At 44.0% G+C, this 72,089-nt stretch overlaps 1 protein-coding gene across 2 annotated transcripts; it reads right to left on the reverse strand.

Moving 5' to 3' along the window:
* Window positions 1–2,386: 2,386 nt before the first annotated feature.
* Window positions 2,387–44,904, reverse strand: LOC139375254 (cysteine-rich motor neuron 1 protein-like). Of its 2 annotated transcripts, none has more exons than XM_071116869.1 (15): window positions 44,117–44,904; window positions 38,939–39,100; window positions 38,553–38,726; window positions 28,984–29,226; window positions 23,383–23,562; window positions 19,219–19,422; window positions 17,494–17,622; window positions 16,054–16,207; window positions 11,932–12,053; window positions 10,543–10,761; window positions 9,802–10,017; window positions 5,447–5,668; window positions 4,509–4,634; window positions 3,906–4,084; window positions 2,387–3,338 (listed from the first exon to the last, which is right to left on the reverse strand). In XM_071116869.1, exons 1-15 carry the CDS (start codon window positions 44,406–44,408, stop codon window positions 3,147–3,149), a joined length of 2,814 nt encoding a protein of 937 aa, XP_070972970.1. In that variant the 5' UTR covers window positions 44,409–44,904; the 3' UTR covers window positions 2,387–3,146. The 2 variants fall into 2 exon arrangements, with proteins under 2 accessions (XP_070972970.1, XP_070972969.1); XM_071116868.1 differs by having other exon boundaries at window positions 38,553–38,723; window positions 44,117–44,605.
* Between the last annotated feature and the right edge of the window lie 27,185 nt (window positions 44,905–72,089).

The following is a 72,089-nucleotide window of genomic DNA, read 5'->3' on the forward strand; positions in this document are numbered from 1 at the left end:
ACCACACTAATAATTGGCTTATCCGTTATGCTGTAAGAAGCTAATCTTTGAGAAAAAGCTCCTTAAAATGGTTGATTTGTGTTTTCGGACCAATCTTCACTTCCTCATGTTGAGCTTTGTGAGCAAACGGTGACAGACAAGTCAAACGGAATTCTTCAGGTTGTCTGTTCAAGCCTTTCTGGTTCAAAACCTTTCTGGTTTTCTGAAGCACCGAGTGTGAAACTGAGATCTGGCCGCTGCATTCCCCACTCACGCCTCATCCGTATAGTCCTGTGGGCTGTGAGAAACACCAAATACACATCCCCGGTCTTCCCCATTCGCTAACACAACACGGATAAGGAGAGTAGAGGAACTATGCTTAAGAGAAAGGAAACTTTAAAACCTTTGGGAAACTAAGTGAGAGAAGATTTTTTTATTTAACCTTTATTTAACAAGACAAGTCAGTTAAGAACAAATTTTTATTTACAATGACTGGCAAACCCAACCCGGACAACGCTGGGCCAATTGTGTGCCGCCCTATGGGACTCCCAATCACAGCCAGATGTGATACAGCCTGGATTTGAACCAAGGACTAGTGACACCTCTCCTTAGACCGCTGCGCCACTTGGGAGCCCAGGAAGCAGATCCCCTTCAGCAGCACTGGGCAAGAGTAGATAAAGGAACAGATGTCACATCTAACCATGCTATGATATGTTACCTCTTTTGAACCCAACTGTTGCTAAGTTTATATTTATTTGTTGGGATTTCCAGTCTTTTTAAAAGCACGGTGCATTAGCCAGCTCCGTCACACTTTTCATTGCAAACATGATGTCACAAGCAATGAAATTCCCAAATGTTAAACGTAAAGGTAATTTTTGTTCACACATTTTGTTTTTCAAAATAAGTATAAATGTTACAGTTCAAAAGCAAAGAAAAATGTATTTACAGTTTGCAACAGTAAAATAAATAGGCTTGAAAACAAAGCAGATGGAAATGGTAAATGGCTTACAATATCTCAAATGTACAGCAGCTTTGGCTACCAAGTTCATTTGCCAAAAACATGTCATTAACTCAAACTATACTTTAGTATTAATAAATAAAGCTATGTGAAAAAATAAATAAGGTACACTTCTGTCCTACTTTTATCTACCTTTTTTTACACATAGGAAAAACAAATAACTTTTACAAGTCTCCTCTTCCCTTAATTTAAACCACATGGTTGTGAATCAAACAGACCCAAATCTACTGAATTACTTTTGAAACTCTTCAGCAGATATCTGTATATGTCTCCACACAGTTTTGGCATCACAATGGTCTTTGTATTGAGAGACTGGCAATGTAACTATGAAATCAGATCCAAAGATTTCCTATTAAACCCCAGTCTGTTTTGTAATGCTCTGAAGCACATCCATTTCACTAGGTTGATCAGATTGTTAAATAAGCCTAGAATTTGCTGCACCATTATGTTTACTTGAGTGATTCATCACCTCCATGTGCTAAATATGCCCATCAAATCCTTGATTAGGCCTTTATCCCACCAGGAATCTCACCCACAGCTTTTTAAAACACTGGATCCTAACAAAAGTGCTACATTTTATGAACATGCGCTGTTGGAATGTACCATTATTTGCATTTCATAGCAGAGTCTCCTTGAGACCCTTGCCCCTGTTCATTGTAATACGTTTTAAACTGGTGGGAATGGGGAGACCTTCAGTCAGGTGACCTTGGCATGGAATACATGGCACAAGTCATTACAGGAGAAACAATGAAATATGAAAAACTTTAAGGCTATAAGATAAAGGCTACTAATGTATGTTAACATTCTCTGGAAACAGTAGCTCATGTTTACGCACAGCTGTAAATGAAGTTATATAAGTGAGGCTTATTGTATGTTGACATTCCTCATGAGTAACTCCAGAATGCCTGGAACTGCTTCTGTAGTTTCCTGTAACGAGTCCTCTTATCTGCAAGCTATAAAATAACACTCTGGATTAGTATTAATCCACCTAATCTTGAAGTCCATTCCCATTTGTAGATGAAGTCCAGCCAATGGGATGATTCCTTCTAAAGGGAGTTGTTGAGTACAGAAGGGTGAAGAACCTTACTGTATTACAGACAGACACACTGGCTTCACAGCTGAGGCAGAATACATTCACACTGTTTTCCCTCTCCCCAGGGTGGTTGGTTGTTTTCAGAATGGAATGATTTTGGTCATCACCTTTGAGGCAGACAGAAACCACTACAGTAAGTGGGAATAGAAGAGTTTCATTCCTTTGCATCGATGGGGAATGTTTAGTCTGGCATTTACAATGTTTTAATCTTGCCACCATGGAGACTTCCATAACAAAAACGAGGCTTGACCAAGAAAAACACTACAACTATTACACATAGAAATATATTTTTAAAAAAAACTAAGATGGAAACCACACGTTCTAAAGCAGGAGTTTGGGTTTCTTTATTTTTCTGGGCCATAGTCTGCTGGGTTCTGATGCTGCTCAAAGTCATTGACTGGGGAGAGGAGCGAGTCATGGAACTAGCCATTCATCTGATAGTTGACTTACCCTCCCATCCAATTTTGATTACAACTGGAAGACCGGCTAAATTGGCATCACTAAAACAATTGTTGATGAATTGATTGCTGTGCTGCGGCACATAGAAAACAGCAAACTAGAGACCCTTGACTAGAACCCAAACCCCTGTCCTGAAGCTGTTATATTCCTCCTATTAGTTTCATGTTCTAGTTCCAGAGGAGGTGAGAAGTGATGATGATCATGTTCACATTTCAGAGCTCTCTCCGGCTGACTAGTAGCCTCTCTGTCTGACTAGCAGCCTCTCTGTCTGACTAGCAGCCTCTCTGGCTGACTAGTAGCCTCTCTGGCTGACTAGTAGCCTCTCTGGCTGACTAGTAGCCTCTCTGGCTGACTGTCACTCTGTCTGTGGTGAACTGTATGGCAAAGTCCCATAATGGCCACATCCTCCTGCCTCCCCAGTCTCTCCTCACTGTACCAGCAGTATGATAAAGCAACAGGCAGTTGCATTGCATTGTTGTGGATCGATCACCATGAAAATGTGAGAAAAGAGAGAAGAGGTGGTGCTTGGTAGCCCTTTGGGCAGCGTGGAGTTTGGGGGTCTGGTGAACGGGGGTTGGTGTTTAGGGGGAGGGGGGTCTAGCGCTGTCCCCTGCCCTGGCCCGTACTCAGCTTGGCCCGGGGGATGAGCATCCTCTCCCCACATGGTGAGCTCATCTCTGGGGAGAAGTTGATGCCACAGTCATTCTTCACGCTCTGGAACTTGTTCTCCTTTGAAGGTTCCATGTACACCACCGAGTTCTTATTCGCATGCTTCTTCAGGATCACAGTCTAGGAAAGGAGGAAAGGAAAAAATGTAAATATCTATTACTTTATTTTCACACAACAGGTCTTGTCAGCTACATTGATTGAATCCTACTGCTTTGTGTTATCATGTCTAGTTAGGACGGGAGAGACTTTTTCGGAAACCATGTGACGAATTACGATTTTCTGTGCTGCTCTAATCTCATTTCATGGGGGTGTTGTAAAACGATCACATTTTATGATAAACTTGACACAGTTCAAAGTGCTCCATCAGAATTAAGTGCTAGAAAAATACATTAATCCCTACTTTATGACACCCTGAACATGAATTGTAGCAGGAGCTGGAAGATCAAGGAAAACCCACGACCCACCCACAGATTAGATCCTAAAACAACGGCCCACCCGCCCCGCTATGGTGCTATGATTTAGCACCATAGTGGTCTGAGTTTGGGCAGCAACCCCATACCAACATATCGGGCAGAATCATGAGGCATTTCGGTGCTGGGTTGCAATTAATTTGTGAATAGTCTTTTTCCGCAAGCTGTACGTACAGTACTGGGCCTAATGAGCGGCTTTACCCACAATGCCTCTCACCTTCTTGGGGGCGCTGTAGCACGACATCTGCACCCACTTTTTCTTCTTGTTAATGAGGACTGCCACAATGAGGAAGATGACGATGGCCAGGAGGAGACCGGCCAGTATCCAGGCAGCTGATTGGTAGATGAGAGCCATCTCAGTTTGACTGGGGATGTTCTCTCCCAGGTTGTTACCATCTGCAGGGAAAATCAATATCAGCTCTCCCCCACAGACTGGACAACACATACTGCTGTCACACAGGCCAATATTTCCATTACATTATTCCCCTTCTAATCAATTTAAATGAAAAAGCAGCTCATGTCCTTCCTTAGTGTTTGGCAGTTTTCCCTGGCCAATACGTTAGATACAGTCTCCAGATGAATGTGTGTCAGTGTGCATTCCCATTGCCCCACAACAATGTAAACATCATCAACAGGCTGGCTGGGAAAGTATGGACAATGATACCAAGTCACAGGTCTGAATCAGTTGTTACCTATCAGTAACCTATCATTTAACCATCTCTGTGGGCCATAGGAGGAGTGAGTGAGTGAGTGAAAGAGAGAAATAGTGAAAGAGAGAAGGTGAGCAAGAGAGAAAGAGAGATGGACAGACAGACAGTACCTGTAGCAGCAATGATAGGAGGCAAAGGGACAGTGGTGATCCAGACTGTATTGTCCACTGTGGTAGTAACCCTGGTCTTGGGGGCCTTGGTCGACACCATCATTGGAACAGACGTTGTTGTCATTTCTGTAAACCAAAGAGGAAAATCACAAATAAGTCACAAAGCAACCCACGTACATAATGTCAAACACACTTGAGCTGAAAACAAATCCCACATCCCAGATCAATGAAACAGAAGGTTATGGTTGGGTGGAGTGTCTGTAGATAAGGTGTGTTTACGGGATGTGTTCCCTAAGCTTCCATGACCTCCTTTTGTCAAGAGTCTTATGTAAAAGTGCTGTTTTCCACTGAGCAAATAACCAAAACAAAGCTGAGATGAAACGGTTACAAATCAGAGGGAACAATGCATGCCTGTGCCGAGGTTTTCCTCTATAGGAAAAGCTGACATGGAGCTTTGCCTTCCTGTGCCGGCATTGAGAGTGGCGGGTCGGCTCAGCCGGAGACAGGAAACACGTGTGAATGTGCGGATGCTTGGGGAATGTTTTCACTCTGAGTGAGTTGTGTCACATGGAATGTTGCTGTGAGTAACGGTGTTTGCCCAAGCAGTGCCAGCGAAACAGGCCCCCAGAACGTGACTCACACACGCTTGCTTTATTCTAGCTAACCGAAAAAGTTTGAAAACTGTTCCTCCCTTCCTACAAGTTACACTGTGAATAATAATGTTCTCAATAACAAGCTGTACCTTGTCCCAAAGGAATAACTTGTTTTAATGCATACTTAATATGGGATTTTTCACAAGACACAAATATACTACACACTAGAATTACAGTGGACATCATTAGAGAGGCTAACAAGGCAGTGTGCTCTCACCCATCTAGACATTCCCAGGAGTTTAGTTCCACGGACAGACTCACTCTCACACATACACATTCACTTACCCAGACAGTGAGGGCAGCACTGGCCCTTGCGCAGGACGGGCACCCTGCAGTTGGCAGGCGGGCAGCGCTGGGAGAAACACTGAATGGTTCCATTGTTGCAGGTGCAGCTGGTGCAGGCATTGGCCTTCCAGGTGTCCCCAGCCAAAAGCACATCTCCCTCGCCGGAGATACAGTACTCCTGCTGACTGGTGCTCACCGGGAGCTGGGGACCCTGCTTGTCGTCTGTGGACGGAAGGATGGAGAGAGAGGCACACCAAGGCAGTATAACATGTTAATCCAGAGTGGTTATTAGGACTGTTCACCCGTGTTTGCAATAAGATGGTTTTACTGTATGGTAAATTCTAGCAGGAAGCTAGCTGATGACTAGGGACTAGGGAAGACATGGCTGCTGTGCTGAGCTGTGTCAGTTAACGCTCAGGCTTATCTCTGTGTCTCATAGCCATAGGCCCATAGATAAATGGCCTGTCTGTGACAAAAGCTTAGCTAGACTGTACACATCTCAACACTAATGTAAATCAAGTCAAATGTTATTCAACACATGCTTCGTAAACAACAGGTGTGGACTAACAGTGAAATGCTTACTTACAGGCCCTTCCCAACAATGCAGAGAGAAGGAAAAAAGAGAAATTATAGAAAAGTAAAACACGTAATAATAAATACACAATGAGGAACGATAACTTGGCTACATACAAGAGGTTCCAGTACCGAGTCGATGTGCAGGGGTATGAGGTAATTGAGGTAGATATGTACATAGAACTAGGAATAAAGTGACTAGGCAACAAGATAGATAATAAACAGTAGCAGCAGCCTATGTGACGTGTCAAAAAGGTTTGTGCAGAAAGGGTCAATGCAGATAGTCTGGGTAGCTGTTTGGTTAACTATTTAACTAATTATTTAGCAGTCTTATGGCATGGGCGTAGAAGCTGTTCAGGGTCCTGTTGGTTCCAGACTTGGTGCGTCGGCACTGCTTTCCGTGCGGTAGCAGAGAGAACAGTCTTTGATTTGGGTGGCTGGAGTAACAAGTGGAGGACAGAGGAGCCTCTTAAATAAGTTGTTACAGGTCTGTGAGAGCCAGAAATCTTGCTTGTTTGTAGGTGACCAAATACTTATTTTCCACCATAATTTGCAAATAGATTCATAAAAATTCCTACAATGTGATTTTCTGGATTTTTTTTCTCATTTTGTCTGTCATAGTTGAAGTGTACCTATGATAAAAATTACAGGCCTCTCTCATCTTTTTAAGTGGGATAACTTGCACAATTGGTGGCTGACTAAATACTTTTTTGCCTCACTGTATGTATTATAGACTGGGTAAGGGAGAGGATGAAAATGTGAGTGAAGACACCAGCTGGTCAGCTCCCCCTTATAATTTGGGATCAAATATGCTCTGAAAGCAAACATGTTGACATGAGTACCCTGATATCGGGGAATTTGTGCCATTCTGAATTTTTTTTAGATTTACCCAGACATGATTGTACCTGATTACCTGCATGATTGCAGTACACGTCCTGGTAATCCGTCTGGCCCTGCGGCCTTGTGAATGTTGACCTGTTTAAAGGTCTTACTCACATCGGCTGCGGAGAGCGTGATCACACAGTCTTCCGGAACAGCTGGTGCTCTCATGCATGTTTCAGTGTTATTTGCCTCGAAGCAAGCATAGAAGTAGTTTAGCTTATCTGGTAGGCTTGTGACACTGGGCAGCTCTCGGCTATGCTTCCCTTTGTAGTCTGTAATGGTTTGCAAGCCCTGCCACTTCCAGGTTAGTCCCGCTCCTTGAAAGCGGCAGCTCTACCCTTTAGCTCAGTACGGATGTTGCCTGTAATCCATGGCTTCTAGTTGGGGTATGTACATACGGTCACTGTGGGGACGACGTCATCGATGCACTTATTGATGAAGCCAATGACTGATGTGGTGTACTCCTCAATGCCATTGGAGGAATCCCAGAACATATTCCAGTCCTGGAGCTTAGCATCTGCTGCATCTGACCACGTTTTTATTGATCAAGACACTGGTGCTTCCTGCTTTAATTTTTGATTATAAGAAGGAATCAGGAGGTTAGAATTATGGTTAGATTTGCCAAATGGAGGGCGAGGGAGAGCTTTGTATGCATCTCTGTGTGTGGAGTAAAGGTGGTCCAGAGTTTATTTCCCTCTGGTTGCACATTTAACATGCTGATAGAAATGAGGTAAACCATATTTAAGTTTCCCTGCATTAAAGTCCCCAGCTACTAGGAGCGCCGCCCCTGGGTGAGCATTTCCTTGTTTTCTTATGGCGGAATACAGCTCATTCAATGCGGCCTTAGTTCCAGCCTCAGTCTGTACTGGTATGTAAACAGCTATGAAAAATACAGATGAAAACTCTCTATGTAAATAGTGTGGTCTACAGCTTATCATGAGATACTCTACCTCAGGCGAGCAATAGCTCAAGACTTCTTTAGATATGGTCCACCAGCTGTTATTTACAAAAATACATTGTCCGCTGTGGGGGGTTTATTGGGGCGTTTATTCGATCGCCTATGAATTCTCAGAAGGCAGCCTGCCCTTCGCCCCTTTTTCTCTTCACGCAAATCACGGGGATCTGGGATCTTTTCCCAGGAGAGCAGTATAACATTCACGTCGAGCTTGTCAGACTCGTTAAAGGAAAAAAAGGATTCTGCCAGACCGTGGTGAGTAATCTCAGTTCTAATGTCCAGAAGTTATTTTCGGTCATAAGAGACGGTAATGGCAACATTATGTACAAAATAAGTTACAAACAACGCAAAGAAACAAACAAAAAAACACAATTGTTTGGGGACACGTAAAACGTCAGCCTTCTTCTTCGGCGCCACCTTATTTATTTCAGTTTTCCTGCATTAAAATCACCAGCCACTAGGAGTACCGACTCGGGATTAGTATTTGCTTATGGCCCTATACAGCTCGTTGAGTGCCGTCTTAGTGCCAGCATCGGTTGGTAGTGGTTAATAAACTGCTACCAAAAATATGAATGAAAACTCTCTTGGAAAATACTATGGTCTCGTTCTCTTCCAAGTCTTTGGGACTGGGGGCTGGTCCGTGGTGAGCAGTATGTTCAGCGCCGCCAACTTCTAAATCTTCATCCAAATCGACATTAGTGATCGTTTTTCTGATGTCCAGAAGCTCTTTACGGTCATAGATAATGATGGTGTAAACATTATACAAAAAAATTCCCACTCAAAATAGCCTGTAAAACGGCAGCTATCCATTCCAGCGCCATTCTTATTCTTCCACAATGTACACATACATCAAGGGGTCTGTCATTGAAATGTGTGTTATTCCCACATTCTTCAGAGACAGAACCATACATATATCAAAGGGCTGCCTCTTACAATCTGATTTTGTGGTGGGAGATGTGGTGATAACGCAACTAGCCGAGCATTCCCAAGGAGGCTCTGTGGGTTTCAGGGGCTGTCATGCATTTCTGATTTGTCAGGCTCTTGCTTGGGGGGCTGGAGGGAGGAGTGAGGGGCGGGGGGAGGTGGTGGTGGGGGAAGGTGGTGATGGGACGGGTGGAGGGGGAGGAGTGAGGGGCGGGGGGGGGGGGGGGGGAGTGAGGGGTGGAGGGCGGTGGTGGTGGGGGAGGAGTGAGGGGTGGGGGAAACGGTGGTGGGGGGACAGTGGCCTACTTGGTCCAACTCTATTCTTCTCAGCAGCTGGTGAGGTCACATGACCTGAATAGGGTTGCGAAATTCTGGGAACCTTTAATAAATTGTCTGGTTTTAAAGAAATCCTGGTTGGAGGATTCTGGATTTTCCCTCTTGATTCTGGAATCTTCCAAATGGGATTTCTGGAAAACCAGGGAATTTATTGAAAGTGCCTGGAATTTTGCAACCCTAGACCTGACCAGGAGAAACTAGTTATAGGCTATAACTAGGGCCTAGAGTTTTTCCTAGTCATATCACATTGCCATGAAAAATACTGTTCTTATGTACGACTAGTGGAAACAGACAGGCTTGTACCCATGTGTTCCTCTCTGGAGGATATATCCCCATGTAAAGCCAGCCGGTTTGGTCTGGTTTCTTTATTAGCCTGTGTGTACTGACATTAAACTGTGGGACAGATTGCAACATGCACCAAGACAAGGCAAGACCCTCAATCCACCACCACATGCTGCTGATAATGGCTCCAGATCAAATTTATCCCACTCTATACTGATCACAAACTGACATCGCTTCTGGAGTCATTCCTGGATGTAAGTGCTTTTGATATTATCTGAAATTGCTCTTGTCAAGGCTAGTACGATGATAGAGTTCTACATTTACAGAGAAGAAAATGGCTTAGTACTAGAGGTTTCCTAGTAAAGCAGCCTATGACAGATGCGGGGGATGTAAGGTACTGTACCTGGGCAGACATGGCAACAGGTGTCCTTGTTCCTGGTTGGGGCCTGACACACAGCAGGGGGACACACTTCAGTGTCGCACAGGACGCGGCCCTTCCTACAGGTGCAGCGTGTACACTCGTCCAGGTTCCAGGTCTCTCCCTCCACATAGAATTTCCCCCCAGGGGCTCGACACACCACCAGGTCCATGCCCTCTGGCTGACCACTGCCTGACTCATCTGGACAGACAACACACAGGTTATGAGAGGCTGATAACAGTAACACGACAACACATGAAAGACTACTAAGAATAAGGTTCACATCTTACTAGAACTAAGCTCGGTAGTTACACAACAATTTGTGTTCGGACATACTTTCCTCTAATCCAGTACAACAGTACATATAAAACAATTGACTGCAATAGGGTTGATATCTATAAGGAGTTAGTCTGAAAGTTGTAGTTGAGTTACTGAAAGTTGTAGACATTCTTTCACTTTTAAATATTTGAACAGTTCACTGAGTCACCTCCCTATAAATATCCCCAGTGACTCTGAGGGGTGTGGATGAAAAGGCGTGGGTGTGTAACTGTGTATCAGTGTGTGTTGCTCCTTACACAAACACAAAGTGTGAGTGTTCATGGAGCCTGAGACCTGACTGATGGGGCAGTAAGTGGACTGGGCTCTAGGGTGTGAGCTCCTATGGGACTATGAACTGCCAGACGTGTGTGTGTGTTGATAGACCAGCCGGCTCCAGACAAGACGTACCTTCACAAGTGGGACAGCACTGGTCAGGCCTGACCACGGGGTTGGGACAACTGGGCACAGAGCAGGATATGAGCACACACATCTCTCTCCCAGCAAGGCAGTAGCAGTCTCGGCAGCCGTCGTGCCAGCTACTGCCCTCCTCGTAGCGGTGCCTGTTGGAGGTCAGGCAGTAGCTGGGCATGGGGGCGGGGGCAGTGGTGCTTGGCAGGTGGTCACTCTCTGGAAAAAAAACATGAACACAGACAGATGTTAGGAAGGGAGGGAGACTGGTGACTTGAACCTGTGAGAAAACATCAACAGGGATGTTTCAGGGCATGGGAAACGCAGGAGTGAATTCAAAGTGGAAATGTCATTAAGAATAATTATTTACAATGGATAGTATCCAATGTTATTGTCTTGGGTCCATTAGAGGCTAACGAGAAAGCTCTGCTAACCATCCCTGGTTCCTCTCAGCTCCACCTTCACCAAACACCATTATGTGCTCTTCCTTTTAAAGTCTCTTTATTTCACAATAATCCATTTACAGTTACAACACAAATAAATAAAGTTTAATAATTTCCCTGAAGTTTTTGGGATCTGACCCAAAACCGAGGTCCTCTGTTTCTGTTGAGAGATAGGTTGAGGTTATAAAACCCCACATCTGCCAATAACTGTCCCCCAAGTGGGATATAAACCCAGTGTTTCTGTTAAGTCTGGGGAGAACAGTGTTTTTGATAGAACGTAGTATTTCAGTGAATCACATCATGTTTCCACATCCAGGGCAGATGTTTGTGTCTCTTCTCTCTCAACACACTGTTATACAAAGGGAAAAAGGTACACTTCACAAAAAAGTTTCCTATCCATAAATATTTTAACAGTCCACTGAGTAACTGATCTAACAGTCTCAAAATAAGATAAACATGATGGGTTGCCACTGCACCGCCATCTTGCTGAGCAAGAACCCCCAAATACATTCCAAGCTAAAATATTTATAATATTACTGGAAAAATTAAATAAACGCACAAAAAAGTATAAATAAGCCGGCCAAACTTTTTAAAACTTTTGTGGTTGGTGAATCTAATCCGACATGCACACACAGGCCTCAGCGGTAGCTAAATAAAACACAAGAGTCAAAACATCCTTTCATAACAGGCTTCACAGCAGATCAGCTAATGGTTCCAGCAAATCAAATCTGCTACATAGTGATAGAAAGTCAACACACACACGGTCACATCAACACACACGCGGTCACACAAACATGTGTACACACACGCTCGTTCGCGCACACACACACACACACACACCCACACACACACACTGTTATTGAACTGAAGTCGTGTGACCGGCTGACCCAGACGGATGAATATTGATGCGGACCAGATGAGACAGACAGACAGATGAGAATCATACCTTTGCACATGCAAATGGAGCAGCCCTTCCTGTTCTGCCGGTAGCCATCGCTGCAGTTCTTGTCACAGGTGAAGGGGGGACACTTGATACAGCGACACATCTCACAGCCGTGCTTATTCCTCCTGTGGGATAGATAGAGCACACATATGTCTATCAGATATGTAATGAGGGAGGGAACAATAAGAATGCCATTTTACATCTCAAATGGGGCATATTAAACTCATATTTGAATGAAAGCTCAATAGCCAGTGATCTTGTGATTGGTCTGGTGGAGTACTGCCGTGGAACCAGATGGTCAGGTCTGGTATAATAGACATATGGTTCTGTTTTCCCCCTGCTATATTAGCTGGCTTTGAAGAGGCCTGATAAAAGCAGCACCCTGGAACACGTGAGAGCCCCATAGTGCACGGCACACACACCATACCAATGCTAGAGTCTAGGGCACTGGGTTTAAAGCAAATTCAGATGCTTTCCATTTGATTCAACCTATTCAGATGGCTACTGTATTGCTACCAAAGCCTTTGGCTGACATGCGAGGTCCAGAGCAGGGCCAGATGATATTAATGCAGCCAGGTTGATTAAGGAGACTGAAGGGCCCTGCTCTCCATTAACTACGAGCTCATCATGGTTGATTTGATGACAAACAGATTTGTAAACAGAGTAGACACAGGGATGACACAGAAAAAACAAACCCAGAAGAGTTTGAGAGACGATCTACACGGCTTCTGAAATAAACTAAACCCCCACTGAATGGCCAAAAGCTAAGGAAGATACACGCAGAGAGAAAACAAACCATAGATGAGTTAGGAATGGACACAGAGCATGTGACCTAGTTGGATCCAAATATAGAGGTCATAAAACATAGACGAGCAGCAGGTTGAGAAATGCCCAATCCAGATGGGTTCATCTATTACAACTCCAGTCTCTCTGTCTCGTTCTCTGTGTGTCTCCCATACTCTCTTTTTCTGGAATCTGTAACCCATAAGGCCCTTTTCAATTAAACATGGATTCCGTTAGGTTGGATTAATTACACTATTAGTCTCTGTAGGCCACATAAATAAAACAGGAAATGAACCCAAATCAAATGTTATTCATCACATGCTTCGTAAACAACAGGTGTAGACTAACAGTGAAATGCTTACTTCCCAACAATGCAGAGAGAAAGCAAATAGAGAAATAATAGAAAAATAAAACATAATAATAGATACACAATGAGGAGCGATAATTTGGCTATATACACATGGTACCAGTATCGAGTCGATGAGCAGGGGTGCGAGGTAATTAAGGTAGATATATACATATAACTAGGAATAAAGTGACAGATGGTAAACAGTAGCAGCAACGTGTGTGATGAATCAAAAAGGTTAGTGCAAGCAGGGTCAATGCACATATTCCGGTAGCTATTGGCCAGTGATGTAAAGTAATTAAGTAAAAATACTCTGAAGTAATACTTAAGTACATTTTTTGGATATCTGTACTTTACTATCTATATTTTTGACAACTTTTACTCCACTACATTCCCAAAGAAGATATGTACTTTTTACTCCCATCCATTCCCCCTGACTCCCAAATGTACTCGTTACATTTCTAATGCTCAGGCAGGACAGCAATATGGGGCGGCAGGTATCCTAGTGGTTAGAGCGTTGGGCCACTAACCTTGAAAGGTTGCTAGATCGAATCCCCGAGCTGACAAGCTAAGAATCTGTCGTTCTTCCCCTGAGCAAAGCAACCCACTGTTCCCCCAGGCTCCGTGGATGTTGATTATGGCAGCCCCCCGCACCTCTCTGATTCAGAGGGGTTGGATTAAATGCAGTAGATACATTTCAGTTGTGCAACTGACTAGGTTTCCCCCTTTCCCAATATTGTCCAATTCATGCATCAATATTACATGTTGTCATCCCTACTGCCTCTGATGTGACGGACTCACTAAACACAAATGCTGTGTTTGCAAATAGTGTTGGAGTCTGTCCTTGGCTGTCTATACATTTTAAAACAAGAAAATTGTGACTTCTGCTTTGCTTAATATAAGGAATTTGATATATAATATTTACTTTTACTGAAGTATGACAGTTGAGCACTTTTTACACCACTGTTATTTTGTTAACTAATTAACTAACTATTTAGCAGTCTTATGGCTTGGGTAGAAGCTGTTCAGGCTCCTGTTGGAGCTTGCTGTGCGGTAGCAGAACAGTCCATGACTTGGGTGGCTGGAGTCTTTTACAATTTTTAGAGCCTTCATCTGACACCGCCTGGTATAGAGGTCCTGGATGGCAGTGAGTCCGGCCCCAGTGATGTACTTGGCCATAAGCACTACCCTCTGTAGCGCCTTGCAGTCAGATGCCAAACAGTTACCATACCAAGCAGTGATGCAGCCAGTCAAGATTCTTCCAATGGTGCAACTTTTTGAAGATCTTGACCTAGGACAAATATTTTCAGCCTCTGAGTGGTGTTGTCGTGCCCACTTCACCACTGTGTTGGTGTGTTTGGACCATGAAAGATCCTTAGTGATGTGGACACCAAGGAACTTGAAGCTCTCGACCCGCTCTACTACAGCCCCCAGAGGCAGTCAGAGACCCTGCGGAGGCCCTGCCACTAGCAGTGGTCACATCTCTACTGATTCAGCAGTAATGACAGTATGGAGAGGCCAGGCTGAGCTTTGAGCTGGCTGGGCCCTCAGTGTACAAACACAGAGACAGAGAGTCTGGCCATCTTGGTAACTGGGCTTTGTTTAAAGGTGGTGTGTGGAATTTTGTGCACAGCGCTGGGCTCTGGGGCTGGGACTGCTGGCTCTGCACAAATTCCAGCGTGCTGGGCAACAGGAGAATTCCGTGCATTTCCTATCAGGTCCGATGATGATTTAGATCCATTGAGGAGGGGAAACGCTTTAAGTCCCCCTTTGTGTCCTGCTCGAAGGCGTTCAACTATGCCAAATGTCAATGTAAACACACCTTCAGGGCTCTCACCCACTCTGACAGCCCACTGCTCACTGCTTACATGATGTCCCCCTCTACCCTATGGAGATAAGAGAACTGGACTGTTCATAGATAGCAAGGATAGTGTTTGAGGCAAAAAATGATATAGTTGAGTTCTCTGTAGAGGTTATAAATGCAGCCAATTTATACAAAGCCGTCTCTGTGCCACCTCTTTGTATCTTCTCACTAGTCCATTATAGGAGCACCACTCTGCTAGAAGATGGATGCATTGTTTGGCTCATCGAGGATTCAGACTTCTGAAGCCGGCCCTGAACTGGTGCTTATGAATGCTTCCTGCTCCTCTTCCCCCTCGGGGGGACTCTCTGCTGGCATCCTGTGCAGACATATCAGGCCCATCTTGAGCAGAGGCTCCAGAGAGCATGGCTCAGATACCAGAAGAATCCCACTGTATACACTTCATAGAGACCGCTTTTGTGCGGATGTGTTTTTGATCGTTGTTTTGAGACGCAAAGATGGTTTATGAAATGAGAGTGTGGGGGGAGGGGTAGAGGGGCTGAAGCACCGGACACTGCACTGGTCACACAGAGACACAGATTGGCCCCTGATTGGCCCTGATTGACCCTTTAGATCTGAGCAGGTGGGGAGAAGGTGAGGCTGCCAGGTGTGTAACAGTATACTTCCTCTCTGCCCACTGAGACCTGTATCTGCACCCTGCCAACTACTCCACCTGGAGAATGATGATGTCTGTACACACTGATCTACAGTCATGTTTTTACAGAGTCTGATAGTCCTGTCAGCCAAGACACACTTGTGTTCCATTGCTGGAGCCAAAGATTTCACAGTGTGAGTAGTAGCGCACTTGTCAAATAACCAAAATCTAAAAATAAAAGTGTTTACACAGTTGAAGTCTACATCATTACAAAATACACGACTGAACAAAACAAACAATGAGAGGAGGAGCCCTATTTATACCTACATAGTACATAGAGTGTTTTTCCAGCTAACGAGAGGCCAGATTGTATGTTAGGGCCCATGTCAATAATAAACCAGACAAATCACCATTACTTCAGGCTTTGGCCTTCAGTCGTAACCAATGGGGCTGTAACAGCCTTTGATCAGAGTGGAAACTAAGGGGTGAATAATGAGCAGTGCTTAACTTGAAGATGTGGAGACCATCCAGAGGACTTACACATATCCGTAGGGACAGGTCTTGCTGCAGGTCAGGGGTCGGCACTTGGGCATTGGAGAGCTGCACTCACACACCTCGCAGCCAAAGTTATCCTTCTCGTATCCCATGGGGCATTGCTGGGAGCAATATGCCCCCAGGTCAGGGCAGGATTCATCTGAAACAGTTCACATGGAGGTCATCTTACCATCAACACCATGTTAGTTTGCATTAGGGTTTTTCATTTGAGAATTCCTACAACTTAAAACGGCAAAATACTACACAGCCATGGAAACACATGAGGTGCGACAGATTTATTTTACCTTTATTTAACTAGGCAAGTCAGTTAAGAACAAATTCTTATTTTCAATGACGGCCTAGGAACAGTCGGTTAACTGCCTGTTCAGAGGCAGAACGACAGATTTGTACCTTGTCAGCTCGGGGATTTGAACTTGCAACCTTCCGGTTACTAGTCCAACGCTCCAACCACTAGGCTACCCTGCCGCCCAGCCCCAGATATTTCTTAGTGTGTTTGCTTATTTCTGTGTTATGGAGATAACGTGCCAGGGAATCGTCATTTTAAGCAAGTTACAGTATGTGTGTGTTTACGGTATGTGTGTATTTACAGTATATGTGTGTTTACAATATGTGTGTGTTTACGGTATGTGTGTGTTTACAGTGTGTGTGTGTGTGTTTACAGTGTGTGTGTTTACGCTATGTGTGTGTTTACAGTGTTTGTGTGTGTTTACGGTATGTGTGTGTTTACAGTGTGGGTGTTTACAGTGTTTTTGTGTGTTTAAGGTATGTGTTTGTTTACAGTGTATGTGTGTTTACAGTGTGTGTGTGTTTACGGTGTGCATGTGTTTACAGTGTGTGTGTGTTTACGGTATGTGTGTGTTTACAGTGTGTGTGTGTTTACGGTATGTGTGTGTTTACAGTGTGTGTGTGTTTACGGTGTGTGTGTGTTTACAGTATGTGTGTGTTTACGGTATGTGTGTATTTACAGTATGTGTGTGTTTACAGTGTGGGTGTTTACAGTGTTTGTGTGTGTTTAAGGTATGTGTTTGTTTACAGTGTATGTGTGTTTACAGTGTGTGTGTGTTTACGGTATGCGTGTGTTTACGGTGTGTGTGTGTGTGTTTACGGTGTGTGTGTGTTTACAGTATGTGTATGTTTATGGTATGTGTGTGTTTACAGCGTGTGTGTGTTTACAGTGTGTGTGTTTACAGTATGTGTGTGTTTACGGTATTGTGTGTGTTTACGGTATTGTGTGTGTTTACAGTGTGTGTGTGTGTTTACAGTGTGTAGACCATAGGGACAGGTTTACGGTGTGTGTGTGTGTGTTTACGGTGTGTGTGTGTGTGTTTACAGTGTGTGTGTGTGTGTTTACAGTGTGTGTGTGTGTGTTTACAGTGTGTGTGTGTGTGTTTGCGTATCCGGGTTTAACCCTTTACATCCACTCACGGTTGAGGCACTGGCAGAGCAGGCAGCCGTTGTTGTCCTGCTGGAAGCCGTAGGGACAGTCTTTCCCTGATCGAGAGCAGTTTTCCAGACGAGGACACAGCATGGGGCTCACTGTCTCATACGAAGGCTCTGTGAGATAGAACAGTAGGTTATAACCTTCATATGATGCTGCTATAACTCTCTATGACATGCCATACTATACTTGACACTATGAAGCCTACTCACAGACATGTCATACTATTCTGAAATGAGGCTTTATTGAGAGTTCAGAGTAAAGAAACATACATTTAGACACACGCAATGTTACACATCTATCTCCATGCCAACAGAAATAGTTCAGTGTTCACGTTGCTCCCATCAGAGAGTGCTGTGATAAGAGATAAACGCAGGCCCATTGCAGAAGATACTGTAGGTGCTCTCTATCAAAGGGCTCTGATGAATGAGCACCTCACATGTTGTCTAAATGACCTGGAGTGCAGGAGCATGCCTTGCCTTGGTTCTCTCCCCTAACAGAGGAGGCCCTATGTGGGAGTCTGGTGTGTCAGAGGCTGGCACTGGACAGACCCAGAGGGCTTCTGGCCCTGGTCAGGGCCTCATCCTCACTGGAGCCGGTCAGCGATGAGGTGTTCTGCTGGCCTGGGTCACACATGTACGAGCCACAACCAGGGGATGTTAAGGTGGGGTTTGGGTGGGAGCCCATTATCTTGCCACGTTCAGTGGGAGGAGCACCAAACAAGCTGTAACTAATTATGCTCACAAAAAAACAGTGATCCACTCCAATTAAGCAGCCTTAAGCCCTCAGTCTAAGCTGCACCTCATGGAGGTGGGTCTCATTTTGCAGTCTGGACCAATAAAAAATAACAAAGGAGCCTGCAGTGGAAGAATGCTGTGCGGCCTCCCCTTTAACGAGCCACCAACATGGCCTCTCCATAGCTGCAGGGGGAGAGACTATCCCACACTTCTGTTCCACCAGTCAGGTTCTAAGCTCAAAGTGACTGTATTGTAAAACAGAACTGAATTGTAGCTTGGGCCAACGAAGTAGGAATTGTTCCATTTACAGATGAAGACGTCAATTGGCGGACGTACTGTACATTGATTTGTTGCACATCTGATATAGCTACATTGACATTTGAGGGGGTTGCATTAATGGGGGTGTTTTCCTGAAAATCATCTGTCGAGTTGTAAGTTGTTTATGACAGCAGTTTAGCAGACACACTACGTTGGCCATATGTAGAGCTCAATGAAATGACAGATACAATTTATGGTGCCCCTGATCCTTAAACATCAGAAACATTGACATTGTTGTGCTTTCAAAAATGTTATTAGTTTAAAAACTGAGTATACATTATATTATACAGCCTTTACTGCCCTATTAGGCTAGATGAAAGGAACATCCAATCTACCATTAAAACCTATGGTATGTCAATTGCTTGCACATGTAATATTAAGCTTCTGGAGAAGTGCGACGTCAGATATTTCCTTATGAGGACATTGGTTGCTTTTGACAATAAGGGGTATGTCTAGAACATGCTAAAATTGGACTTGTTCCTTGCTATTTTCAAACTTAAATCTCCAACTACTTCAATGCTGTATGTGATTAGGTACAATATGATCATACATTTATGAAGCAGGTGTGTGTGTGTGTGCGACTGTTTGTGTGTGTGCGACTGTTTGTGTGTGTGCGACTGTTTGTGTGTGTGTGTGTGTCTCGCTCTCTCTCCGTACCCTCGCAGAAGGGGCAGCATTCTCCTGGGATCTTGACTGGGTTCTGACAGCTCTGTTTGCAGGCCATGGCGGTACAGTGAGGGTCTCCATCCACACACTGACAGAAGGTGCAGTCATCCTCCTTCCACTGCTCCTCGTGGCCACGCAGCTTGTTGTTCACCCAGCAGCTGGCCTCCGTGCTGTCCATAGACAGGAGCTCCACATCTGGACACACAGAGAGGGAGAAACAGAGAGAGGCTGGGATCAGAAGGAGAGAAGTGTGGGAACTATACTGTGCTCTTTGGTACACCATCCTTACTTGTAAATACTGTGTGGTACATTTGCTGTATGACACACAACTGTAGAATTGTTTTGCAGCCTCAATTCGTCTGGGCATGGACTCTCCAAAGTGTTGAAAGCATTGAGCATGAAAAACCCAGCAGAGTTGCAGTTCTTGACACAAACCGGTGCACCTGGCACCTACTGCCATACCCCGTTAATAGGCACTTAAATGTAGTCTTGCCCTTTCACCCTCTGAATGGCACATATACACAATCCATGTCTCAATTGTCCCAAGGTTTAAAAATCCTTCTTTAACCTGTCTCCTCCTTCATCTACACGGATTGAAGTGGATTTAACAAGTGACATTCATAAGGGACCATAGTTTTTACCTGGATTCACCTGGTCAGTCTGTCATTAAAAGAGCAGGTGATCTTAATGTTTTGTATACTCATTGTATGTACATATCCACGTAATTGAGTTAACAAAGTACTGGGTGGAATCAGAGGTGTGAGTAGCAGGATATTGCTGGAGGGACCAGGAGAAACTGGCCGCCACCAAGACCGGTGGAGGAACACTCCAAAGCTCTTTAAGGAGTCAGAGAGGATGTAAAGAAACTGTACAGGGATCTAATGTACATATAGTGTAGGTCTAATGTATAATGTATGCAATTTGAGCTAGATGGAAGAGCATGGTATCGGATAATTTCATATTGGAGCGAGATTAGTTCATTAAAAGCAAGACAGACATATCTAATTTCCTGTCTCTGCAGTGTCCAGTCATTCCCTTTAAGAGGAGTTACCCTCAGCCATGTGCATGTCACACAGATCCAGTTTCACCAGTGCCCCCGAAGGCCAAAGACCAGTTCAGGGTTCACCGTCAAAAATGTCACTCCAAAGCAAGAAATCCCATTCAAGAGCATTTCATGCATAACATGCGGTTTTACCCATTTGTTTGAAGTCTAGGAACAGCAACATAATAAAGCCAATTGTTTAAGAAACAACCCAGAAAACACATTGTGCTTAGAATTCTGGGAACCTGTTCTGATGACTTAAGAGTTTAAATAACCATAATTGTTTTTTGTTCAACTGTTTATTGGTAACAGAGGCAGGCCATTACCACAGCAGCAGTGTGTGTGTGTGGTGAAGAAGGGGGGTATCCCTAAGGCCAACGTCCTATTTGCCAATTTTGATTCCAGCAGAGATTTGGCTGCTGTGATTCCTCCGTCTGGGTGTCATTACCACGAATATGAAGCATTTCTGCTTTCCTCTCCATCTATCCCTCTATCGATCCCTTTCTTTCTCTTTCTATCCATCTCTCACACTATCAATGGTGAGCCTAAAAATACACATTGTATTGCACTCACACACAAGCCTTCAAGCACTTTTAGGGTTTTAGGTGACTTGACCAGCCTACGAAAAGGATTAGAACAGGTATGCAGCTGTGCCTTGTAAATGAGACAGCTATCAGGTACAGAACCGGAGGTTCCTCTTAATAACGACCATGAACCAGGTGCCACCCCCAGCTTACCACAATAACTCTGACTATAGCCTCCTCAATGACTGGAGCTTTGGCCAAGCAGGGGTACAAGATGAAAGCATTCCCCACCATCTCAGGGGCTGAACATTCCAGATGTACCTCTGACACTGACCTCCAATAACCTCCCTGTCTCCCTCCCTCTCATGTGTCTGATCAATTACAAAAACACAGGCAGACAAATCTGGCTACCACCATCACCATTATACACTGAACAAAAACATAAATGCAACTTGTAAAGTGTTGTTTCATGAGCTGATATAAAATATCAAACATTTACATTTGTTTAAATCCCTGTTAGTAAACATTTCTTCTTTGCCAAGGTAATCCATCCACCTGACAGTTGTGGCATATCAAGAAACTGATTAAACAGCATGATCGTTACACAGGTGCACCTTGTGCTGGGGACACTAAAAGGCCACTCTAAAATGTGCAGTTTTGTCACACAACACTAAATGTCACAGATGTCTCAAGTTTTGAAATTGGCATGCTAACTGCAGGAATGTCCACCAGAGCTGTTGCCATATAATTGAATGTTCATTTCTCTACCATAAGCTGTCTTCAACAACGTTTTAGAATTTGTAAGTACAATCGGCCTCACAACCGCAAACCACGTGTAGCCACCCCAGCCCAGGACCTCCACATCCGGCTTCTTCCCCTGCTGGATCGTCTGAGACAGCTGATGAAACTGTGGGTTTTCACAACTGAAGAATTTCTGCACAGAAACAGTCTCAGTGAAGCTCATTTGCATGCTCGTCGTCCTCACCAGGGTCTTGACCTGACTGCAGCTTGACGTCGTAACCGACTTCAGAGAGCAAATGCTTACCTTCGATGGCCACTGGCAAGCTGGAGAAGTGTGCTCTTCCTGGATGAATCCCGATTTCAACTGTACCAGGCAGATGGCAGACAGCGTGTATGGTGTTGTGTGAGTGAGAGGTTTGCTGATGTCAACGTTGTGAACAGAGTGCCCCATGGTGGCGGTGGGGTTATGGAATGGGCAGACATAAGCTACGGACAATGAACACAATTGCTTTTTATCATTTGCATTTTGGCAATTTGAATGCACATAGATACCGTGATGAGATCCTGAGGCCCATTGTAGTGCCATCACCTCATGTTTCAGCATGATAATGCACAGCCCATGTCGCAAGGATCTGTACACAATTCCTGGAAGCTAAAAATGTACGACAGCGTGTTTCAGTTCCCTCCAATATCCAGCAACTTCGCACAGCCACTGAAGAGGAGTGGGACAACATTCCACAACATTCCACAGGCCACACCAGTCTGATCAACTCTATGCGAAGGAGATCTGTCACGCTGCATAAGGCAAAATATGGTCACCAGTTACTGACTGGTTTTCTGTTTCACCCCCATACTTTTATTGAAGGTATCTGTGACCAACAGATGCATTTCTGTATTCCCAGTTATGTGAACTCTATAGATTAGGGCCTAATTAATTTATTTAAATGGACTGATTTCGTTATATGAACTGTAACTCAGTGAAATCTTTGAAATTGTTACTTTGCGTTTATTTTTTTGCTCAGTGTACTTCACCAGACAGTGTACTTCACCAGACAGTGTACTTCACAAGACAGTGTACTTCACAAGACAGTAATTTGTTGTCCACATGCGCTGCCCAAACCCTTTCAACAGCTCCAACCGCAGGTACCAGTGTTTTTGCCTGCCTCTGAGGACATGTGTTTTAGTGAGGAGATCAGGTACAAACATGTCAACCTCCATTAAGGCTACCAGATATAATGAAGCCAAAGCAGTCACTCAAAGGAGGTTTATGTTCCTGACTTCCTAGACATTGCTAATTATTTTTCCTTGTATGTGAAGCATGTTAATGACTCGAGTCGAGCTGGATGTAAACGGAAGCGATTAAGGTAAGGCCATTGTATGGCGTGTTGGGTGCCCTGGGAGAGTGGACTAAAGCCTTATGTGCTCGATACGGCTGCCCTCGTGCCTCCCTAGTGCCCCCCCTGCCAGTCTGGCCACAATCAACACTAATCACAAACGGCCTCCCTGACTGTGTCAGCTCACCTCCACAAATCTAGTCATACAAAACCTCACTTATCTATAAAACATCTATATCTGTTATAGATACTGTTGTTTAACTTTTGATGTGTGTACCTGTAACGGATGTGAAACGGCTAGTTTAGTTAGCGGTGCACGCTAAATAGCGTTTCAAATCGGTGACGTCACTTGCTCTGAGACCTTGAAGTAGTAGTTGCTCTGCAAGGGCCGCGGCTTTTGTGCAGCGATGGGTAACGATGCTTCGAGGGTGACTGTTGTTGATGTGTGCAGAGGGTCCCTGGTTCGCGCCCGGGTATGGGCGAGGGGACGGTCGAAAGTTATACTGTTACATACCTATGCATACTGGGCAGCATTCTCCCTCTGGGATGTAGAAGTTCTCACAGTCGAGTTCCGCACATTCTGCTTTGGAGCAGAAGGATATCCCTCCTCGGCACTGGCAGAGCCAGCACGTGTCCATACGGTACACCTCCTCCTCTGAAAACTCCTTCCCGTTGTGGACACACTTGGGAGAAACTGGGAAAGTGGAAGAGGAAACAGATGCTGTCAACCTGAACGATATGTAGGGCTCTTGATGGCTAACATACACTAACGGCTGGTTCATTCATACCCCTCCTCTCCCCTGTAACTATTCCCCAAGTCGTTGCTGTAAATGAGAATGTGTTCTCAGTCAACTTACCTGGTAAGATAAGGGTTAAATAAATAAATAAAATAAATGAACATACTATGCTTAAACCATCCCATTTGGTATGTATAAAATACATTATCCACCCCGGGACAGAATGAGTTTGTTGCTTCTGTATCCGTGTATTAACTCAGAAGCAATAATTACAGTGTAGCTAGCTGTGGATGGAAGAGCAGTGTGTTGTGGTAAAGTCGTGTGGAGCTAGGCACTTGGGCCGAGAGCCCTGTGCACTGGGCTCCAACAGCATTAGACAATGAAGCCAGCTCCTTTAGGTGGAATTCAGCAGAGATTTGTGAAGTCTTGGTGGAGACAGCACTTGCGGCATAGCTCAGCTCAGCTCATCCCAGCACTGGGTAAAAGAAAACAGCAGCAGACTGTGCTGGTACAGTGTGGTCTGGAGAGCTGGGATGCAGACAGCAGACAGGCCCAGTAAAGCCAGCGTAAGTACCGGAAACCTCAGCTGTCTGTCTCCAAACGCCGGCCCATAGAACAATGACTACCGTACGGATCATTAGAGACTCATAACAAGCCCCGAGCAGCCGCCTCGCAGACACAACTGTCCACTCACTGCACGCGATACTCCTGGAACACTCCGGGAGATAGTGTGTGTGTGTGTGTGTGTGTGTGTGTGTGTGCGCGAGCGGTGAAGGACAAGCCCATTCTCTATTTAGTTTATTAAAGTTCCATCATTTAAATTTCCAGAATTTCATTCAAATGGATTCTGTATTATTGCCAAATAAACAAGAGGGGATGTTGACAAACTAACTCAGTGATTACCACAGCCATTTGTCTTTGACACTTTCACTGACAATGCCTATGACTCAGGGTCTTGAAAGACCACATTAACTTCTCATCAAAACCATGATGATTTAGCTACTGCAGGAGAGTGATTATGTAAACAAGTCATGGTTTGATATGCCATGGAGGAGAAGGAGGGGTAAATAACTGCCCAGATGCTAACAGATGTAGCTAGCCCCACTAAGGTTTCCATCTGTATACCATACCCTGGAAGACGCACTGTTCTGACCACTCTCCTTGCCCCCTGGACCAGCCCTGCATTTTAATACAAAGCAGGTGGGCCAACTGAGTTGAAAGTAAAGCAGAGCGAGCCAGCCAGCCAGCCAGCCAGCCAGCCAGCCAGCCAGCCAGCCAGCCAGCCAGCCAGCCAGCCAGCCAGCCAGCCAGCCAGCCAGCCAGCCAGCCAGCCAGCCAGCCAGCCAGCCAGCCAGCCAGCCAGCCAGCCAGCCAGCCAGCCAGCCAGCCAGCCAGCCAGCCAGCCAGCCAGCCAGCCAGCCAGCCAGCCAGCCAGCCAGCCAGCCAGCCAGCCAGCCAGCCAGCCAGCCAGCCAGCCAGCCAGCCTAGAAGGAGAGAAAATACAATAAGCACTTTGCCAGACAAATGTAAATGCATGGAAAAAATAGGAAGTTAATAGGCAGGATGTTCACGTGATTTCCACAGTATTTGTTCATGGTAATCTCTAAAACAAACTGGAGGATGGAACACTAAATTCCATTCAAATATCAGACTGGATTCACTTCTAAAACCAAAGTTGCGCCCCTGCATGAAACCCTGACTTTGGCCCACCCTAACACCATTCAACATGGTGTGACCGTCTCTTCCAGCAAACAAAAATGTAAAACCAAATTATAAACAAAAAATCTGAGGGAATTTTCTCAATGGAGCAGAAAGGTCTCAGCATATTAATTCTGGTGAATCCAATTTCCTCCCATATAATGCACATCAAGACTTCTACCATGCATTCTTGATTAAAATTGCCAGACACTTTGTGTGGTTGTAGAGCTTGATTCAAGTTTACAGCTTTAATGTTCTTGGAAAGCAAGTACCATACTAGTCTACATCAAGTTGTGGTTAAACCTAAATGCTACATGTGATGAAGTCCATACTGTTTGCTCGTCGAAGGGCTGATAAACAGTAGGCTGCTGTTAACACGGTCGTTTGGAACCATCTGTAATATCAGATGACATCAGGTCAGGAAGGCCATGCCAGCTCCTGCCCAGCCACCCAGACCCATTCTTCAGCCAGAGCTGGAAACGTCTTGTCAAACATGGCAAAAACACACAGGTCAGACCCATTGTCATAGTACTCTGTACACTGACCCTGACCAAATACCCACCAAAAGCCAACTTCAGGACTGTAAAAACATTTGTTTAATGCCTTAGGTCACTGAAAGTTGGGTACTATTATGTGTTCCATTGCAAAATACTCTAGGAATCCCAAACTTTGTGATTAATGAATCGGATTATAATTTAATATGTTTTGTGGATGGGCTTTAGTGTTTGTGAGTGACCCAACCATTAGCGAACAGTCATTCATTTTGAGCCCCACCTGTTTAGCAAAAAACAACAAAACAAAAAACAATTGTTTTGTTGTTGTTGCCTGTTTTGTATGTTATTTTGGCATTAATACATGCCACATCAGTTTGCAAACCATGTAAAAATAAATAATTGAGTTAATAAAGCCACATAAAAACCATTTCAGCCTAGCTCAGTGCTTTTTGAGGTGGTGGGGCAGCCAGCGGAAAATACAGAACATAGTTGGTAATGTTCTCTAGTTGCGTCATGATTGGCTCAGTGTTCTGTCACTCATGGGGACATTACGTCACCACAAAATCTACTGGGTAGAGCTCGAAAATTTAAGCCCCTTGGGTGCTGCCATAGATTTACATTAGAAGTGCTATTCCAAGTCTGGGTTTAAGGGTCTCTTTTCCAAGCTTAAAATGATAAACATTCACATGCAACACATTGGGCATGCTATCAATCCAGCATGACTTCTGCCATGTTCAAAACCAGTGGGAACTGTGAAAAAAATGAGCTCAGACTGGGAAAATACGTTTTGAACGGTCATCCAACTCAGAATTCCATGGCGGGATCTCTGGCCTCTTTTTAGAGCTCTGACCTGAAGATCATTGACGTCCTGATTCAACCTGTTTTTTTCAGAGTTCCCAGTTGTCTTGAAAGCACCATAAATCCAGAGAATGTCAGACTTTGATGACAAAGTTTGATGACAAAATTTGCCCACAAGAAAGACCGCCGCACCACCATACTGTTCAAGTGAAGACAGCACAACAAGGTGATTCCAAAAATGTATTGTATGCTACTGCATAAATTATGTAATATGCAAGGGAGATATGTATACTGTAGCTAAGAAAGTAATACTAAGTGTATGTTGTGTAGTAAGATGTTAGTAGGCCATGTGCCTCACTCTAATACTTTGGTCTCTTTCTCCCTGACAACTTATCATACTGTACTAAGCATTTCGCTACACTCGCATTAACATCTGCTAACCATGTGTATGTGACAAATAAAATTTGATTTGATAACTTGGTGGTGTACATGTAGCCTACAGCCTGTGTTAGAGAAATGTCATACATGATTATTGTAAAAGCTTTCATTGTCTGCTTCTATGCCCCCTTTATTTATCCTATGGTTCTGACTTGGTGTACAATGAGATTTTTTTATATATTTTTTAATTTAACCTTTTTTTTACCAGGTAGGCAAGTTGAGAACAAGTTCTCATTTACAATTGCGACCTGGCCAAGATAACGCAAAGCAGTTCGACACATACAACAACACAGAGTTACACATGGAGTAAAACAAACATACAGTCAGTGTTCTGCCCTTGAGTTGTAACACAGTAGAAAAAATAAGTCTATATACAATGTGAGCAAATGAGGTGAGAGGTAAAGGCAAAAAAAGGCCATGGTGGCGAAGTAAATACAATATAGCAAGTAAAACACTGGAATGGTAGCTGTGAGCTGTGAGCTGCTCTGAGCTGGTGCTTAAAGCTAGTGAGGGAGATAAGTGTTTCCAGTTTCAAAGATTTTTGTAGTTCGTTCCAGTCATTGGCAGCAGAGAACTGGAAGGAGAGGCGGCCAAAGGAAGAATTGGTTTCGGGGGTGACCAGAGAGATATAACTGCTGGAGCGCATGCTACAGGTGGGTGCTGCTATGGTGACCAGCAGGGTCTTGTAGATGACCTGGAGCCAGTGGGTTTGGTGACGAGTATGAAGCAAGGGCCAGCCAACTAGAGTGTACAGGTCGCAGTGGTGGGTAGTATATGGGGCTTTGGTGACAAAACGGATGGCACTGTGATAGACTGCATCCAATTTATTGAGTAGGGTATTGAATACTGTAAGAATGGCCCATGTTCTGAATTCTGTCGCTGTACATTTCAAAAGTGCTGAACAAATAGTTATATTGACTACGTACGTCTTAGCTCAAGCATTAATGTCTTAATCGAAATTACAGATTGCCTCTCATCCGCTCATCATTCCCTTAAGCAATAGTTTGTACATCTCAATTGTCAGTAGAAATCACATTTGTTTAAGCAAGTCAGCCATATCATCTTTTTTTTAAAGGCATTAAGTGAGGCTGAATGAACTGTTTCGCTGCCAGACAAGGCTCCGCTGATAATCAGGTGTAGCAGTGGTAAGGATTCACTCCATGATGCTGAAAAGAAAGCTCTGCTGTTGGAACAGCTTTATATAGGCCCTAATAGTTTGTGGGAACCGTTTGTCACCGTTATAGTGCAATTAATGTGTTGTTTAGTGCTGTGTTGTGAGATGGCTTTGCTGGCATGCATATTTGAATTTGCCCCACCAATATTTACATGCTAAAGTCACCACTGCACCCAACACATATCCCCAAAGACCTTCTGGAGAGGTCTTGGGGGATACTAGGGTATGTGCCATATCTTCATCCTCAGTCCCTCTCTGTGTGATTTCTAATGTGGACGCAGTCATGCAGAGTTAACTGCCAGTAGGGGAGGCACAAAGGGCGTCCAGTTCAGACCCAAAGAGCAGCAGACACTTGTTATCAAAACACTTATCCCCTAGCCTCTGCAGCCGCCATTCAGCCCCTGCCGGCCTGCCTGACTCGACTACACTCCCCCTGGAAGACTGGAGCACATAAAAAGCATTCCCATCAATTAACTGTTGAACCTTTTGGATATGTGACCAAGCAGGAACTCTTTGACACTACACAATTTATTCTGTTGGTAAAACAGCAAATATCTGCTGGGAACTCAGAGTTCTTTCTCAGAGGGTGAGAACACCAGTTGCTTCACACACACAATATGCATACCCCATAAAAATGTATTTGGACAACAAATGACAATCTATTTCGTGACTCTCCTTTTCATCACAGAACTGTGGAGAAAAATTGTGGAGTTAAATTTCACACAAGCACCACTTCTCTCATCAAATTCATGGCTTGCTATGGTTATATACGTTACCTTTCTGGCACTCGAACATGTCACAGCAGTCTCCTGGCTTGCCGGTGGCCTGACTGAGTGGTACAGTCTTCTGGCCGGAAGGGCACTGGGGCTTGTGGCACGCGCGGAGGTCACAGGTGCACTGGGGGGGCACAGTGGGGCAGCAGCCAGCAGGGGGAGTGTAGCTCTTGGTCAGAACCGAGCCCTCAGGACAGGAAGGTACCGGCAGAGCAGGACATGTGGTCGCGGCACACTTCAGCTCCTCTGAAATACACACACACACACACACACACACACACACACACACACACACACACACACACACACACACACACACACACACACACACACACACACACAATAACAAGCCTCTGTAAGGCATGCTGTAGCACCACCTTCAACCCGGCTCCAGGCTACAACAGTGCCCACACTGTTTGCTAGGTGGCAGGGGAAAAGGGGGGAGAGGAGTGGGGCTCCTTGGCCTGCATACAGTGTTAGTGGAACAGTGTTGCTCATGTTGCAGTCATCAGATCCCCTTCACTCCGTGACAGCTTTACAGCATCCTGTTAGGATGGAGAGTGAGAGCTATGCTCATCTCTAGACACGACAAACCTCTCAGCACATCCTGTCTAAGACCTTTCCTGATCCCTGCCTGCCCACCCACTGGATCCAGCTCTCAATCCAAATAGGCTCTCCATCTCACCAGCCATTAATACAAGGCCATGTTTTACTCAGACTTTTTTAACCTACCCTGAGCCTTATTTTTTAAATCACACTACACTTAGCATTCCAGGAAGCGTTTGTCTATCGATATGCCAGAGACAACATAATGGTCTTCATACTCTGGTTAGGGAGTGCAGGTGGCACAGGGGTGTACTTTGGACACTTTCAGGAAAAGAAAAGTGGAGTGCCCCTCTGTCTCATATTGTAGAAGGACAGTAGCTACCCTACGAAGCTTGGATTACCCAATCCTTAACCATTGCTTATTTTGGTTCAACCGTGTCACTGCTATGCATACAGAGTCGAGAGATTGGGTGCTGCAAACTCATGTCCTGTACTATACAGTGCCTTCCGAAAGTATTCACACCCCTTGCCTTTTCAAAGTTTTGTTGTGTTACAGCCTGAATTTAAAATGTATTTAAATTGTATTTTGTGTATTTTGTGTCATTGGCCTACACACAATACCCCATAATGTCAAAATGGAATAGTGTTTTTTGAAATTTGTACAAATGAATTCAAAATGAAAAGCTGAAATGTCTCGAGTCAATAAGTATTCAACCCCTTTGTTATGGCAAGCCTAAATAAGCTCAGGAGTAAAAATGATCTTGACAAGTCACATAATAAGTTGCATGAACTCACTCTGTGTGCAATAATAGTGTTTAACATGATTTTTTTAATGACTACTTCGTCTCTGTTTCCCACACATACAATTATCTGTAAGGTCCCTCAGTCAAACAGTGAATTTCAAACACAGATTCAACCACAAAGACCAGGGAGGTTTTCCAATACCTTGCCAGCATGGGCACTTATTGGTGGATGGGTAAAAAAAACTATTAATTACACTTTTGATGGTGTATCAATACACCCAGTCACTACAAAGATACAGGCGTCCTTCCTAACTCAGTTGCCAGAGAGGAATGAAACAGCTCAGGGATTTCACCATGAGGTCAATAGTGACTTTAAAACAGTTACAGAATTGACGGGTTGTGATAGGAGGAAACTGATGATGGAGCAACAACATTGTAGTTACTCCACAATACTGACTTAATTGACAGTGAAAAGAAGAAGCCTGTAGTGAATTAAAATATTCCAAACAATGCGTCCTGTTTGCAACAATGCATTAAAGTAATAGTACAAAAAATTTAATTCAATTCTAGTAATGAATACAAAGTGTTATGTTTGGGGAAAATCCAATACAATACATTACTGAGTAAGACTCTCCATATTTTCAAGCACAGTGGTGGCTGCATCATGTTATGGGTATGCGTGTAATCGTTAAGGACTGGGGAGTTTTTCATGATAAAAAAGAAACGCAATGAAGCTAAGCACAGGCAAAATCCTAGAGAAAAACTTGGTTCAGTCTGCTTTCCACCAGACACTGGGAGATTAATTCACTTTTCAACAGGACAATAACCTAAAGCAGATGGTTATTTAATCGATTTTGAATTCAGGCTGTAACACAACAAAATGTGAAATAAGTCAATGGGTATGAATACTCTCTGAAGGCACTGTAATTGTCAATGGCTAAATAATTTCACAGATCTCCTGTTTGTAGGATACCAGGTACAATCTGTGGCTGTTATGAAGGACTGGGAGAGAGTGTGAGGAAGGGAGGAATAAAGCAGTGTATGATTGATGACAGTGGAGAAAATTGGTAATTACGTTTCTACTTAATGTCTTCCCTTGGGCCTTTAGGAAAGGAAATGCCATGAAGCTAATAAATAAGTAATTGCCTCATAAGAGAGAGAAATGTAATGGCTATGATTGCGTATGGGAAGAATACTTTACAATCTTTGCATGCGTTATGGTTTTGGTGGAAAGAGAATGAAATAGAATGAAATTGTGTAGCAAGGCTTGGGGTTTGTGGCTCTTTCAGAAGCTAGTTTGTTGATGTCCTTCTCAGACTTTTGGCGTTCCCTGGTGCAACACGACTCTAGCAGAGGATGTGTCTCATCCCTGACATTTGAGGGCCTGAAAGAGGATCCCCGAGGCTGTTCCTACCAGATGGGAAACTGAAATGGCAAACAGAGGGACTGGAGCCCAGGTTCTGCTCCACAGACAGACAGTTCAACTCCACATACAGCGATGATTGCAGTATTACTTTCAATAGTCAAACCCTCAAGGGTTGAACACATCAGTGCGACCCAATGCTCACCCGGCATGTTAATCTTCCACCTATGCAGTCGTTTGAAGTTTGCCTGAACCGTAAAAGTTAAGTTGTGACTTGAGCAGGAGAGTCATATTTGGGGGAGATATCTGACAGATGAAATTGAGGATGAAGGAAGTGTTGGAGTTTTTCTTCCCTGAATAAATAGTGCATGGGCATGAGGTATCTGCACTGTACTGTTTGCTCTAGGAACCTGTGAACAGTCGGGGCAGGCACAAAGCTTGTATTGATCAACTCTGTTACTGAATAGTGTCAGAGACACGGGGGGGAAATTCCCCTGAATTAGGGCAAGAAACAACCCATTTAACGGTGTTTGTCCTAATTCCTGCATTTGAGTTAAATAAACTTCAGTTACAGGCTGATGTCAGATGTTTTATATCAAATAGCAGTAACACAGAGCGTGCTGCTGTCTAACAGAGTGATGTGGCCATGAATAAAATGTTGTGCAATGTTTGCATTGAATAAGACTTTCTGTGTGCCCCAGTCAAAGAAAACAGATTGCTTACTCATGTCTAACAATGGGTGGACTGGAGTACGCTGGGAAAAACCAGATGCCAGACACTCTATTGTCATTCAAATGAATGATATTGTAGCCATTTCCGAACATAATAGGGCAGACACAGAGCATGGAAACAGTATGGTAAACTCAGTAGAGGATGGATTTCAGCACATTCTGTTTGTGTTCTATCTCGAAGCACCAATGAGGTAATTAGCTAGTCAGTGGTCACAAAAGCAATCTCTGTATTACAATGGTGGCTATTCTCCAGCTTACGCAAACAAGAACACAAAGACCTAATTGCCTAATAAATTCAGTTTGTAGAATGGTCAAAACGTTCTCTCGTTGTGGTGGTGAGATAGTATGGAAAACCTAGCCACCCCTTAGGGAAAGCCTTAATATACACACAAACATGTACACATGCGCACACACACCCACACGCACCCTGAAGTTGGGCTTGAGGTAGGATTTAGAAATTGGTTTATTACCACAGAATGGGCTATTGTAAACAATGCATATTTCTGGCATCTCCGAGAAGCCCATTCGGGAAAGGAAAACACCTCTATGTAAATGAGTTTTTTTCTACACAGAGCACAAGGAGCACAGTATTCATCTGACTGAAGCAGCTCTGGTAGGCAGAGGAGGCTGTGTTGACAGCCTGAGTTTACTCATGGAACAAGTGCACAATGTGAGTTTTGTTCAGTGATTGACTTTGGAAGCAAGTCAGCGGAGAACAAAGCTGTCTTAGTACAGCGGCCCTCCATGGGCCTCTGGTACATCCTCTGGTTTTATACAGTTTGTCCGCAAAGGGACCCATCAGGCTCATCTCTCACGTAAGCTGTGGAGGACTGGCCGCTTGCCCACTGGCGGTTGAGGCTACAAATGTCTGTATTGTTCTCTATTTTAAAGAACTAAGTCTGGGAGGTGGTTCAGGGCAAAAGGCACAGGGTCACAGGAGAGGGAAACATAGACGTGTGATCATCACACTCTGGTTAGGGCAGTGTGTCAGGAGAGAGAGCTGCAGCAGCTCACAGTCCGCACGCACACACACACACACACACACACACACACTTCACAGCTCCTCGCTCTCTCACGCTCAGGCTAAATATTTGAGGATGACAAACGTGATCCTGGTATCCCATGATCACGGGTCGAGTGTTCTCTGCTCAGAGTAGCTCAACACAGCCTTCTTCGTATTGTCAGATGAGATTGGGCCAGGGAGAGTGAAAGTAGAGGCTGAGCTTTTATCATGCTGAATGGGCTGAACAATGTTGCAGAGAATACTTTTCTATGGACAATTGTCTACTACAGAGCTGGCACAAAATGCATGGGAGTGAAAGGATGGCACAAGTATGGTCCAAGTTGAATAGAACAGTAACAAATTGGCCATGAGGGAACCTTCAAAATGAGTTAAAGGTCTCTGGATCTGCCTTAGAAGAAACTGAACATAAAATATGAATTGGGCTGTACACATAAAAGTCAGTCCAGGGGAGTACGGGGCTACGCTCTGCAGCTGCCCAGTCAGTCCAGGGGAGTACGGGGATACGTTCTGCAGCTGCCCAGTCAGTCCAGGGGAGTACGGGGATACGTTCTGCAGCTGCCCAGTCAGTCCAGGGGAGTACGGGGCTACGCTCTGCAGCTGCCCAGTCAGTCCAGGGGAGTACGGGGCTACGTTCTGCAGCTGCCCAGTCAGTCCAGGGGAGTACGGTGCTACGCTCTGCAGCTGCCCAGTCAGTCCAGGGGAGTACGGGGATACGTTCTGCAGCTGCCCAGTCAGTCCAGGGGAGTACGGTGCTACGCTCTGCAGCTGCCCAGTCAGTCCAGGGGAGTACGGTGCTACGCTCTGCAGCTGCCCAGTTTGTGGTAGTTGAGGCAGTTGGGTGATGTAACATTGTTGGTCATCTGCTCATGTTTTCTCACAGACAAACAGAAAAAGAAGAGGCTGGCGGCCTGGCTAGAGCTGGAGAGCTGGGGCAGGGGCTGGAGTGCAGGAATGGATCTGAGACCCCAGCTGGGGCTGGGGCTTGGGTTGGGGCAGGGCTTGGGAAAAGTTGTGGTGCCTGGTAAGCAGAGCTATCAGCTGGGTGACTGGGAGCAGTGAGAGGACAACAGGCTGAGACAGCGATCCCACTTTGCCTAGAGCTATCAGCTGGGTGACTGGGAGCAGTAAAAGGACAACAGGCTGAGACAGCGATCCCACTTTGCCTAGCGGGAAGTTCTTTGTCTGAGCCAACAGATAAACTGTGTTTTGTTTCCCCTCTGAAATCACTGCCAAGAGACACACACACACACACACACACACACACACACTGGGACATGAGCAGGCTCGCTGGGCATGACAGAGGCCATAGCCTCTGCAGATGACACACAAACACAGAGACGTCTAGCACCCCTGCCAGCTACTGGCGGTCTGGACTGGCGAGTAATAGTGATGCCACAAAGAGGCTGCAGCCAAGCAGAACTAATGATGCTTCAGGGGAAGGAGAAGGGCGGGAGGGAGTGTGGTACTACTGGTGGGCCAACTCTGTGGTGGCGAGGTCTGTTTGCACCATGGCATCATGGTGGGCACGGCTCCAGTGTCTGACCCACCTCAACTCCATTTCCTCCCTTGTAATGTTCTTTTAAAAAGTATACACTTATACTAAACATTAATACTGCCACATTTCACCCATATTAACCTTCTGAGGTTAGCCATGAGGACCAGTCACATTTAAAGTACATCGATGTAATATGACATACAATAGCTGTGTAACAACCCACAGGCTTAAATCTGCATTCTGTTTTCCTTAGCCGCTCTCCGCAGGGCCATTACAATATCAGGTCATATCAGCAACATCAATCAAAGTCTTACAGAACAAGCTCCTCTTCTGAAGGCCACATGGGGAAACTCCTTGTGCACAGCAGCTCAAAGGCGTATAATTAATCAAAGCCATAAATGTACACACAGGGCCGGAGAACTAAATACAGGCCCCAGACCATTTCCTGCACTTGACACAAATAACTTGTCAAAATGGCTTCCCCTAGCTGGCTCCCTGGCCTGACCTCTTCCACTAATTTGATCAATCCTCAGAGATTCAGTGTAATACTTCCTCATCAGCAACACAGTGTGCCTGTGTTCATGTCACCTCCCAGCACCCAACATGACATTGACCCCTGTCTGAAGTCCAACGACGTGCGCCAGCATACTGACAGTACATATATAGAGAGCCCTTAGCGATACTAAGAGATGGCTGTTGGTGATCAGGCGCTGCAGACGGTGAAGCTGCAAACGAGGTTTGTGCCCCAAGTCTTCGAACAAACAGTAAACAGGAACACAAGCCAGGACAGTTGGCTGGCCCCAGAAGGCTACTCTACTCTCTGAGTCAGAGCGAGCATTAAGAGCCAGTCCCAAACCACTACCATGTGTGAATGAATGTACAAGCCCCAAGCAGAGGCAGAGGATGTTATGTTCAAATGGATGGCTGAAAAAGTGCTTCAAGTACTGGCAACAAGGTCCGCTTTCATCTTCAACTGCATGTGAAGATTGGAATCACTGTAACTCTCATGCAGTGAAAGCAGAGCTTTCCGTATGTGTAGACATCACAAGCTAAGGGACACATTGACCCAGACCTAAATCATTACTTGATCAGATGGGTAGCTCCATGACCTCTCAGGAACACTGCACTCAGGGTTACTCATCATAACGGAAGCACTGACGACAGACAGCAAGATCTCCGCCAAGCCAGTCAGACAAAACAAGTTAATTATCACTGCCCTGAACACACACACACCCTCCTTACATAATGCATGGCCGTTTGAAGGGTGTGTGGAGAAGCGACAACACATGAGCTGCAGAAAAATGTTGTTTACTGTTTTCAGTGTTGTGATTTCACGCTGTCGTCCTCTCTTGGCTGCTCTAGACAACTGGAAGTTGAGAAATGCAGCAGAGGACTTGTATGTTATTCATAGGGACACAGGAGAGGGCAATGACACTGTCTCTCAATAATACAGTATGTGTACTTTTCCACACTGCTAGAGGAATTTACAGAACAAACAGCTCAGTACAAGTATCCAAATACACAGCCAAGGGACTGTACATGCTCTGTAACAACCCTGTTTGTTTGTAGATCTTGTTTGCAGATCATATAACTGAAGATTACACATTTTGTGGTCCTCTCTAGCTCAGTTGGTAGAGCATGGTTCTTGTAATGTTAGGACGGTGGGTTTGATTCCCGGGACCACTCATATGTAAAAAAAAATGTCATGCATGACTGTAAGTCGCTTTGGATAAAACGTCTGCTAAATGGCACATCCTACAATACTCTCAGACCTTTCATTATCAGGAATGGTACACATTTCCCGACTGAACTATCAAAGAAAAAAAGGGATGAAAGCACAAACAAAGCTAAAACAAATGTCTTAGTTGTGGATCGAGTCACTTGTCTTGAATTGGGCCTCCTAAACTCCACAAATGTCCTTAGTAAACTGACGTGAGTCTAGCTTTTTGGCACAACATGGCTACGCAGTATTATGAAGCGGATGATGAGATCTTCCCACTAACACAGCAGGAGAGAATCTGTGAGTTCACTCACTGGCACTTTCTCAGTGAGACCAATGTTCTTTATACATACAGAGAGCTGCCATGTTGGTTTTATGCATCTCTCACACAGTTCTGTCAAAGGGGTGAAATAGAACCCACCTCAATAACAATTAACTTAGAAGTGCCAGTCAGAGAGGCAGCTACATGGGTACTTACCCTTAGCCCCTCTATGAGGCACATTTAAACAAACAGCTCATAATTGTCACTCTGGTTCCTGAGCTCTGTGGAGGTCTATCTTCCTCCTCATTCTGTGCTTTAACCCTGGACACAGGCTGAGAATTCAGCCAACACACTATACTGTTACACTTTACAGCCTGAACACTGTGTACGTAGATTTCTATCACCTCATAGGTCCACAGTATATTATTCTCCTTATAATAGAACCTCTCTCTGCTACTCTCTCTCAAATCAAATCAAAGTTTATTTGTCACTTACAGTGAAATGCTTACTTACAGGCTCTAACCAACCGTGCGAAAAAGGTGTGTGTGTGTGTGTGTGTGTGTGTAAAGAAATAAAACAACAGTAAATAGACATTTGAAAATAAGAGTAGCAAGGCTATATACAGACACTTGTTAGTCAGGCTTATTGAGGTAGTATGTACATGTAGATATGGTCTAAGTGATTATACATATATGATGAACAGAGAGTAGCAGTAGCGTAAAAAGAGGGGTTGGTGGGTGGTGGGACACAATGCAGATAGCCCGGTTAGCCAATGTGCGGGAGCACTCTTTGGTCGGGCCAATTGAGATAGTATGTACATGAATGTATAGTTAAAGTGACTCTCGGTGTTGACATGGAAAGGACTTTGGAATAGACTGACTGATTGTCTACTACACCTCTGTGATTTTTCACAGGTTGTGCTGACTCGCTGTACTGTAAGGGTCTAGGTTGAAGAGAAGGTTAAGACAATGTAATCATTCCATGCAGAAGTGTTAGAAAATAAACAAATTCATTGGACCAGTGCCAGACTGGAAGTGAATGTTAGCAGTACAGAAAGTTTTCCATCAAAGTGGAGAATAAACACCATCGTAATGAATTTCAGCTAACTACTCAGCAAACACACATCATAACTGTTTTACTGTAAATCTACTTATTGAAACGTTTTTCAAATGATCTACAGACACTTTATTACTTGATTTCCCGACCACTGGTCACATTATCAATGCTAATCCTGTATAATCAGCAACAGTGCTGGCACAGTGAATGTGCTTATTTTTGAACGCTCAGCATGGAATTATTACTTTGTCTTAAACTGTATTTTTTCAACCTAGACATGAGTCAGGTATAACTCAAGCTATATATTTGATAGATTTGATTTGATTATAGATTTGATATATTAGGGTACATAGGGTACATATGCTTAATAAGCTGAGCTCAACTCAAATAGAGATAGTGTAAAAGACAGGGATTTTGTAGGATAAATAAGGTCAGCTCTGTTCTTGAATCTGCATTTTGTGTATCACTGTATCAGCCACTGTATCAGCCACTGCATCAGCCACTGCATCAGCCACTGCATCAGCCACTGCATCAGCCACTGCATCAGCCACTGCATCAGCCACTGCATCAGCCACCTTTGTGCAACATGACTTGAGCAATTGTTGGTTAGTTCTAGGTTAGTTCTAGGTTACCTGCGGCTTCCTGGCACTGGCTGCGGTTGATGTAGGAGGAGTGATAGTGGCAGCTCTGCGATTCACACACACAGCCCTGTGCTGTCAGGTTGCACCCAGAAAACATGCAGGCTGGGTCAGAGGGTCCCACAAACTTCTCCCTTTGCCTCTCCTGGTGCTCATGTCTACGGCCTTCTAAAAGAAAGAGAAGAGGGGACAGGACATAGTCCGTCATCATGTGTCACTGACAATGGCACCACACAGATCCATGCTGGGGCCACCTTCAGACTGAGTATGTGTCATCACTATGACATGCATTAGTCACCAGCGTACAACATCTGGTATGGATTAGCAATGTTCAATGGATTGTATTTTTTGCTCCTGACGGCTATCTGTGGGAAACTCACCCGTCTTGCTGGCCCTCATGCAGGATTCCATGTCAGGGTAGCTGAAGGAGCCCAGGCAGGAGTGACGGGCGTCACACACACACATGGCCCCGGCCCTGTCACAGCCTGTCTGCAGGGGGCAGCGCTCATCCTCCAACCCAGCCTCCGGACTGTGAGGCAGAACTGTGGAAAGGAGGAGATGAGATATTAAAGGAAAATAAAGAAGAGGGGAGGGGCTGGAGAGGTGGGATAGGAGAGGAAAGGGGGGGTAGGGGAGAAGAGAAGCATCATCAAAGCGATCCAGAGCAGACATCTCTGTTCTGTTCCTGCCATGCATTGCCTTGCTACTGCCATTTACCTTATGTATTTGTCCCATGCCCAGCCAACCATCCCTACCCCTACCTCTGAGATACTGTAGCTAGCTCCTCCAGGCTGAGCTCAACACAAACAAACACATCTAATGACAATGGGGGGTGGAGGATGGAGGGGAGACAGGGGACCCACCACGCCAGCTGCCTCTCTGCTCCTCAGGGATCCCACAGGGTGGTCGTGCTCATAAACAGGCTCAAACAGAACACAACACACCGCTCCTCTCCTCTCCCTTCAACAGCTTGTCTTCCAGGCCTCAATCAACAGAGTAGAGACTTGATTACTGCTTATCAAAATACTCTGGCTTCTCTCACAGACACATTTAGAAGTATGAGTAGTAGTGTTCCCATCAGAATGTATTACAGGAGCTGGGCTAAATAAACTGGTAAAACACGATAGAGTGGTAATCATTGAAGGTGTACTTCTTCTTTCCTCTCAGAAGGGGAAGCCTTGCTTTCATACTCTGCTAGGGGCCGGGAGACAATGATGATTAAAAATGAGGGTATATGAATGGACATCTAGGCTGGCGATAATGAAAATACTTAAGAAAATGTACGTTGTTCATTTATTAATACCAAACAATGGGAAAGCAGGGATGAATTTCTATTATCGTACAGCACATTCAGTCATTCCTTTCAGAAGTGGTGCTTGAGAAGTGCTCTGTATGTAGCCTATAGTGGTCACCTATACAAACCCACATCTCTCTCTGGTGTGCTAATTCTGGAAACTCTATAAGTGATTATTTCCAGAGTTGAAAGAGAGAGAGGTGAATATTGGGTGGCAGACAGTCATGGTCCCTGTGAGTTAAACCAGCCAGGACATTGGGTAGAGTAGAGGGGCAGGCAGGCTTTTCAAACGGAGCTCCCCTGCCACACCAAAACTCTCCCTCTTATTTCCTGTTACCTTAAAATGATCCCCACCTCAACATTTGTTCCATCTCTGGGCCTTTCTGTGCCTGGGAGGGTATTTTTAAATAGCAGTCATTGAAGGTGGGTGTCTGAGTGTGTCTGTGGGGTGAAGGGGGCCTCCAGGAGTAGGAGGCAGGAGGTAGACAAAGCAAAATGAGAGGTTAGGGGGGGTGAACCTCTAATTACTGTAGTTAATTAATGATTAGGTTGACTCTCTGGCTGTGATATGACCCCACTCAGCTGGCCTGGATCACTGTTGCGTCTCTGGGGAAGTCCTCTCAGCCATGGAGACTGCTTGTCTTGGCATCCAGAGCTGCGATGGGAAAGTTGACCTCTGAGGCTCTTTGGCTGATAGCAAGCTCAAAAGGAAGTCTTTGAAACATTAGATAATGCTGGAGGAAGAGGGAAGTGGACAGGATTAGAAGGAGTAGTGGACTGGACAGGACGCAGAGTCCAGTCTTTGCGCTTGAGGACAGACATTCTGTGAGGTGGTATTGTTAAGTGCTCTGGAGAGGGAAGAGGTGGCACTAACACAGTGAGACAGACAAAATAAAAACACCCTGGGCCAAACATCGATATCACTCAAGTGGTGAAAAACCCTTTGGGGATTAAATTAGTTACGTGTTTGGATTCACAGGCAACTTTCCCTAATCACAGCTGTCATAACAATACACAACCACTTTAACTGGCTGCACTTGATGTACAGTATACACATAGTATAAAAGTCCTCATAAGCATGCACTTACTGGATATTTAGCATTCTGTTCAATATCATGTGCATCAGCTATTTTCTCACTGACTGTACACATGTTTGTCTACTACAGATCTCACCTGAAGACATGGTCTACCTTCTTCGACCTCCATCACCCTTCCATAGTGTGCGAATTACGGGGGGAACACAGAACCCCCAAATCAGACATGAGATCCCATAAATGCAACGAAAGTCCAACTTTGGGGGTAGGGGGTCTCTAATTGAACCATTCTCCTATTTAGAAAAATGCAATTGTGTACTGATACAGTGGTAAATATGAAAATTAAATATTTTTCCAAATGAAACGAACACTTCCACCTCTCTGTCATGGTTTGAATAAGTGACAGTTGGTTCAGGTTCTTTCAATCGCATTCATCTCTCTTCTCCGCCTGCTAGCGAACTTACAACATTGTTTCAACGGTGCCTTACAGTTTTCCACGGCGATGAGCTTGGGACGGACACAGCTGTATTTACGTCCCGTATTTCAGCCCCTTTCAGGTTTCCAGACTTTTCTTTTTACAAAAAAGGTCAATTTCTCAGCAAGACACATCACTGAATTCAGGCTAAAATAGTATAGGCCTAATGACAATTCACACTCTGCCCTTCCATATTGACCACCCAGAACAACAAGGCTTAGAGCAGAGGAGCGGAGAGAGAAGCAGGGGTCAGAGACTGGAAACATTTACCCCCTACTCCTGATTGCGACCCTAATCACTTTAAGACCCTACCCCCAGCTTGGGAGGGAAATCCCAGATCAGCCTGGCACTCTGCAAACACACAGGGAGGTGTTGATTTACCCTCACCCAGCCAACCCCACCGGGGGGGGGGGGGGGGGGGGGGGGGGGGGCTCTGCATGTTCTGGGTCCCGCAGCCACGAGGACCAGAGGCACGACTCAATCATGGAAACCATTAACTTTTACATTAGACATTTTAGTAATTTAGCAGACGCTCTTAACTGGAACGACTTACAATTAGTGCATTCATCATTTAGAGACGTTCAAAGCTGTTAATTTGACAGAGGGGGTAGCTATGGGTATGGAGGGGGATTAAGGCCTGCAGACAACAGTCACCCATGAAGCATTGTTACCCATCGCTCCACAAAAGCTGCGGGAGGGGAACCACTACTTCAAGGGGAACCACTACTTCAAGGTCTCAGAGCGAGTGACGTCACCGTTTGAAACGCTACCAGCGCGCACCACCTCTAACTAGCTAGCCATTTCACATCGGTTTCACTCACCCCCCTTTTGACCTTATCCTTTTCCGCAGCAACCAGTGATCAATGTAACAGTATAACTTTACGTCCGTCCCCTCGCCCCGACCCGGGCGCGAACCAGGGACCCTCTGCACACATCAACAACAGTCACCCACGAAGCATCGTTACCACTACTTCAAGGTCTCAGAGCGAGTGACGTCACCGATTGAAACGCTACCAGTGTGCACCACCGCTAACTAGCTAGCCATTTCACATCCGTTACACCAGCATAACCTGTAATCAGGGACACTGTCTCCTGGAACACCCTGGAGACCCAGGACCACTAGACCCCTCCGAGTGATGATGGAGGGCAGGATCATGAAGATCCGGCCCCAACGTGGGACTGTTTTTCCTCACCTCTGGTAATGTCAGTCCCATGCAATCACTTTGTTTCAGTCTGGACAGAGTCCAGGTGAGGGACTGGCTGGTGCTTGATGTGATCCTGACCATGCCCCATGCCCAGTTCTCTCAGAGGGCAACTCCTGTTCTGCCTTTTAGAATGCTACATACACACACGCGCGCACACACACTCAAACACACACACACACACTCACTCAAACACACACACACACACACAGGTCATGGATCGGTACCCTTGAAGCCCTAAAGGATTTAGAGAGCCATCCTCTGGAGTATAATTTTCCTGGGAGCCAGGGATATATTGTGTACAACAGCTTAATAAACTGTCAGTAAAAGACTGGTATAGGACATGGATCTGATAGGAGGGAAGGCAGGGAGACCACAGTGGGATTCATGGTAAGGTCATTCAGATAAATCTGCCAATGAAAACCTGCTGGTGAGTCTTTTGCCATTTTTCCTTGACCCCAAGGAAGCCCTCAGAGGCACATCACAAGCCCATTGATTGTGCAACCACATTACAGCAAAGCACTTTCTCCAAGGACAGCTAACCTGTTTCAGGATCAAATGAAGACAGAGTAAAGTGTACACGCACAGATACACATTTCCCATTATTAGGCTGCCCATGCTTTTTACATCAGACAAATGAAAATAGTCATTTACTTTTAAGAGGTTCAAATTGGGCCCTGGCAGGGAAGCCTGAACTTAAGTAATACTGACGTGGAGGCATGGTGCAAAGGTTTGTTGCCAAACCTATTGTCATGCCTGCAAGAGAAGAAAGCTGAGGTTTCAAGGGGGGAAATGAACAGTCTAACATGGGGTCCTCTGTTGGCAGTCAAGAGCTACTTAAACCTGTAGACCTGCTTCAATCAGTGAGCTTAGAGATAATGTCCAGCACAGTCGATGGAATCATGAACTAGCTGGCCACTGTGGTGTGCTCAAGCTAAATTAGAATAATCACTTACTATGGAGACTTTTCTGCCCAGAGCTGAGAGTGATGTTTAATGAATAACCATGTTGCTGAAACCTCAATGTCAAAACCTCCCATTCTTCTATCAATTCTCATTTTTAAATGTAACCTTTATTTAATTAGGCAAGTCAGTTAAGAACAAATTCTTATTTACAATGACGGCCTACACCGACCAAACACGGACGACGCTGGTCAAATTGTGCGCCGCACTATGGGACTCCCAATCACCGCCGGTTGTGATACAGCCTGGATTCAATCAATGAGAAATAATTACCTAGTAGCCTGAGGGCAATTACACAATAACTCAATTATGATGAGGCTCTGAATTTTCACTGTAAAATGTATGCCAAACAAAAACCATTGACAAAGAAGTTTAACAAACCATACACCTCTATGCACAATGTCTACTCGCTGAAAAATCTCTGCGTAATTCCGTTGGAATCATGGAATTGTCCCTTTAGCCTACTATAGAATAAAGATGTTTGTGCCATTCCAGGTCACGCTTACATTTCAGAATGGGAAACAAGACCAACATTAAATTGAGCCTATTTTATTCATACGTGAAGTCTTATTTTAGACATAGGCTACCCACCTTTACAAACTCCTATATCAGGGAGCGTTACAGCTCCGGTTTGGTTGACAGCCGCGCAGGTTAGTCCCAAGGCGCAGTAGCCCAGTGCCCAGTCCTGGCCGGCGCATGGCTCCCACTCCATCCGGGTACACTGATCGCAGCATCCGCACGGGTCACTGGCCAGAGTCCGACCGCTCTCGCAGGCTTTCGGGGGGGGACACGTCCGGAGATCACATGGCGTACATTCATGAGACACCAACACACGCACCAGAATTGAAAATTTCAAGAACTCGACCAAACACTTCCTGAACATATTTCAAATATGATGATGAGCCCAAGATCGGTAGCCTATGTTAAAAATGTAGGTCTAAGCAAACCATTTCCTTCTGTCAAGTAAATCGCCAAATTAAATCCGCGAGGTCCGTTAGATGTAATTCCAGAAGTTAGAACGTTATGGTTAAAATGGAATGCGAAAAATTGTTGGTGCCTGCGCTGTCAGTGCATTTACAATAGCCTAGGCAGCATGCTGCCCGAGAATAGGCTACCTCGGAAAGTGCACGGAAAAGTGCACGGATGCTCCTGGTTTGGTCTCTCCAGTAGGCTGGCTTGTCTTTTACTGGCAATGGGCTATCCTCAGAAAATATGATTCAATGCCTACTGTAGGTAGGTGCACTTTCATTGTTGTTTCAAGTAAAATAATAGCTGCGTCCTACGACAACCACATAGTGTGAGTCTTCTGCGTTTGGAGAGGAGTGAGGATGCCCTTACACCGAAACATTGGGATGCAATCTGAGACCCAAATTGACATTACAGGCATAGACATTAGCTGCACCCATTCCTCTTGAATGACATGTACGCCCAGCCTGGTGTACGCCATCCAATCACAAGTAGCGAACGGAGGGAGGATTTGAATTGAGATATCCTCTAATCGTTCCGCTGGTCCTCTCATTTGGTTGCGCAATAGGTAGCGTATTCGCAATAACCTTGAAATTCCGTTGAACGAAATGTTCTTTCCGCTTTTTCTTTTCATTTATACGTTTATTTTAACGACAAATTAATAGTAAAAAAAATGTATCGCATTTTCATTTTAGAAAAACTATTTTCAAATACAATTCAACTGTTGATTATGGTCGGCCTACATACTCATTGTAACTGATTCTGAAATATCAAATAGATTTTTACATTGGTATGCAATTCAACATACAAGCTATTGATCAATCAGTAGGCTGCACACTAGGGCATCTCAAGAAGGAAGCTTTTAACTTAACTGATGTAGCATTTAGATGTGATCTCAGTCAAACATAAACATAACAACATGCTGGGCACATTGCTTCATTTCTGGAATATCATTTCCATAGTTGCACACTGGACATCATTCAATACCAATAATTCCAGTTAATGGCCAATGTCAACGCATTATCTGCCTATCCAATAGCCCTTGACCACTTCAGAGAGCTGTTAAGCAAGGTGCAGCAACATCTTGAGTTTTCCCTGCCCGAAAGACAGTGCAGTGACCCGTGGAGACCTCTAGCAGTGGTGCCAATGACCAGCAGACACCAAAGTCAGGTGTATATGAGGTAGCTCATATTGTGTCGTTCACAATACTGTTTACAAAGTACAACATCCCCTGTTAGCTGTTTAACTCGCTAGAGTTAAGACATGTACTGTATGTTGGCTACAGGCCCTAGTCATGTGCATTGTCTTGAGATGTTCAGTATGACTTAGCTACCGTTAAAGATAACTCCTTAAGACTGGACATTCGGTGCTTTTGATACATGGTGGGTCTCTCTTAGAGGGTCCACTGCTGCAGCTCAAAGTGGGGTTCCTGATGGCCGCTGGAGACCCCAGCTCCATGTCAGACAGTCAAGGTCATGGACTCAGACCTACTCTCACTGAGGACAGGCAACTTTCAGATAGGCTATCAGTTGTTTTTATTCACATTATTACAACGACACACACCAGATATTGGGCCAGAAAAGGTCTCGTAACACACAATATTTCCACGTTTGTTTATGTTCCTTGTATGGAAAGCACCAAAGATGATTGAATATTTTTCAGCTCACTGTCACTCCTGGAGAGCATCTGTTTTGTGTATACAGTATGTCTCCCTGCTTATGGTCATGATCAGAAAACAGTGCTACTCCCTAAAACTCTACTGAGGATTGATACGGGATTTGGCAAAGTATAAACGAGTCCTTGTGTACACATTTGTTCATTTTCAAAGGAATGATGTTCATACCAGTAGGGTTTCTGTTAAAGAGGTAACATGGTTACAGCATGTCATTATGTTGTCATCAACAGTGATTTATGTATTATCATTCAGTAAACAAAGATGAAGCCATCTATGATTTCAGTCATATTGTCACGCCCTGACCGTAGATTGCTTTGTATGTTTCTATTTTTTGTTTGGTCAAGGTGTGATGTGGGTGGGTATTCTATGTTGTATGTCTAGGTGTTGTGTTTCTATGTTTAGGCCTGGTATGGTTCCCAATCAGAGGCAGATGGTTATCGTTGTTTCTGATTGAGAACCATACGTAGGCAGCCTGTTTTCCCACTAGGGGTGTGGGTAGTTGTTTTCTGTCTCTGTGTCTGCCCCAGAGAGAACTGTTTCGGTTTCGTTCGTTCACGTTGTTGTTTTTTTTTCAGTGTTCTATTAAAATTATTTTGAACACGTACGACGCTGCGCCTTGGTCCTCACCTTCTTCCACCTACGACGTTCGTTACACATATAGCTTCCTCTGTCTGGCATTCTATATTGTTTAGTTCCCATAAACACTCATGCTTACCAAATCTTTGTCAACAGGCACTATCACTCCTAGATTAATACATTTGCTTCAGACAGTGTGTAGCCTAATAACGGACCCAAACTAGCCAAGGGAGATGTAGGAAGACAGCCTTGCAAAAGGTCTCCAAGTGCAGAGTGCAGGACGTCAGTATGTAGTCCTACAGTGAATAAATGACTAAAAGAAAAAAGGAAATTGACTTACAAACAAGTCTTAATTGAATATACTTTTTCAAGAATAACAGGCTAAGTATAAATGCTTAAAGCGGCATGTCACAGCAGCATGTGCATCAGGACAACAGCCCCCCTATGCTCCATAGCCGATAGCAGATTGCTATAATCCAAAAGGAAATCACCTATCATTTCTCTTCTCAATGACATCACACCAGTGGTGTAAAGTATTTAAGTAAAACTATTTTAAAGTACTACTTAATCTTTGGGATAGGGGGCAGCATTTCCACTTTTGGATGAATAGCGTGCCCTGAGTGAACTGCTTCCTACTCAGTCCCAGATGCAAAAATATGCATATTATTATTAGTATTGGATAGAAACACTCTGAAGTTTCTAAAACTGTTTGAATGATGTCTGTGAGTCTAACATAACTCATATGGCAGGCAAACACTTGGGAAAAAATCGAAACAGGAAGTGGGAAATCTGAGGTTTGTAGTTTTTAAACTCAGCCCCTATCGAATTCACATTGGAATATGGGTTATTTTGCACTTCCTAAGGCTTCCACTAGATGTCAACCGTCTTTATAACGTTGTTTCAGGCTTCTACTGTGAAGGGGGCCGGATGAGAGCTGTTTGACTAAGGGGTCTGGCAGCAGCCTCGTTCTCAGTCACGCAAATTTCACATGAGAGGTATCTCTCGATCCATTGCATTTGTACAGACAATGGAATTCTCCGGTTGGAACATTATTGAACATGTATGATAAAAACATTCTAAAGATTGATTCTATACTTAGTTTGACAAGTTTCTTCGACCTGTAATATAACTTTTTGAACTTTTTGTCCGACTGGACCAGAACGCGCTTTTGGATTTGTTTACCAAATGCCCTAACAAAAGAAGCTATTTGGACATAAATAGACATAAATGATGGACATTATCGAAACAAAACAAGCATTTATGGTGGAACTGTGATTCCCGGGAGTGCATTCTGATGAAGATTATCAAAGGTAAGTGAATATTTATAATGCTATTTATGACTAATGTTGACTGCGCAAAATGGCGGATATTTATTTTGGCTGGTTTGGGCTCTGAGCGCCGTTCTCAGATTATGCTTTTTCTGTAAAATTTTAAAAAAATCTGACACAGCAGTTGCATTAAGGAGAAGTGTATCTAAAGTTCCATGCATAACACTTGAATTTTCATCAACATTTGTAATGAGTATTTCTGTGAATTCATGTGGCTCTCTGCAATATCACTGCATGTTTTGGAACTGCTGAACATAACACGCCAATGTAAAATGAGATTTTTGGATATAAATATGAACTTTACCGATTTAAAGATACATGTATTGTGTAACATGAAGTCCTATGAGTGTCATCTGATGAATATCATCAAAGGTTAGTGATTCATTTTATCTCTATTTGTGTTTTTTGTGACTCCTCTCTTTGAATGGAAAAATGGCTGGGTTTTTCTGTTACCAGGTGGTAAGGGTAGGCAGCAACACATCTGCAACGCTGATCCTTATCACGAGTGCTCCTCAGGGATGCGTGCTCAGTCCCCTCCTGTACTCCCAGTTTATCCACGACTGCATGACCAAACACGTCTCCAACACCATCATTAAGTTTGCTGATGACACGACGGTTTTAGGTCTGATCATCAACGATGATGAGACAGTCTAAGGCAGGAGATCAGAGACCTGGCAGTGTGGTGCCAGGACAACAACCTCTCCCTCAACGTGAGTAAGACAAAGGAGCTGATCGTGGACTACAGGAAAATGAGGGCCGAGCACGCCCCCATTCACATCGACAGGGCTGTAGTGGAGCTGGTCGAGAGCTTCAAGTTCCTTGGTGTCCACATCACCAATAAACTATCATGGTCCAAACACATCAAGACAGTCATGAAGAAGGCACGATAATGCCTATTCCCCCTCAGGAGACTGAAAAGATTTGGCATGGTGTCACGCTGTTCGTAATAAGTGGACCAAGATGCAGCGTGGTATGGTTCCATCTTCTTTATTTTGAAGTGAAACTCAAAGAAAACAATACATGCAAAACAAAAACGTGAAGCTGCTATAGTGCTCACAGGCAACTGTACATAGTTAAGATCCCACAAAGCACAAAGGGGAAATGGCTGCCTAAATATGATCCCCAATCAGAGACAATGATAAACAGCAGTCTCTGATTGGGAACCATACCAGGCCAACATAGAAATATAATCACCTAGATGTCCCACCCTAGTCACACCCCGATCTAACCAACATAGAGAATAAAAAGCTCTCTATGGTCAGGGCGTGACAGAACCCCCTCCAAAAGGTGGGGACTCCGACCGCAAAACCTGACTCAATAGGGGAGGATCCGGGTGGGCATCTACCGTTGGGGGTGGCTCTGATGTGGGGTGAAGTACCCACTCCGCTTGTGGATACGTCATCCTCAATCGCAGCTCTGGTGCGGGATCGTCGCCGGAGGAACCGGACCGCGAATCGTCGCCGGATGCTCCGGACCGTGGATCGTCGCCGGGGGCTCTGGACCGTGGATCGTCGCCGGAGGAACCGGACCGTGGATCGTCGCCGGAGGCTCCGGACCGTGGATCATGGCCGGGGACTCCGGACCGTGGAGTCATCCTCAATGGCGGCTCCGGCCAACATAGAAAGGCCAACATAGAAATATAATCACCAAATGTCCCACCCTAGTCACACCCCGACCTAACCAACATAGAGAATAAAAAGTTCTCTATGGTCAGGGCGTTACACATGGGTCCTCAGATCCTCAAAAAGTTATACAGCCGCATCATCGAGATCATGCTGACTGTTTGCATCACTGCTTGGTATGGCAGCTGCTCTGCATCCGACCGCAAGGCGCTGCAGAGGGTAGTGCGTACGGCCCAGTACATCCCCGGGGCCAAGCTTCCTGCCATCCAGGACCTCCATACCAGGCGTTGTCAAAGACCTCAGCCACCCTAGTCATAGACTGTTCTACCGCACGGCAAGTGGTACCGGAGTGGCAAGTCTAGGTCCAAAAGACTCCTTAACAGCTTTTACCCCCAAGCAATAAGACTGCTGAACAGTTAATCAAATAGCTACCCGGACTATTTGCATTGACCCCCCCTTTTTTATGCTGCTGCTACGTGCTGTTTATTATCTATGCATAGTCACTTTACCCCTACCTACATGTACATATTACCTCAATTACCTCGACTAACCTGTACACCCACACATTGACTCAGTACCGGTACCCCCTGTATATAGCTTTGTTATTGTTATTATTATATATATATATATATATATATATATTTTTTTTTTTTACTTTAGTTTATTTGGTAAATATTTTCTTAACTCTTATGTTTCTTAAAACTGCATTGTTGGTTAAGGGCTTGTAAGTAAGCATTTCACAGTATGCCTGTTGTATTCGGCATATTTGACAAATACAACTTGATTTGATTTGATTTTCCCTGACACCCAAAAGTACTTGTTACATTTTGAATGCTTAGCAGGACAGGAAAATTGTCAAATTCACGTACTTATCAAGAGAACATTGGTCATCCCTACTGCCTCTGATCCGGCAGACTCACTAAACACAAATGCTTCATTTGTAAATTATGCCCGAGTGTTGGTTATCCCTGGCTATCTGTAAAAAAAACTTTTGATTTTAACATGCATATCCCATATCTTCACAAAATTAAAAGCTCTCTCTATTACAACTCTTGCTCGCAGACACACATGCACTCTGGCATTTGCAACCATTTGCCTTTTTCACTCACTTAACTCCACACTTTTCTAAACAGAAAAACACAAACCCCACCTTCGATTACAATATACCGCACATAACCACATACTGTGCCTTCTATGTCATCTATTTGCTGTGTTTTTATCCCTACCATGTTGATTCCTACCTAATTTGGGTCTTTTTACTACTTTTATGTTCTAGTTCCTTATATTTGAAGATGTATTATTTCAATAGGCTTTCTTCTAAAATTGTGTAAGTGCTTCAGAACCAGGAAGTATTAACTGTGAGTTTGAAATGAACGGTAATGGTTGCAGTCCACATTACAGTGTGGCGGCAGGGTAGCCTAGTGGTTAGAGCTTGGTCTAGTAACCGGAAGATTGCAAGTTCAAATCCCCGAGCTGACAAGGTACAAATCTGTCGTTCTGCACCTGAACAGGCAGTTAACCCACTGTTCCTAGGCCGTCATTGAAAATAAGAATTTGTTCTTAACTGACTTTCCTAGTTAAATAAGGGTAAAATAAAAAATGAAGTGTAGGTGTTTAATGTTAGGTGTGGGTTGAGAAGGTAAAAATGCTTAGGCTGTGTTTGTCAACCTGTATGTTTGTTTCCTTGCAGATTAGGAAGATGTGGAAAACAAGCCTAGGAGAGGGAGGAGTAATTGTCATTATCTGGCCTATACATGTTTAACACCTTCTACTACACATAGTACATTATAAGGCTTGTTATAAACATGAATGACATACACATTGAGAGGTTTGCCGTAGAGGTAGGAAACATTGAAGCAACAGTCTACTCTCATGATGTTATTCAAACAAACAATAACAAACAATAACACCTCCTTCATGTGCAACATCTGCTGTGGGCAACAGGTTCTACCACAAACATTGCATCAAAGAAACCAGCCGCATAATCAGCTCTCGCTAGACAACCCGGCTCTTGTCTCCCTAACTCTTCCTTCCTCCCTCCATCCCTCCTTACAGATCCTTTCAAACAGACCAACCGCTGGTTGCTGGTCGCCCGCCGCTCTCCAACAACAGATCGGAGGCAGAGGTTAGTTTCCATTCACTCGTAAAGATCTAGTCCCCCAAGAGATACAATGACCTATTTGCTCATGATCAGCTTTTAACCAGGGCCAGCTGGCCACTCGCAAAGTCCACTCATCTTTCTCTTTCGTCCAGCAGAGTTTGCTTTGGCAGGGGGGACGGACACCAGAGCTAAGGCAACACTTCTCTCTCCTCTCTCTCTCTCTCTCTCTCTCTCTCTCTCTCTCTCTACTAATCAGATCTGGCTTTGTCTAGAACAACAGCACAGAGCCCACATCATATCTCCTGGAAGAGAAAGCCAGGGAAGGCTGACGTATTTCAAGAGCAAATCATTAGGCGTCATTTGTCTGTCAGAACCTTAGTGAAAGTGTGACTTCAGATTTCACTCTCATTATATCCTTACCCTGACATCATGGCCAGTTGACCTCAGGCTGAATCCAGGACAACAAGGATTTTGGATGCCTGCTGAAAACCTTTGCTGTCTCTGACCTCAAGCACATCATTTTAGCGTTTTATGGGCTCCTAACCAATTGTGTTATTGTGTGTGTTTTTTTGCGTAATTTGTAACTTATTTTGTACATAATGTTTCTGACACCATCTCTTATGACTGAAAAGAGCTTCTAACAGGACAATGATTACTCCCCTCGTACTGGACGAAGATTTTTCTTTAACGAGTCGGATGCAAATGATTTCCTTCAGACACCCGGCAAGGCCCAAATCCCTCTGTTCGCATGAAGAAGAGACAGAGATATCGGGGACATAGGATCTGGCGACGAGTGAGTAATCTTCCTTTACCATCAGTCCTATTAGCCAACGTGCAATCATTGGATAACAAAAGGGATGAGCGCCGATCATGTCTATCCTACCAATGGGACATTAAAAACGGTAATATCTTATGTTTCACAGAGTCGTGGCTTAACGACAACATGGATAACATACAGCTGGAGGCATTTTCGGTCCATCAGCAAGCTAGAACAGCTGCCTCCGGTAAGACAAGAAGGTGGCGGTCTGTGTCTATTTGTAAATAATAGCTGGTGCATGAAAACTAATATTAAGGAAGTCTCAAGGTTTTGCTCACCTGAGGTAGATTATCTCATGATAAGCTGTAGACCACACTATTTACCAAGATAGTTTTCATCTATATTTTTCATAGCTGTCTATTTACCACCACAAACCGATCTTGGCACTAAGACGGCACTCAACAAGCTGTATAAGGCCATAAGCAAACAAGAAAATGCTTATCCAGAGGTGGCGCTCCTAGTGGCCGGGGACTTCAATGCAGGGAAACTTAAATCCATTTTGCATAATTTCTACCAGCATGTAAAATGTGCAACCAGAGGGTTAACAACTCTAGACCACATTTACTCCACACACAGAGACACGTACAATGCTCTCCCTCACCATCCATTTAGCAAATCTGACCATAATTGTATCCTCCTGATTCCTGCTTACAAGCTAAACCTAAAGTAAGAAGTACCAGTGACTCGCTCAGTACGGAAGTGGCCAGATGACGCAGATGCTAAGCTACAGGACTGTTTGCTAGCCCAGACAGGAATATATTCCGGGATTCATCCGATGGCATTGAGGAGTATACGACATCAGTCACTGGCTTCATCAATAAGTGCATCGATGATGTTGTCCCCACAGTGACCGTTCATACATACCCCAACCAGAAGCCATGGATTACAAGTAACATCTGCACTGAGCTAAAGGGTAGAGCTGCTACTTTCAAGGAGTGAAACAGTAATCCGCTATGCCCTCCGACAAACGATCAAACAGGCAATGCGTCAATACAGGACTAAGATTGAATCCTATTACACCGGCTCCAACGCTCGTCAGGTGTGGCAAGGCTTGCAAACTATTACGGACTACAAAGGGAAGCACAGCCGCGAGCTGCCCAGTGACACAAACCTACCAGATGAGATAAAGAAATTCTATGCTCGCTTTGAGGCAAGCAACACTGAAGCATGCATGAGAGCATCAGCTGTTCCGGATGACTGTGTGATCACACTCTCCGTAGCCGATGTGAGTAAGACCTTAAGGAGGTCAACATTCACAAGGCTGCAGGGACAAACGGATTACCAGGACGTGTACTCCGAGCTTGCACTGACCAACTTGCAAATGTCTTCACTGACATTTCAACCTGTCAACTGAGTCAATGTTTCAAGCAGACCACCACAGTCCCTGTGCCCAAGAACACCAAGGTAACCTGCCTAAATCAACACCATTATCCCAGAAACACTAGACCCACTGCAATTTTGTATACCGCCCCAAAAGATCCACAGATGATGTCTTCTCTATTGCACTCCACACTGCCCTTTCCCACCTGGATAAATGGAACACCTATGTGAGAATGCCATTCATTGACTACAGCTTAGCGTTCAACACCATAATGCCCTCAAAGCTCATCACTAAGAATTGGACCTTGGGACTAAACACCTCCCTCTTCAACTGGATCCTGGACTTCCTTACAGGCCGCCCCCAGGTGTTAAGGGTAGGTAACAACACATCTGCTACGTTGACCCTCCCGACCCTCTCAAACGCTCCCTGAAACACTTCAGCGAGCAGGCCTTTCTAATCGACCTGGTCGGGGTATCCTGGAAGGATATTGATCTCATCCCGTCAGTAGAGGATGCCTGGTTATTTTTTTTAAATGCCTTCCTAACCATCTTAAATAAGTATGCCCCATTCAAGAAATTTAGAACCAGGAACAGATATAGCCCTTGGTTCTCCCCAGACCTGACTGCCCTTAACCAACACAAAAACATCCTATGGCATTCTGCATTAGCATCAAACAGCCCCTGTGATATGCAGCTGTTCAGGGAAGCTAGAAACCATTATACACAGGCAGTTAGAAAAGCCAAGGCTAGCTTTTTCAAGCAGAGATTTGCTTCCTGCAACACTAACTCAAAAAAGTTCTGGGACACTGTAAAGTCCATGGAGAATAAGAACACCTCCTCCCAGCTGCCCACTGCACTGAAGATAGGAAACACTGTCACCACTGATAAATCCACTATAATTGAGAATTTCAATAAGCATTTTTCTACGGCTGGCCATGCTTTCCACCTGGCTACTCCTACCCCAGTCAACAGCACTGCACCCCCCACAGCAACTCGCCCAAGCCTTCCCCATTTCTCCTTCTCCCAAATTCAGTCAGCTGATGTTCTAAAAGAGCTTCAAAATCTGGACCCCTACAATTCAGCCGGGCAAGACAATCTGGACCCTTTCTTTCTAAAATGATCTGCCGATTGTTGCCACCCCTATTACTAGCCTGTTCAACCTCTCTTTCGTGTCGTCTGAGATTCCCAAAGATTGGAAAGCAGCTGCAGTCATCCCCCTCTTCAAAGGGGGGGACACTCTTGACCCAAACTGCTACAGACCTATATCTATCCTACCCTGCCTTTCTAAGGTCTTCGAAAGCCAAGTCAACAAACAGATTACCGACCATTTTGAATCTCACCATACCTTCTCTGCTATGCAATCTGGTTTCAGAGCTGGTCATGGGTGCACCTCAACCACGCTCAAGGTCCTAAACGATATCTTAACCGCCATCGATAAGTGACATTACTGTGCAGCCGTATTCATTGATCTGGCCAAGGCTTTCGACTCTGTCAATCACCACATCCTCATTGGCAGACTCGACAGCCTTGGTTTCTCAAATGATTGCCTCGCCTGGTTCACCAACTACTTCTCTGATAGAGTTCAGTGTGTCAAATCGGAGGGTCTGCTGTCCGGACCTCTGGCAGTCTCTATGGGGGTGCCACAGGGTTCAATTCTTGGACCGACTCTCTTCTCTGTATACATCAATGATGTCGCTCTTGCTGCTGGTGAGTCTCTGATCCACCTCTACGCAGACGACACCATTCTGTATACTTCTGGCCCTTCTTTGGACACAGTGTTAACAACCCTCCAGGCAAGCTTCAATGCCATACAACTCTCCTTCCGTGGCCTCCAATTGCTAAAACTAAATGCATCCACTTCAACCGATCGCTGCCTGCACCTGCCCGCCTGTCCAACATCACTACTCTGGACGGCTCTGACTTAGAATACATGGACAACTACAAATACCTAGGTGTCTGGTTAGACTGTAAACTCTCCTTCCAGAACCACATCAAACATCTCCAATCCAAAGTTAAATCTAGAATTGGCTTCCTATTTCGCAACAAAGCATCCTTCACTCATGCTGCCAAACATACCCTTGTAAAACTGACCATCCTACCAATCCTCGACTTCGGCGATGTCATTTACAAAATAGCCTCCAATACCCTACTCAACAAATTGGATGCAGTCTATCACAGTGCAATCCGTTTTGTCACCAAAGCCCCATATACTACCCACCATTGCGACCTGTACACTCTCATTGGCTGGCCCTCGCTTCATACTCGTCGCCAAACCCACTGGCTCCATGTCATCTACAAGACCCTGCTAGGTAAAGTCCCCCCTTATCTTAGCTTATCTTAGCTCACCATAGCATCACCCACCTGTAGCACGCGCTCCAGCAGGTATATCTCTCTGGTCACCCCCAAAACCAATTCTTTCTTTGGCCGTCTCTCCTTCCAGTTCTCTGCTGCCAATGACTGGAACTAACTACAAAAATCTCTGAAACTGGAAACACTTATCTCCCTCACTAGCTTTAAGCACCAACTGTCAGAGCAGCTCACAGATTACTGCACCTGTACATAGCCCACCTATAATTTAGCGCAAACAACCACCTCTTTCCCTACTGTATTTATTTTATTTATTTATTTATTTTGCTCCTTTGCACCTCATTATTTTTATTTCTACTTTGCACATTCTTCCACTGCAAATCTACCATTCCAGTGTTTTACTTGCTATATTGTATTTACTTTGCCACCATGGCCTTTTTTTTCCTTTTCGCCTTTACCTCCCTTATCTCACCTCATTTGCTCACATCGTATATAGACTTTATACTGTATTATTGACTGTATGTTTGTTTTACTCCATGTGTAACTAACTCTGTGTTGTTGAATGTGTCGAACTGCTTTGCTTTATCTTGGCCAGGTCGCAATTGTAAATGAGAACTTGTTCTCAACTTGCCTACCTGGTTAAATAAAGGTGAAATAAATAAATAAAATAAATAAAAAATAGAGGGGATCAGGCTGTTGATTGTGGCCTGTGGAATGTTGTCCCATTCCTCTTCAATGACTGTACGAAGTTGTTGGATGTTGTCTCGAACTGGAACACACTGTCGTACACATTGATCCAGAGCATCCCAATCTTACTCAATGGGTGACATTGGGTCTGGTGAGTATTCAGGCCATGGAAGAACTGGGACATTTTCAGCTTGCAGGAATTGTGTACAGATCCTTGTGACATGCATTATCATGCTGAAACATGAGGTGATGGATGCAGATGAATAGCACGACAATGGGCCTCAGGATCTCACATGATGCCGTACAGTTGAAAACGGTATACATCTGTGAAGAGCACGCAGATGAGCTTTCCTGAGACAGTTTCTGACAATTTGCGAAGGAGATACTATGGTTGTGCAAACCCACCGTTTCATCAGGTGTCTGGGTGGCTGGCTGGTCTTAGCTGGCTGTGGAGGTTCTGGGCTGGAGTGGTGACACATGGTCTGTGGTTGTGAGGTTGGTTGGACGTACTGCCAAATTCTCAACAAACAAAAAAAATGTTGGAGGTGGCTTATGGTAGATAAATAAATATTCAATTCAGCTCTGGTCGGCATTCCTCTAGTATGCATGCCAATTGCATGCTCCCTCAAAACTTAAGACATCTTTGGCATTGTGTTGTGTGACAAAACTGCACAAAACTGCACACAAAACTGGCCTTTTATTGTCCCCAGCACAAGGTGCACGTGTGAAATGGTCCTGCTGTTTAATCAGCTTCTTGATATGCCACACCTGTCAGTGTAACGGCTGTTGGAAGGAGTGGAGGACCAAGGTGCAGCTTGGTACGTGTTCATCTTTATTATTTGAACTGAACACTGATTAACAAAAATAACAAAGAGAATGAACGAAAACCGAAACAGTTCTGTCTGGTGCAGAAAGACACAAAACAGAAAATAACTACCCACGAGACACAGGTGGGAAAAGGCTACCTAAGTATGGTTCTCAATCAGAGACAATGATAGACAGCTGCCTCTGATTGAGAACCACACCCGGCCAAACACACAGAAATAGAAAACATAGAACACAAAAACATAGAATGCCCACCCCAACTCACGCCCTGACCAAACCAAAATAGAGACATAAAAGGATCTCTAAGGTCAGGGCGTGACATTCAGGAGGATGGATTATCTTGGCAAAGGAGGAATGATCACTAACAGGGATGTGAGAAAATTTGTTCCCAAAATTTCAGGGATCTTTTATTTCAGCTCATGAAACATGGAACCAACACTTTACATGTTGCGTTCATATTTTGTTGAGTATACATGGAACCCAAAATAGTTATGCTATGGGGACAGCCGAATAACCCTTTTGGAACCATTTTTTCTAAGAGTGTAGTGAGTAGATGTACGTGTCTGTGTGTGTAAATACCAGGGCAGGGAGCAGAGAGCAGGGTGGGTTACCATACATTCTCAGGTACTGAATGGGTGTAGTGTGCTGGTGGACTGACTCAGGGGCACTGCTGCTGTGACTAACTCACCCAACCTCCAGCGTGTCCATGAGGTCAGCTCCCTGACTCCAGGGTGTGGACACGGTCCCTGGTGGTAGGCTCGTCATCCCCTACATGAGGAGGCCTACAGTACAGCTGGAAGGGGTTATTAGGGTGGGGGGTCTCAGGCCTGAGTGTGTCTCTGCTTGGCCCTCACACTCCCCCCATTGTTATAGCTGTTGGATTTACACCCTGCTGCTGTGGAGGGCTTGGCTGGTGTGTGACTGACTTGCCAGGGCCAAAGGGTGTTTCTGACACTTTGGAGGGGCTTCCACAGACCCACAGTACAGGGCCTATGGTGAAATAGTGAGCCACCTCCATGGCCACAGCTTACAGGGCTATACAGTGGCTATGTTTTACAGCTTAGAGGGGCTATATATTGAGTGTGTATGGAGTGGACAGTGTGGGGCACACCTTATTACAGGCCTGAGGATGTGTTTCAGGGGTTTTACTGTAAGGACGGACATATGGGCTTGCTATCGCACATGCTACGCTTATCAGTGAACTCATGGCGCTGATGTGGGAATCAAGGCCATGGTGATGGCAATGCATAGTGAGGGTTGAAAGACTTTCCCTGACACTTATACACTATATATACAAAAGTATGTGAACACTCCTTCAAATTAGTGCATTCGGCATTTTCAGCCACGCCCATTGCTGACAGGTGTATAAAATCGAACAAACAGCCATGTGATCTCCATAGACAAACATTTGCAATAGAATGGACTGAAGAGCTCAGTGACTTTCAATGTGGCACCGTCATAAGATGCCACCTTTCCAACAAGTCAGTTCGTAAAATTTCTGCCATGCTAGAGATGCCCCGGTCATCTGTAAGTGCTGTTATTGTGAAGAGGAAACATCTAGGAATAACAACGGCGTAGGTGGTAGGCCACACAACTTCACAGAACGGGACCACCAAGTGGTGAAGCATGTAGCGTGTAAAAATCATATGTCCTCAGATACAACAATCCCTATCGTGTTCCAAACTGCCTCTGGAAACAACATCACTACAAGAACTGTTCGTCTGAAGCTTCATGAAATGAGTTTCCATGGCCGAGCAGCCACACAAAAGCTTAAGATCACCATGCGCAATGCCAAGCATCGGCTGGAGTGAGTAAATCTCGCCGCCATTGGACTCTGGAGCAATGGAAACGAGTTCGCTGGAGTAATGAATCATGCTTCACCATCTAGCATTTCGGCGGGCGAATCTGGCTTTGGCGGATGCAAGGAGAACACTATCTGCCCGAATGCATAGTGCCAACTGTAAAGTTTGGTGGAGGAGGAATGATCTGGGACTGTTTTTCATGGTTTGGGGCTAGGAACCAGTGAAAAGAAATCTTAACACTACAGCATATAGCAATGACATTCCAGACGAGTCTGTGCGTCTACCTTGTGGCAACAGTTTGGGGAAGGCCCTTTCCTGTTTCAGCATGACAATGCCCTCATGCACAAAGCGAGGTTAATACAGAAATTATTTATCAAGATCGGTGTGGAAGAACTTGACCGGGTTGCACAGAGCCCTGACCTTAATCTATCTTTCTTTCTTTCATTCTTTCTTTCTTTTTTTCTTTCTTTCTGTCTTTCTTTCTTTCTCTCTCTCTCTCGTAGGCTACCTGGCCTGATGACTCCATGCTGTCCCCAGTCCACCTGGCTGTGCTGCTGCTCCAGTTTCAACTGTTCTGCTGCAGCTATGGAACCCTGACCTGTTCACCGGACATGCTGCCTGTCCCAGACCTGCTGTTTTGAACTGTCTAGAGACAACAGGAGCGGTAGAGATACTCTGAATGATCAGCTATGACAAGCTAACTGACATTTACTCCTGAGGTGCTGACCTGTTGCACCCTCTACAACCACTGTGATTATTATTATTTGATCCGGCTGGTCATCTATGAACATTTGAACATCTTGGCCATGTTCTGTTATAATCTCCACCCGGCACAGCCGGAGGAGGACTGGCCACCCCTCATAGCCTGGTTCCTCTCTAGGTTTCTTCCTAGGTTCTGGCCTTTCTAGGGAGTTTTTCCTAGCCACCGTGCTTCTATACCTGCATTTCTTGCTGTTTGGGGTTTTAGGCTGAGTTTCTGTACAGCACTTTGTGACATCAGCTGATGTAAGAAGGGCTTTATAAGTACATTTGATTGATTGATTCATTGAACCCCATCGAACACCTTTGGTATGAATTAAAACGTTGACTGTGAACTAGGCCAACATCAGTGCCCGACCTCATTAATCCTCTTGTGGCTGAATGGAAGCAAGTCCCTGGCTATATCAGTCTGCTAATACAGGACTATTAAAGACCCAGTGCACTACTTTTGTGAGAAAGAAAAAATATTGTATTTTTTTAATAATTCTTGTTTTTCAGGGGGTGCTGCGGTACCCTCAGAACCACTACGTCCCCCGGCTATGCTATGGAAGGATTTTTCGCCTGGTCACAGATAGCTGATATGTTGTGCACAGAAGTCCACAAGCGAAGGGAAAGGTAAGAGGAGGAGAGCGTGTGGATGCTGGAAGGATTTAAACAATAATCAAAGGGATCAGGCTGTTTGTATGGGTCTGCTATGAAAGTGAATTGTTTGCATGTGATCAGGGGTGTATTCATTCCACCAATTCTGTTGAAAATGTTTCTTAAATGTAAGCAAACGGAACGAAACAGGGATAAACATACCTGAATTTGCAACTGTTTGACCAATGATTACACCCTACAGTAGGTCAGCTAGATGCAGGCAAGAGTGTGCAAGGCCTTATTGAATGTGTCAATGTCTGTCACTTTGTAGCAACCTCATGATGGCGAGAAGGAAAATTCTAAACCTATCGATGTTACATTCAGCTGGGTGAATGGAATATGAATGACAGTCATCCAATATGCTGTAATAGAAATAAGGCCTGCTCATTAAAAAAAATGATCGTCCTCCCTAATCTTAAAGGGGGGTGGCAGTTAGCCTTGTGGTTAGAGTGTTGGGCCAGTAACCAGAAGGTTGCTAGATCGAATGAGCTGAAAAGGTACAAATCTGTTGTTCTACCCTTGAACAAAGCAGTTAACCCACTCTTCCTAGGCTGTCATTGTAAATAATAATTTGTTCTTGACTTGCCTAGTTAAATAAATAAAGATAAAATAAATAAATAAATAGGGCAACTTTCATCTGTATTTGGCACTGAGGCACTGATTACCACTGGTGGGGACCAGGTTTCCAAGTAGCCTACAGGTATCTATGTGTGTGGAAAACATTTAATCACAAGTTAGACATTTAACTTGTTTAGTATAGTCTGTAACTCCACTCACTACTTGTAGCTGCAAAGCCTGTTTGTTTGTGTTGTTGGCCTTATTGTTCTGGTCGGTAGCACTTATTCATGCAGCTGCTAGCACCGTCATGAAAAGGGGCATGAGGGAAGCCTTACAATATGAAGTGTTTTTAAGTAGTCAGAATGCTCGGTAGCAGGCAATGTTGAAAAATTATCTTTAGACATGTTGGACTTCTTTTTCTTTATTTATTTGTTTTTTATTTTTTTACCCCAATTTCGTGGCATCCAATTTTTTTAGTAGCTACTATCTTGTCTCATCGCTCCAACTCGGGAGAGACAAAGGTTGAAAGTCATGCATCCTCTGATACACAACCCAACCAAGCCAAGCCGCACTGCTTCTTTACACAGCGCCATCTAACCTGGAAGACAGCCGCACCAATGTGTCAGAGGAAACACTGTGCACCTGGCAACCTTGGTTAGCACGCACTGCGCCCGTCCCGCCACAGGAGTCGCTGGTGCGCAATGAGACAAGGATTTCCCTACCGGCCAAACCCTCCCTAACCCGGACGACGCTAGGCCAATTGTGCGTCGCCCCACCGACCTCCCGGTTGCGGCCGGTTACGACACAGCCTGGGCGCGAACCCAGAGTCTCTGGTGGTGCAGCTGGCGCTGCAGTACAGCGCCCTTAACAAATGAAGTTCAAATTTATTCTGGTTTTTCTTCTTCTAGAAAGCAAACTTTAACGGTTAAACTTGGCGACTCTCTCCAACTCATCCTTCTTCTTGATGGCGTAGGAGTTAGAAGAACCCTTAGCAGCGTTGATCAGTTCATCGGCGAGGCACTCAGCCCAATAGGGTACTTAACTCTGCTGTCTTACCCCCTTTCATCCAAATTGATGTCCTGTGTGTTCTTATTGAAGTGCTAGATGTGCTTGTTGTATTAAGTTGTATGTTTTACATTTGGGTTGTGTAAATTATGGTTTATTTTATTTCCTTACAGCATATTTTTGTAATTGATTTAAACAAGCGGACAACAAGAAAATTGCGTTTGATAAAGGTCAACATTTTGCTGTGAGCCAATGGGGAAACCTACAGTAGGTAACCACAATTGGTTTTCCCCACTGGTGTGTAGGTCTGCAACGTTCTATCTAATATCGACTGGGACTATATCAGTTAGCATCATTTGAATGAATATTCCACATTACCATGGACATTATTGCATCACAATACCAGGCAGCCATTGCGAGGGTACCCATGAGCAGTAAATCAGGCCTGACCCTTGACAACGTGTGAGAGGTAACCCCGTCAATACTGTTAAACCTTTAAGATAATGGGAATGTTTTAATCCCTGCTTTCTCAGGGGAGTGAAGGAATACAGGAAACATTACTGGGAAACAGACTGGGCATTTAAAAAACTTTAAATAATGCATCTAACATTCATTACAACATGAAGTCAGGCTAGCAGTATCGTCTTGATGTTTATAAACATTTCAATCAAGATTTACTTATCATCGAATACTTAAATTACATCAATCCAAGAGGCAAGCTTTGTTTTTCCATCTGGGGTCCATTGGCTGGCATATGAGTACAGGCCTTACCGCATGGCCTACTTTACTAGGATTTGTCAGAGGCCTGGGCAGAGTTGTAATGGCATATACTTGGGCCTTACACCCGTGCTATTGCTGACCTTGACTATTAATTTAAAAAAAGGACCAACAGCATCACTCACACTAATAGAGATGTAGTGACACATAGTGGTTCTGGGTTTGGTGGTTGGCACCTCAGACTTGTTGACTCACCCACTCATGTAGAGTTGGAGTATGGAGTTGGAGAAGGGCCCCAGTGAAGCTTTACTTACAGTTCTGGACCATGCCTGTGACAGACGGCTTACAAACGTATAACTTACCGAACATTACTGTTAAGATGAAAAAGGACCAGTTCATTTTTGTTTTACTCTGGGTGACTCCTTTAATGTCTAGAGAGTTAGGTCAATCAGCCTTTAATTTCCTTGCCCCTCACGTTTGGAATGGTCTAGAATACACTTAAACATTTTAGGAATTAGTGCCTTTAGGGCATTTCAGATGGTTGTTTTACTGAGAATGTCTCTGTTTTTTATGATTGTCTTTTGTTTTTTGTGTATTGTTGTGTATAATGACGTGTATTTGATTGTGTATATGGATGTGCAGTCGTGCAAAAAGTACCCAAATGTCACACTTGAGTAAAAGTAAAGATACCTTCATAGAAAATGAATCAGTCACCCAGTAAAATACTACTTGAGTAAAAGTAAAGATACCTTCATAGAAAATGAATCAGTCACCCAGTAAAATACTACTTGAGTAAAAGTAAAGATACCTTCATAGAAAATGAATCAGTCACCCAGTAAAATACTACTTTAGTAAAAGTATAAAAGTATACATCATTTCAAATTCCTTATGCTAAGAAAACCAAACAGAACCATTTTCTTGTTTTTTAAAATGTATTTACAGATAGTCAGAAGCACACTCCAACACTCAGACATAATTTACAAACTAAGCATGTCTTTAGTGAGTCCGTCAGATCAGAGGTGAAGGGATGACAGGGATGTTCTCTTGAAGTGAGTGAATTGGACCATTTTCCTGTCCGGCTAAGCATTCAAAATGTAATGAGTACTTTTGTGTGTCATGGTAAATATATGTAGTAAAAAGTACATAATTTTCTTTAGGAATGTAGTGAAATAAAAGTGATATTAAAGTAAAGTTCAGATATCCCCAAAAAAGACTTAAGTAGTACTTTAACATATTTTTACTTAAATACTTTACACCACTGTGAATGTGTTTATTGTATTTTAATGTTTATTGTGGTGCTATACAGGGCTCATCTGGAAAAGACACCTTGGTCTCAGCATTGACTCCCTGTCAAAATTAAGGCTAAATAAAATAAAAAATACTATGAGCTTCTCACCCTTCACTACCACTGGGAAAATATGACCTTGGAGAGGGATGGCCATGAGCTTGTTTGACATTTGTAAGTGGCATACTAGCTCACCCCTGTAATGTTTGAATGGAACTTTAAGTGGGACCTCTCAGAAGATTAATCTGTAAATCTTTGTGTTGATGGAGAATTCCAAAGCGGATTGGGAACTTAAAAGAAACGTTGTGTCCAATTCCCACAACACCTGCCCATTATAATCTGTCACTTCATATGTGGGATCAGGGACACTATGGAACCAGCATAGCTCGTAGAGGATCCGTTTACATCAGCAGGAGTCAGAACCCAGATAGCCTGCTAGTCTCCCTCCCTGATTGTAAACAGATCTGGAAACCTCTCGCCCTTTCTGAGTGTCCGGCCGGTGGGAGCAGGTCGGGCGGGGGGGGGGGGGGGGGGGGGGGGGGGGGGGGGGTAACCTGGGGTAACCATCCCAGGTAACTGAGGCTCTAGATTTATAGTCAGACATCCATCTGGCTCTGGAATGTCAATGCTCCCTGTTTCAGCTGTACATTCTCCCGTAATTACAGCGTCACAAACTCAAACATTAAAGTGAAACAACCACCTTACTGGCGGAAAATAATTGTTGCTTAATGTTATTTCTAAGACATGTGTACATGCAGTTTGCTGATTTTAATATTTAGAGTTAGGTAGGAAATAATTGTTATTTGACAAGAATATAGAGGAAGAAGCCTTGAGGCTGGACTCTAACATGTTTGTATTATCTTATATAAGTCATATGTTTTGATCATGGCCGGCTCCAGGCATAAGCGGAATGTCATTCACCTTTTCACCTATGAGCATGGCTCACTAAGGCAATTCCACCACACTTGCTGATTAACCTATGGGCTCACTCGTACAATAATCACTTTCCCTTTCTTCAACCAATGGGCATGAATCTAGGGGAGTATTTATATGTCAACTTAAACCTTGTGTCTCCCACTTGCTGTTTTGCAGCAACAGTCTTTCAATGACCTTCCACTTCTCCACCACCACCACCTGAAGGAACGCCATCGGATCCCCATTCTGCCAGCATCCCAATGTAGGGGCGACAGGTAGCCTAGTGGTTAGAGCGTTGGACTAGTAACTGAAAGGTTGCAAGATTGAATCGCTGAGCTGACAAGGTAAAAATCTGTCTTTCTGCCCCTGAAGAAGGCCGTTAACCCACTGTTCCTAGGCTGTCATTGAAAATAAGAATTTGTTCTTAACTGACTTGCCTAGTTAAATAAATAGGAGAACCTGTCATTTGGCAGTGAGGAGCATTTCTCAGAGATGAGGCCTGCACCAAATGATTCAATAAAATTATCTGAATATAATATGTTCTAAAATTGCAACATTTTCTCTTCACCCCATTGCAAAATGTGTAGAATTGCAGAACTTTGCTTTTAAACTGCAACATTTTCTTTACACCCAATGTCAGAATGTGTAAAATTGCAGGAAATGAACTTTAAAACAAACAAAAAATCTCTCCGCCGTCAAAATTGGAGACACTAAAATGTTTTGCTGCGAAAGGCAAGAGGGGGGTACTGAAATGTTTTTTTGCTTAGCCCTAAGCCTTTTGCTGTGAGTGTCTGTTTAGTGAATGCCAGGATGTCTCATCACCATTTTTGGTAAATTAACCTGTACTTATTACGCTATGTGGTGCTGCCTCCCAATGGTATACCATAGGCATTGCCTGCTCAACCACTTTCTCTCTCACCCATTCATCCATTAGGTTAAAAAGATACCAGTGTGTGTGTGGAACCAAACTCATGAATATTAAGATGTCGCTCAGAGATACAGCATCATCTTGCCTCTAAATTCAGGACTAGGGACAATGTGTCATGGCTGCCAGTCTCTAGCCTATACCCTAAGGCCTGCATCCTCTCACCTCCGTCCTCTCTCGCCTCCTTTTGAAAAAGGTCAAAGCAATCTTGGAGAGGCGGCGAGGAGAGTGAACGTGGACGAAAATGCACTTCTATGAGATGAGAAGCTCCTTCTCCTCTGGCAAAGAACGTTTACAGGGGTGGATCTCAAAATAAATATTTAAAGTAATAAAGGCAAATTAAGTTAGTTGTGCAAGACATTTTATACATAAAATGATAAGTAGCCTATTGTTTTTAAACTTGTGCACGCTTTTCTCCTCCAGCAATGCAGCTGATTCAAATGGGGTGTGACCGATATTACAACTCTTCTGCGGTAGTAAACGTTTGTGATTTCTAGCCGAAAGGAGGCTATCGAGGAGGACCGTCTTCCATTTGCCTACTAACAAATTAACACTCCTCGACCACTTGACCACTTATCGGTTTCTGGGTCACGGAGGAGCGAGGATGGAGGAGAGAGGACGGAGGACAGACTTTTCACCAAACGAGAAAAAGCCAGACTCTACTGAGGAGTGATCTAAAGCAGGAAGCTGTGTTGGCTCACAGTTTTTATTGTCCGGACTACAGATCACTTCCTGTTTTTCCTTCTGTGAAATGCCAACAAACAATGATAGGAAGGGCCTTTCTCTCTGTCTAGACATGAGTCTGTCAGGCCAGGGGATGCTGCTCTCTCTGTTGTCTTGTCTGGCTCGTGTCAACATGTCCCAAGGCTGATTCGTATCAGCATCCAGTGCCTTCAGAAAGTACTCACACCCCTTGAATTTTTGCACATTTGGTTGTACTACAGCCTGAAATTGAAATGTAGTCAATTTAGATTTTGTGTCACTGGCCTGCACACAATAGCCCAAAAAGTCAAAGTAAAATTATGTTTTTAGACATTTTTACAAATTAATTAAAGATAAAAAGCTGAAATGTCTTTAGTCAATAAGTGCTCAACCCTTTGTTATGGCAAGCCTCAATAAGTTCAGGAGTAAAAAATAAAAAATTACTTAACTAGTCACATAATAAGTTGCATGGACTCACTCCGTGAGAAATAACAGCATGATTATTGAATGACTATCTCTGTACTCCATAAATATGATCAGTGGTGGAAAAAGTACTCAATTGTCATGCTTGATTAAAAGATACCTTAATAGAAAATGAAACAAGTAAAAGTGAAAGTCACCCAGTAAAATCCTACTTGAGTAAAAGTATAAAAGTATTTGGTGTTAAATATACTTAAGTATCAAAAGTAAATGTAATTGCTAAAATATGCTTAAGTATAAAAAGTATAGGTATAAATAATTTCAAATTCCTTATTGTTTTTACTGATAGCCAGGGACACGCTCCAACACTCAGACATAATTTACAAACAAAGCATGTGTTTAGTGAGTCCACCAGATCAGAGGCAGTAGGGATGAGCAGGGAGGCTCTCTTGATAAGTGTGTGAATTAGACCATTTTCCTGTCCGGCTAAGCACTCAAAATGTAATGAGTACTTTTGGGTGTCAGGGAAAATGTATGCAGTAATAAGTACATCAGTTTCTTCAGGAATGTACTGAAGTAAAAGTTGTAAAAAATATGAATAGTAAAGTGTAGTAAGTAAGTAGCACTTTCAAGTATTTTTACTTAAGTACTTTACACAACAGCATATGATTATCTGTAAGGTCCCTCAGTTGAGCAGTGAATTTCAAACACAGATTCAACCACAAAGACCAGGGAGGTTTTCCAATGCCTCGAAAAGAAGGGCACCTATTGGTAAAAAAATCAAAATAAATAGACATTGAATATCCCTTAGAGCATTGTGAAGATATTAATTACACTTTGGATGGTGTATCAATATACCAAATCACTACAAAGATACAGTGGGGAGAACAAGTATTTGAGACACTGCCGATTTTGCAGGTTTTCCTACTTACATAGCATGTAGAGGTCTGTAATTTTTTTTATCATAGGTACACTTCAACTGTGAGAGACGAAATCTAAAACATGAATCCAGAAAATCACATTGTATGATTTTTAAGTAATTAATTTGCATTTCATTGCATGACATAAGTATTTGATACATCAGAAAAGCAGAACTTAATATTTGGTACAGAAACCTTTGTTTGCAATTACAGGGATCATACGTTTCCTGTAGTTCTTGACCAGGTTTGCACACACTGCAGCAGGGATTTTGGCCCACTCCTCCATACAGACCTTCTCCAGATCCTTCAGGTTTCGGGGCTGTCGCTGGGCAATACGGACTTTCAGCTCCCTCTAAAGATTTTCTATTGGGTTCAGGTCTGGAGACTGGCTAAGCCACTCCAGGACCTTGAGATGCTTCTTATGGAGCCACTCCTTAGTTGCCCTGGCTGTGTGTTTTGGGTCGTTGTCATGCTGGAAGACCCAGCCACGATCCATCTTCAATGCTCTTACTGAGTGAAGGAGGTTGTTGGCCAAGATCTCACGATACATGGCCCCATCCATCCTCCCCTCAATACGGTGCAGTCGTCCTGTCCCCTTTGCAGAAAAGCATCCCCAAAGAATGACGTTTCCACCTCCATGCTTCACGGTTGGGATGGCGTTCTTGGGGTTGTACTCATCCTTCTTCTTCCTCCTAGCACGGTGAGTGGAGTTTAGACCACATGACCTTCTCCCATTCCTCCTCTGGATCATCCAGATGGTCATTGGCAAACTTCAGACAGGCCTGGACATGCGCTGGCTTGAGTAGGGGGACCTTGCGTGCTCTGCAGGATTTTAATCCATGACGGCGTAGTGTGTTACTAATGGTTTTCTTTGAGACTGTGGTCCCAGCTCTCTTCAGGTCATTGACCAGGTCCTGCCGTGTAGTTCTGGGCTGATCCCTCACCTTCCTCATGATCATTGATGCCCCACGAGGTGAGATCTTGCATGGAGCCCCAGACCGAGGGTGATTGACCGTCATCTTCAACTTCTTCCATTTTCGAATAATTGCGCCAACAGTTGTTGCCTTCTCACCAAGCTGCTTGCCTATTGTCCTGTAGCCCATCCCAGCCTTGTGCAGGTCTACCATTTTATCCCTGATGTCCTTACACAGCTCTCTGGTCTTGGCCATTGTGGAGAGGTTGGAGTCTATTTGATTGAGTGTGTGGACAGGTGTCTTTTATACAGGTAACGAGTTCAAACAGGTGCAGTTAATACAGGTAATGAGTGGAGAACAGGAGGGCTTCTTAAAGAAAAACTAACAGGTCTGTGAGAGCCAGAATTCTTACTGATTGGTAGGTGATCAAATACTTATGTCATGCAATAAAATGCAAATTAATTACTTAAAAATCATAAAATTTGATTTTCTGGATTTTTGTTTTAGATTCTGTCTCTCACAGTTGAAGTGTACCTATGATAAAAATTACAGACCTCTACATGCTATGTAAGTAGGAAAACCTGCAAAATCAGCAGTGTATCAAATACTTGTTCTCCCCACTGTCCATGGGTCCTTCCTAACTCAGTTGCTGGAGAGGAAGGAAACAGCTCAGGGATTTCACCATGATGCCAATGGTGACTTTAAAACAGTTAAAGAGTTTAATGGATGTGATAGGAGAAAACTGAGGATGGATCAGCAACATTGTAGTTATTCCACAATACTAACATGAATCACAGAGTGAAAAGAAGGAAGCCTGTACAGAATACTAATATTCCAAAACATGCATCCTGTAAAATAAGGCACTAAAGTAAAACTGCAAAAAATGTGTCAAAGAAATGAACTTTATGTCCTGAATACAAAGCGTCATGTTTGGATAAAAAGTAACAGAATAGAGCTAAGCACAAGCAAATTCGTAGATGAAAACCTGGTTCAGTTTGCTTTCCAACAGACACTGGGAGACAAATTCACCTTTCAGCAGGGCAATAACCTAAATATCGAGGTCAGATATACACTGGAGTTGCTTACCAAGACGACATTGAATGTTCCTGAGTGGCCTAGTTACAGTTTTCACTTAAATAGGCTTGAAAATCTATGGCAAAACTTGAAAATGGCTGTCTAGCAATGATCAACAACCAACTTGACAAGGCTTGAACATTTTTTAAATAAACATGTGCAAATATTGTGCAATGCAGGTGTGCAAAGCTCTTACTGATAGCCAGGGGCACGCTCCAACACTCAGACATAATTTACAAACAAATCATGTATCTATCTTGAAACAATCACAGCTGTAATCACTGCCTAAGGTGAATTCAGGATGTAACACAACAAAATGTGGAATAAGTCAAGGGGTATGATATGTTGAAATCACATTTGTCTCTCTAATCAGCTACTGGCACTACTTCACAGAAGCCTCCTGATGGTTGTTGTCACCGGGAAGCTGCCACTTCTCAGCTGACCTCTCCATACTGAGTTCTCAGCTGACCTCTCCATATTAACCCCTCAGCTGTCTTCTCCATATTGACGTCTTATTTGGCTTCTCCATATAGAAAGTCTAGAAATATGAGATATAGAACGTATCAGAAACATGTCCTCTAACTATATTTTCACCTGTAACTGGTTCCATTGTGACAGATATTAAATGACACCTGCTGTACCCCCGAAATGTTGCTTGTTTCTTTGTTCACTGTACAATGCAATATGTTACATAACTACAGTGGTGGAAAAAGTACTCAATTGTCATACTTGATTAAAAGTAAAGATACAGAAAATGACTCAAGTAAAAGTGAAAGTCACCTAGTAAAATACTACTTGAGAAGAATTTAGAAGTATTTTAATTTAAATATACTTAAGTATCACAATACATGTAATTTCAAAAATATACTTAAGTATCAAAAGTAAAAGTAAAAGTATAAATAATTTCAAGTTCCTTATATTAGGCAAACCAGACGGCACGATAAAATGTACAGGAGCACACTCCAACACTAACAATTTACAAATTAAGCATTTGTGTTGAGTGAGTTCGCCAAATCAGAGGCAGTAGGGATGAGCGGGTATGTTCTCTTGATAAGTGCGTGAATTGGACTATTTTCATGTCCTGCTAAGCATTCAAAATGTAAGGAGTACTTTTGGGTGTCAGGGAAAATGTAAGGAGTAAAAAGTACATTATTTTCTTTCGGAATGTAGTGAAGTAAAAGTAAAAGCAATCAAAAATATAAATAGTAAAGTAAATTATAGATACCCCAAAAACAACTACTTAAGTAGTACTTTAAAGTAGTTTTACTTCAGTAAAATACACCACTGTATAACTATGTTCAACAGTCACTTTGGTACATCTTGTAGTAGACATTTTTTAATTTATAGGCTGCAGTAGATTAAATCAGCCAGCTGAGGGCAGAATTACCCAACTTTTTATGTTGCCTTCTCTCAGGTCGATGGATAGCGTTAGGCCTTATCTAATACAAGGGTGTATACACTAGTGTAATACTGGTGTTACAGCCGAAAAGCAGGGCATAGTATCTCTTGTGGAATGACAATGTGTCTTGGCCTTGGAAAGCTTGCAGTTGCAGTGGGGAAGATATCACATCAATTTGGATTAAGATACAAAGTTACAAAACAGACATGCAAGCTACTTTAAGTGTACAATTTTTAACAAATCAGTTAGTTATGTGAGTGGATTGGCCCTTTGAGGCTTAGCAACACACTTCTTTTGAGACTACAA

The sequence above is a fragment of the Oncorhynchus clarkii genome, chromosome 19 (assembly GCF_045791955.1).
Source record: "Oncorhynchus clarkii lewisi isolate Uvic-CL-2024 chromosome 19, UVic_Ocla_1.0, whole genome shotgun sequence".
NCBI lineage: Eukaryota > Metazoa > Chordata > Actinopteri > Salmoniformes > Salmonidae > Oncorhynchus > Oncorhynchus clarkii.

Excerpts from the sequence above, each read along its gene's own strand:
- LOC139375254 (XM_071116869.1), bottom strand. The coding sequence starts at position 44,408 with ATGTTCAGGAAGTGTTTGGTCGAGTTCTTGAAATTTTCAATTCTGGTG. Across the intron at positions 38,727-38,938 it reads CATGAGGGCCAGCAAGACGG|AAGGCCGTAGACATGAGCAC; the intron begins GTGAGTTTCCCA and ends TCTTTCTTTTAG. Across the intron at positions 29,227-38,552 it reads CCAGTGCCAGGAAGCCGCAG|AGGAGCTGAAGTGTGCCGCG; the intron begins GTAACCTAGAAC and ends TGTGTATTTCAG.